Genomic DNA, 54,209 nt, shown 5'->3' with positions numbered 1-54,209 from the left:
TATCTCAGTACTAAAAATGAGTAACAGCACAACGAAACAGGAACAAAGCATTACTTCGGTATTATGGCGCCACCCACTGGCTAAAAAGTCCCCATAGCAAGTATGAAACCCAGCCGTTAAAAAAAGAGATTATTGAAATAGGAAGGAAAATAATACTGATATTCTAATTCATTACAGCATCAGGAACTTCTAACAAAAAAGAACCATCCATATTATTTATTATTACAAAGAAAGAGGAGTAACTGCGAAACATATTCGCAAAGGTAAATTTTATTACTTTTGAAATGCAAGTCTACAGTTTCCAAAAGCTAGGACTTAAATCTTAAGAGGCAAAACAATTAATATATAAAATGTCCTTTCAGCCCTATAACTGTATATACAAATACAATCTTTTTTTTTTAAAGGAAATCATATTTAGATGGAGCGATGGTAAAGAAATTTTTTTTTTTTAATTTATTTGACAGAGAGATCACAAGTAGACAGAGAGGCAGGCAGAGAGAGAGAGAGAGACAGGGAAGCAGGCTCCCTGCTGAGCAGAGAGCCCGGTATGGGACTCGATCCCAGGACCCCGAGATCATGACCTGAGCCGAAGGCAGCAGCTTAACCCACTGAGCCACCCAGGTGCCCCATACAAATACAGTCTTAAGCAGAAGATGCACACTTGCATTTCACAGCTAAGAAAGAAATTATAATATCCATAATATATTTAAATATAATTTAATATATATAAGATACATATTAAATATATTTAAATGTTAATACAATGGAGTTAGCCCCACTTCCACCTTTACCAAAGAAGTGACAGAATACACAGAAAAAAGGACATGTTCAAAAAACTGGACTGAAAAACATAGTGTGCCCCAAAAAAGTCCTAAGGAAGACCATTCAGATAAATTAGCATAAATTTTTCTTTAAAACAGCACCTTTATAGTCCAAAATATATTCAATTTAATACAATCTCCATTTCCTCCAAATGACATCATTTCTGTCTTTCCAAATAGTTCTTCTCTTAAATGCCAGCATTCTAAAAATCTCATCATGGAAAATACCTGAGAATCATTTCTCCTCAAGGACAACCTCCCCTGGTAACATACTCAGAATCACACATAAAGGTTTTACGTCCTTTTTAGAGTCCGTAGGATCCTGCTGACAGTGGATTTCTAAAGACCACACCTCAGAATTCCTCTGCAGATGTGACCTGCTCCTCCAATTCAGAACTCATGACTATGCTGAAGGAGTCAGTACAGGCTTCAAGTTTCTTTGGCTTAATGATCGTTATCATCTGGTCTGCAAAAGCCAAGGTCTTTGCTCGCTTAGAGTTGGTTGATTGCAGATAAGAAGATGATGAGAAAAGTCACATTCCCACAGATATAAAGTGCAAACACCACCTTTTTAAAAGCATGACCCTGGAAGAAAAATTGAGATGTGAAAGAAAGAAACAACTCTCATTGAGGTTTGTGTCAATAAATAAGAAAAGGGGGACTTACTTCGGCTTCAGCTACAGTAAATGACTGAAGGATCTGAATTCTGGCATCATCCAATATTTCAACTGTCAAAAACAACAACGTAAGTTTGTAAGGCCCGTGAGTACGCCAGTAAACTAACTCAAAAAAAAAAAGGGGGGGGGCTGATGTGTAGCATTTGTTGATTTCCAGGTATATATATTCTCCCACGCCAAGCTACCAAATGTTGCAAAGTTCCTGAACATGTAAGGTTCTCACAAATTGAGACAAGCTGGCTACAGAACATATTTGTCGAGGGACTTAAAATATGCCCCTTCTCCTGGTCAGTAAACATCATATCAAAGTCTTAACAAACAACATTTTAAGTACACATGTATTTTAAATAGCAAGCCATAATTCAGTGGCCATCAGAAACCCTATGGATGTGACCCTATTGTGAACCAAAAATGGCAGGATAGATATTTAGTACTAGGCTCCTAAGAGTTGCCCAGGCTCCTAGATTCAAAACTAAGAGGTCCTATTTTTAGAAGTCTCTCTTAACTTATCATTTAGGAGACTGAAAATTATATAAGACACAAAGGACATGCAGTCTCTACTAATGTCTCCACTCCTAATAGCTGTAGGTATCCTGACCCTGCCTAAGGTCCATTTGGCACTAAGATCGAAATGGACTTGCCATTAGAAAGGCTGGGCAAAGTAAGTTTTTCCTATCCCGCTTGCCTAGTTAGCTAGCTATATCTGATGTAGATGGCAACCGAATTGTTAGCACACAGCAAGTTTATCAAATAGGCAAAATATCCCTGCAGCTCTGCCCTGTGTTGACTTTGGGCATCTCTTCTTCCTCCACTTCTGGGTTCTCTCAGCTCCATGCATTCAGGATTCTCAGTGCAGACGGGCTCCAAGTCAGACCATCATGCAACATAATAAGTATTTATAACAAAAGACTTCTTCCCTAAACCCTAAGATCATTACCTTTTTTCCCTCACAAATTCTAATGAGTATCAAAACAACAAGGGCAGAATATTTCCATGAGTTCTAACACTAGTCAGTCACCCCAGACATTTTCAGTGAGCTACCCTGTAAGAGTCAACCATCAGTATCTACAAACTAATTACATTCCTGGTGTTTGTATAAAGGTGATTCTATATAACATGGCTGTTTGAGGTTACCTTTTCGAGAAAGTCGGTAGGCATGCATCTCCAGAACAATCTCCGTCCCAACATGCCAGGCTACAAATCCAATCATTGCATAGGTTTTCCATGGGCCAGGAAGATCTAGTCCTGGTAAATCCATTCCCAGGAACATTGCTGCCACTACATATGTAAGAAAAATGTATCTATTCAAATGTAGTCCCCCTCAAGAGAGGTAATTATGTGAGTACATGTGTGTGTGTTATATCAAGTAAAACACAGCAAAAGAGTTTATGAGATGAATTAGACTAATGTTTAAGACCAAATAATAAACTTAGTCTTTTTTTAATTGTAAGACTAGAAATGGTAAGATGGGAAATTATACTTATGATCTACAAATTGTTTAAAAAGAGACGCTCAAGGGGCCCCTGGGTGGCTCAGAGGGTTAAAGCCTCTGCCTTCAGCTCAGGTCATGATCCCAGGGTCCCAGGATTGAGCTCCTGCATTGGGCTCTCTGCTCAGCAGGGAGCCTGCTTCCCTTCCTCTCTCTCTGCCTGCCTCTCTGCCTACTTGTGATCTCTGTCAAATAAATAAATAAATAAAATCTTTAAAAAAAAAAAAAAAAAAGAGATGCTCAAACTTTCCAAAAAGCTTTTTATGTCTGCAGTGTAGGAAAGGGAGAAAAGTATGGAAATCACTGCTGACTATCCTCCTCCTTCCACGAAGAACCCCCAAATACTATCAAAATGTAAGCGTAGGAGGTGTCAGTTTAGGTATTTATTATACAAAGCATCAAAATATAGTGGACAACCATACTTGACTTCTGAAAATCACCCTTCCCAGGAAGGTACCATCGCCATGAAGAGGACCTGCAGACAGAAGGTTGGGACACCCCCAGACCACCTCAGCCCAACTCACAAATGACCCTCAACTTGAGCATTTGGCCATTAACATAGCTTGTTCTGTGGACAAAGGCAAATGCTTAAAAAAAAAAAAAAAAAAAAAAGAGCCTTTGAAGAAAAAGTTTTAAAGCCATTTCAAAAACCTTAACACTGAAATAATGACTTAGTCACCTCTAGAAATTACTTTCTAGATTTCAACATTTAAGACTGATCCCACCTCAACAACCAATTATTCCAATTACTAATACATCTAAAAATCATTGAAGCCAAATTACCACCTGCAATATAAACCACCGGCAATTATATATGAGTAAGTGGCATCACAATCACTTACCTGCTATTATTCTAGCAGCTGTGCCCACACTCCAGTGAGTCCAGTTAAACATTTGCCTTCTACCAAATAAAGAACCAGTCAGCATTCTCAGAAGTGACAGAACTACAATTAATTCCCAAGAGAATAAAAAGCACGCAATTTCCGTTACTGCCTAGGTATTAAGTATCCGAAATATGTTTTAAAACCTTTTAAAGTAAGCATATCACTTAATTTTATAAAATGCAAAGTGTTTTTACTTAAAAAGGAATTAATTCACCAAGTAATGATATCCACATTAAGACCATTTATACAGAAAAGCTGTAGTAAGTACCTTGGGTCATGTAAAGGAGGCCTGAAGGCTGCCAAAAGAGGCTGAACAACTGCTAAAATCGTCACTATGCAACCAAGATATGGATGATAACCTGCATACTGAACAAAGTTACATCATTTTAATAGTCTCAATCTCGCCCAGCAAATTAAAACCTCAAGTTAAAAATAAGACGCACAGATGATGTATTCTTAGTGTTTTTCTGTCGCTTAAAACATTTACTAATAGAACGGGACCATTCACTGAGCACCTACTGTATACCAGGCATGTACTTTATATACATTATTACTGATGCTCACTACAATGCTTGACACTTATACCCCACTCATGGGAAACTGAGGCTTAGAGATATCAAATAGTGTATCCAATGTGTAAATGGTTGTGGTGCAGTCCACGCACAGTGCTGCCTCACCCCCATCAGGATGTTAGATGATTACCAACACCCGTACAGCCCACCTAGGACTAGTTAGTATCCCCATGCCAAGAGCAATCACCCCGGTGTACAGTAATTTTGTTTAGAACTCTGTGTTTCCCTGAGCTGAAGGTTCTAGATGATCCTTTGTAATTCAACTGCTTAACAGAGCCTTAGTCACTCAATAAACATTGAATGAATGAATAGCCCATGTAGCCACTGCATAAAAATCTCAGGTCCTCGGTTCAGAATGGAGGGATAACCTGAGAAAAAACATCAACAAAGTATCTCAACACTGTGAGCTCCACCCCTACCTTAGAGATGCCACATGCCGGCTTAAAACAGCAGATGGTTGGGTCAGACCACTTGGCACAATTATTCCACTTAAAAACTTAGAGAGGGACTAAGGACATGCTCTAATCTGTGACATGTTTAGATGGGGGAACATGACGGTCTTTTGTCACTGATTGCCATGCGTGGGTAGGCTCTAAAATCTGTGATCTAGGACAAGGGTATAATGGTTTCTAGCTCATGATGGGAAGCTTTGGTCAACAGGAATAAGCTGACAAAAGAACATTATAAAAACACGCTCAAGCTATGGACTTGGTTACATGTGGATAAAATTATAAGCAGGACCATGGAGAGGGAAAGTGCCTCTATTTCATAAAACCACAGTAACAACAGCAATAAAATTCCTATATGTACTTAGAATGTGCAGGGAACTATCCTAAGTTCTTTCAGCTAATTAGTTCTCAATTCTCAAAAAGCCTGTGAGGTAGTTACTATAATTTCCCCTTTATATGATCCGATTCACTAACTGCAAAGACTACAAACTACAAAACTTACAAAATAAGCAATACCCTTGTCCCAAATACCTGCATAAAGTAAGGTTCTGCTGTCTAGGCTCATATCAGAAAATCATCACCATTTCCTTTTTAAAAAAACAGGTTGACCAATTTAGAAACTACCTAAAAAGCAGGAGGGAGGTTTCCTCGTGACCCACGATTTATCAATTTTGCCCTTATAACAACAGTCCAAATTGAAATACTAAAGTTTGAGATCGAAATCTGGCCAGCTATAAAATTGGAAAACTGTCATGGAAGCACAGATCTGACCTTAGGTATATCACTTATTCTCAGTAAGCCTTCCTCATTCATTCATTCTTTACTGAGGACTTACTATATACCGGAAGCTGCTCTGGGTGCTTAAGATACACCAGTGACCATACCAGTAGATATCATCACTCTGTCATTAGCTCACTGGCAATCATAGTATTAGTTAGAGAAAAACACTTACAGTGTTCATGTTCCTTAGATATCACACTGTGAATTTTCACCACTCCATAGTGAGAAAATTCACCCAAGCCATGTAGAGTCTCCATAACATTGGATGCAGCCTAAAAATATGGGCGCCTGGGTGGCTCAGTGGGTCATGATCTCTGGTCTCTGCTTCGGCTCAGGTCATGATCTCTGGATCCTGGGATTGAGCCCCGCATGGGGCTCTCTGCTCAGCGGGGAGTCTGCTTCCCTCTCCCCCTCTGCCTGCCCCTCTTGCCTACTTGTGATCTCTTTCTCTGTGTCAAATAAATAAATAAAATCTTAAAAATATATATGTATATTTCAATACCAAGTAATCTGCAATGACATCCTTGCTCTCCCCCTGACCCCCCAGCCATATGGAATAGTCACCAGATGATTAAAAAAGAAAGAGAGATGCATGTAGAAATATCTTTTTTTTTTTTAAGATTTTATTTATTTATTTGACACACAGAGAAAGATCACAAGTAGGCAGAGAGGCAGGCAGAGAGAGAGAGAGGAGGAAGCAGGCTTCCTGCTGAGCAGAGAGCCGGATGCGGGGCTCGATCCCAGGACCCTGAGATCAGGACCTGAGCCGAAGGCAGCGGCTTAACCCACTGAGCCACCCAGGCGCCCCAACATGTAGAAATATCTTTTAAGCTCTCCTTGGAGAATGAAACAACAACCTCTTTTGGCATCAAAATGAATTTCTATAGAAACATCCAGTTTAAGAGATACCTACCGAACTCCAGCCTCCTCTGTAAACAAAGGGCAGAACAAAAGCAATGCAGGTAAGGGTGGTGGTCGTGAACATGAGCGCCCGATGCACCTGCAAGGGTGAAATGGCACCAGGAGAATACAATTAACTAGGAAAGAGGACGAGGACGGTGTTGGCATTACCGTGGGGTGGCCTTCACGGAAGGCACGCATTCAATGAACATCTAATCACCATTTGCATTAAGTTTAAAAAAAAAAAAAAGCTTAGTAAATGACTGAACTTAAACTCTAAGTTGCCATCCTCATTATTCAAAAGCATTTGCCAGACTTCACCTGCACAGAGCAGCAGGAACGACTACTTCACACATGGACCACACCTACTTGCCAAAAGTCCTTCATTTCCACCACCAAGGACAGTGCTGTACCGGATACCCTTTGACAGCAAGGAAACAGAAAATACTGTCTCCTGAGGAGCTTAGCACACAGTGAGCAGATGAGAGAAATGTACATGAAATGTCAATTCATTGTCTAAATTATATGAGTGGAAGAACACTGTCAACTGAGTATGTCAGGATAAATGGTGCAAACAGAAACTGTCTCAGGGAAAGGAGGAGACATAATGGCTCTAGGTATCACACTACATATAGAGATATCCGGATTTGAAAGGCAGTAGAGAACTGAACTGATAAAGTGGAGACACAAAGATTTTTCCAACTGGGACTATCCATATGAGCAGAGGAGAGAGACAGACAGAGACAGAGAAAGAGAGAGAAACCAAAGGCAGAGACAGAGATGAGCAAGCCACATAGCAGTAGAAGAACATATAAAACAGATGGACCCTACCAGGCAATAGTGAGAAACCAGGCTAGATAAGGTACGTCTTAAAGGCTACCAACATATATCAATATAAAGTTTCAAGAATACCCTCACAAAGTTCAAACTGTTTTAATAAGCAGCATTTTGTCAAAAGCAGACTTGCACATTCTGTCTCAGCACAGACTCACCGATCTTCCACCATACGTGCAACATCTATAGTCCACGACATGCCAAAGGGAAGGTTTGTTTTGCTTTGTTTTGAAGCAGGCTTATTGGCTCTTGTCTTTCTATTATGAGACTGCTTCTTCATCCCATACAAAGGGGCAGCATGAAAAGAAACGCTTCTAGCTCCTCCTTCCACCCACAGAGGAGATGGTGATCTTGATTAGTGAGTGAGGGACAGTCTAACATTTGCAGGCATCAACCACAGGACAGGCCCCTGTTTGGAAATGCATTAACCCCTGTTCCTTCTGTCTTCAGCTTTCCCATCCTCCCTGACCTAACTGCACTCAGGGAGGGCAGTGCACAAATGCTCTTGCAGGCTCTATCCTCGGCCAACAGACACATAAGTCAGATCTTTGGGTCCCAAAGTTTATGTTACAAAGGGATGCACATGGCCCTGAGACCTTCTCCAATCCGGCCTGACCCTCATAAAGCTGTCTCTATTTTGACCACCATCAAGCATCTTACGTCTCTTCTCAACTGGCTAGGAAACCAAAGGGCAAACTGAAGGAATTATTAAGATTCCACAACTACAGCTAGAACCATATACACACACACACGGAAAAGAAACCCACATACTGCGTATGTTTTCATGTCACAATGTTCAAATAATATGGAAATTGCATTAAACTTTTTCTCCCACCTACCTGAAACCAAGCTGCTTGACCAAAGAAAGTCTTTGACCAAACAGATTTGAAGAACCGAGCAGTGAGCACACCTATGCTCACGGTAGTCATCCATGCCACAAACATTAAGGCACCTGCAGGTGGGAAGATAGAATGGCTGACATCACAAGCCAAGCTGTTTCTTAAAGACCACACCGAATGTTCAGAACATAGAAAACAACTAAGGAAATATATTCAATGAACATTAAGTCTGACCTAAAAATACCGCGCAGATCATAGCTTCTACCACCACCACTACTACTCCTCATAGCTAACACTTCCATCACTCCTACTGTGTGCCAGGCACTGAGTGCTTTACATGTATTACTCTAATTGATCTTTAAAACAATCCCATTCGGTAGTTATAATGATTATTCTGCTTTTGCTGGATGGGGAAACTGAGGAAGAAAGAAGTTAAGTAATTCGCCAAAGGTTATAAATTGGGAATCGAACCCAGTCTGGCATCAGCAACTATGCCCTTAACCAGGACAATAATACAGCCCTTCTGCAGGTCTGTGAGCATCTTCTCACTTCTCATTCCAAAATAGTGAAAAACAAATGGGCAGATTACATGCGAAATCCGATTACCTTCCCCTGGAGCTATTGTAGAAGCAAATTGCCAATAATAAAATTATTTTCAAGCTTAACTATGATGACATTTATTGAAACTCTACTGGATGGAATAACTCTGGAGAACAGAAAGGAAATATATCAAATAAGGACAGATTCCCCTCCCCATACAAGTATACACTTCACTATTCCCCTACTGTTAAATCCCATCTTTTCAACAATAAACCAGGCTACTTCTCAAATGGAATCAACTTTCATCTGCAGAACCAGAGCATGTTAAGAGTTTTGTTTTAGGCTACTGCTCTTCCAACATTGTTAATTTCATTATTTTAATCATTTAATCATTTCATGATTAAAATCATCATATGTATAGCATTGAGTAATTTGTATACCCTCCATTACTTATACACTGGTCAGTTCTTCAACAAAACTGTACCTTTGAAACCAAACTACTGTTAGACAATCAAAATCACAAAGCACTCTTCTATTACAAGCCTTCATTTTAATAAATGGCCTAATTAAGGTGTCACAAAAATTAATTTGGTTAACCCAGATACTCAACTCTGGCTACAGTTAGAAATAACTAGGACACTCTTTAAAAATTATGGATGTCTTAAAAGCTCCATTAGTGATTTTAATGCACAACCAGGGTTAAAACCCCTAATTATCTCTACTTTCCATTTTTAATAAAAAGTTGCAAATACTAAGACAGATATTGCTACCTGCAAATATTAATATTTAAACATCGAAGACTGATAAACATTTGGTAAATTATACCCACCACCATTCCTAATCCAGCCAGCACTGAGTCATCAGGTAAATTTACTGCCCAAAGTAGTAATAATACTTCCCATGTAACTTACCATGAGCCTTCAGAAGGAATAAAGAACGGGATCCTCCCACGGTCTTCGGATCATCTGTCACATTATGTTTTTCATATGTAATCAAAGGTTGCTGAGAGTGCTTGTAAATTCGACCTGAAATTTCAAAGACCAAAAATGAAGAATTACTTCCTCAAGAGAGAAGGAATGGAAAAACAGTGGGATGGCACAGAAACAACCTTTCTTAAGGTGATAAGAAATAAGTATCATCAGGGATGACACTTGTATGCAAAAGCCACATAAATGTACATAACAGTACACACTATCATCTTGAAACAAGTTAAAGAAATCATTTAGCCAATCAACAGCTGAATCACCATGAGGACGAAGAATGGAAAAGTTATGCTGGAACAGCTGGTGGTAGGCAAGAAACCAGTCAAACACTGTGAAGTCAAAACGATCACTGACAATATAAAAAATCACTGAAAATGTCAAATATAATTCTTCAAAAATACTAATGCTTTTAAAAATCTGGAATCCTAGACCAAACTAACAGATATTGGACCTGGACAAAGTGGGTGGGTAGAAGACAAACAAAAGCATTTTGATGCAATATTGTATTACTTGGCATATGGTCAATTTGTTTGTTTGTTTTTTTTAAGATTTTTTTAAATTTATTTATTTGACAGAGAGAGATCACAAGTAGATAGAGAGGCAGGCAGAGAGAGAGAGAGAGAGAGAGGGAAGCAGGTTCCCTGCTGAGCAGAGAGCCCGATGCGGGACTCCATCCCAGGACCCTGAGATCATGACCTGAGCCGAAGGCAACGAACGGCTTAACCCACTGAGCCACCCAGGCGCCCGGCATATGGTCAATTTGGACTGGCTTTGACTAATGAATCAAAATCCCAAATAATGGTGATATAAACAAATTGAGGATGTGTTATTATTTATTATGCATAAGATTAAGTCTGTGAATGTGTAGAATTAGTTTGGTATGTGAGTATGTATGTGTGGTTGTTCGTTCTGGGAATCTATCCTACAGAAATACTCCCCTTTTACCCACAGATATATACACAAGAATGTCTACAAAAAGTTGTGGGTTTTTTCTGATGGACCAAAAAAAAAAAAAAATTAAGCAAGTTAAATGTCCATCATTAAGAGAATAAATATAAATGATGGGACACACATTATTTTTAGAATACAACACCAAGCGTCAAAAAGGATAAAAAGAATTAAGAAATCTGATAAAACAGATATACAGGAATCTTTTCTCAATGAAATAAGTACTAGACTACTGATTACATCTCAGTAATTTCCAAAAAGAAATAATTATACAAGATATAGGTTATATTATATCCAAAATGCAATAAAACAAAAAATGAACAAAAAGCTAGGGAAAAAAAAGGTCTACCTAGATATTTATACAACTACTCTTTGAAATAATCCTGGAGCTAAATAGGAAATCAAAATTTAAATTACAAGTCTTCCTTAAAATGAGTAACAATGAAGATACTTCCTATCAAAACAAATGTGAGGGGCACCTGGGTGGCTCAGTGGATTAAAGCCTTCAGCTCAGGTCATGATCCCAGGGTCCTGGGATAGACCCCTTGCATTGGGCTCTCTGCTCAGCAGGGAGCCTGCTTCCCCCCCCCCTCTGCCTGCCTCTCTGCCTACTTGTGATCTCTGTCTGTCAAAAAAAATAAATAAATAAAAAATAAAAAATAAATAAATAAAAAGCATTTATTTAAAAAAAAAACACTTAAAGTATTGAAGTCATCACTTAATTAAAGAGGTATTTACACCAACAAAATATAACCCAGGAAACCAGAAAGGAAGATTGATTAAAAATTAAGGTAGAAATTAACAAACTAGTAAGTTAAAAAATGAAGTCTATAAAAAGCCAATGAAATCGACTGAGTTTTTGGCAAGTCCAACCACAAGATAAGAAGAAGGAGCACAAACAGTATTAGAAATAAAAAGGGTAGCACACCTGCTGATATAGAAGATAGTCTTTAAAATTATACAAATGCAGAAAGTTTAAATAAAAAAATAGGGATTCAAATCAACTGGGCATTAAGAGAGCTATAAAACATAGCCAAGCAAAGTTTATCCTGAGAGAGGACTGTTTGTGATTCTGAAGTCTATAAAAGCAATGGTAAAATATTATCTCAATTGCTGCCTGAAAGACATCAGACGAAATTCAGCACATGTTCAAGTCAAGAACTCTGTAAAGTTAGGAAAAGATAATTTTCTAAGCACCATAAAAGACATCCACCAAAAAAATACAATAAACATGACACAACACTGAATAACAGAAGCATTCCCATCAAAACCAGGAACAAGGGCGCCTGGGTGGCTCAGTGGGTTAAGCCGCTGCCTTTGGCTCAGGTCATGGTCTCAGGGTCCTGGGATCGAGTCCCACGTTGGGCTCTCTGCTTGGCAGGGAGCCTGCTTCCCTCTCTCTCTCTCTCTCTCTGCCTGCCTCTCTGCCTACTTGTGATCTCTCTCTCTCTCGCTGTCAAATAAATAAATAAAATCTTAAAAAAAAAAAACAAAACAAAACAAAAACCCAGGAACAAGACAAGAATGTTTGCCACATCACCACTACTGGTCCACATTTTTCTGGGAGAAGTTGAAGAGGAAAATTACCAAGCAGGCCCAGGCCAGATGGCCCCAGAAGATGTTAAGTTACTAACAATAAGCTAGAGATGACCAGAGCCCTATTGGGAGCAAGAGATAACCAGCTGCTTCTGCTTCTGTAAACAGGTTTCCCACCACAGGCTCCTCACACTACTGCTCCCAACTAAGGCAGCGCCCCCACCCCTGCTCCTCTGGTTTAAACCCACCTACCAGCAGTCAGCTTAGCCCTTGGAACCTGACTGCCTGCAGTCCCCTATAAAACTCTATAACCTCATTGTCCGGGGCCCAGAATTTTGAGCACAAGCTCATCGGGGTCTGCGGGTATAAAATAAATGAGCTCTCCTACTTCTCCAAGTGTCAATTGGCCTCTCCCTGGTCTGATTTTTACTTTTCCACAACAAAGTAAACATGCAATGAAACAAGAAAAAAAATAAGGACTGCTGAACCTTGTCATTATTTGCATAAGGTAAGACTTTACCTAGAAAAAACAAAAAAATCAACTGGCAAAATAGATGACTAAATTCAAGACAAATATTCAAAAATCAGTAACTTTCCTATATACCAACAAATTTAGAAAGTGTAAGAAAAATAATCACACAAGAGCTTGTATTAGAAATCTATAAAATAGGGGCGCCTGGGTGGCTCAGTGGGTTAAAGCCTCTGCCTTCAGCTCAGGTCATGATCTCAGGGTCCTGGGATCGAGCCCCACGTCGGGCTCTCTGCTCCGCGAAGAGCCTGCTTCCTCCTCTCTCCCTGCCTGCCTCTCTGCCTACTTGTGATCTCTGTCTGTCAAATAAATAAATAAAATCTTTAAAAAAAAAAAAAAGAAATCTATAAAATACATAGAAACAAAGTAACAAAAAATATATAACCTATATAAAGACATGAAGAAAACCACCAGATTGTATCCAATATATTCCTGGATAGAAAGACTCACTATTGCAAAGATGTCAATTATTCCCAAAATTAACCTAAAATTTCATTGCAATTCTATTCACAACCCCAATACGATTTTCAATGGAATCTGACAATTGTTTCTAAAGTTTATCTAGTACAACAGATACACAACAAAGAGGCAAGAATTCCTGAAAAACGAGGCCAGGAGGGGAATCATGCTCTATCAAAATTCATAACCTTTTATAAAGCTACTGTAATTTCAACTACTACAGTAATAAATTAATGGAAGAATAAGCTAGAAATAGTTTGATTTACTGATAGATGTTTGGCATATAATAGAAAGGATTTTTGGGGTGCCTGGGTGGCTCATGGGTTAAGCCTCTGGCTTAGGCTCAGGTCATGATCTCAGGGTCCTGGGATCAAGTCCTGCATTGGGCTCTCTGCTTAGCAGGGAGCCTGCTTCTCCCCTCTCTCTCTGTCTGCCTCTTTGCCTGCTTGTGATCTCTCTCTCTCTCTCTCTTTCTCTGTGTCAAATAAATAAATAAATAAATAAATAATCTTAAAAAAAAAATAGAGAGGATTTTTGAAGCAGCAGAGATAAAGTGAACTATTCAAAAAATGGTTTCAGGACAACTGGTTATTTGTTTCACAAATACTATTATATCATGGCTTGTTTATAACAGAGAAGATCAGAGAGAAAGCAGAAAATGAGAAAAGCTTTACGTAATGAATACCTAGAGAAGAGAGTCAAGAATAAAAAGACAGTAACTATTGAGAATTATATTGAATTAGAGTTGTGGTGATGAAAACCAGACCACATTCCGAATAGCCTGAGAGGCAAGTTGGAAGAAAGTATTTTTAAACTCTGATTCCCTGCAGACCCACGGGCTAACCAAGAACTTAACCTTCATTAAAGCAGAAGTCCATTATAATTTGGGGATTCCTTTGTATGGCTCCATCATAATCTTGGATTTCTACTCTAAGGCAGATGGAGTACGTGTTTAGTACAAGACTCTATGGTATTACGTGATGTAATTGTTAAATAACCAGTCATTTTGTTAAATTGTTAAAATAACCAGTCATGTGATGACAGGGTCTCTAATTCCTGAATTATTTAAATTGGTAGATTTCCTAATTGTGAATTACTTATTCACCCAAGTGAGTTCTATCATTTCCCATGACTCCTTATTTCATGATAGGACAAAGTCAGCATTCTGGGGGAGAGGAGGTGGAGATAGCATTAGAAAAAGGTTTTAAATGGATTTTACTGCAATTGTGTACCTTTTACATTTATATGGGTTACAGAGGTTTATGATTGCTTTGAAAAATTGTTTCAACCTCACAAAGTCTCACTGCTTTTAAGCAGAGTGCAATTTGTATCTGGTTCACATACACATAACTAGATAACAGAAGAGACAATGATTTATGTGGCAATACTTTGTTCCCCAACACAAGGGTAATGGAAAGTTTATTCCCTAAAGCAGTAATATCTGGGTTTGGGTTTTGGGTTTTGTTTTTTTTTTTTTTTTTTAAGGTTTTGTTTTGCTTTTTTTGCTCTGCACTCCACCAGTTATTTAAGAAAAAAAAAAAAAAAAGAGTCCAGGGGCGCCCGAGCGGCTCAGTCAGTTCAGCATCTACCCTCCCTCGGCTCAGGACACAATCCTGCGGTCCTGGAATTGGGCTGCCATGAGGCTCCCTACTTGGCAAGGAGTCTGCTTCTCCCTCTTCCTCTTCTCCTCCCCTCTGCCCCTGCTCTCTTTTTAAAAATCTTTTTTAATCTTTTTTAAAATCTTTCTATTTTTTACTTTTTTTTAGATTTTATTTATTTATGAGAGAGAGAGTGACAAAGGGAACACAAGCAGGGGGAGTTGGAGAGGGAGAAGCAGGCTTCCCGCTGGGCAGGGAGCCCAATATGGGGTTTGATCCCAGTGTTCTGAGCCGAAGGCAGACACTTAATGACTGAGCCCCCCAGGTGCCCTAAAGTCTTAAAAAAATTTTTTTAATTTAAAAAAAATGAGTCTATGCTCCCGATATACATATACTTTAGTTAATAAACATATTGATGTACTATTGTCTTAATGCATTATGAGCACTGTAAAATATATTAAAATAGAAATTTTTGAGATGAGATCAAATCAATCTAAATAGAAGGTTCTAGTGTTGTTCCTTGTATCCTCTAGACTGTTTTATAATGTATATACCTTATTTGGGAGAACCCTGTCCTGGAGTAGTAAGTTATCAAACCATAGTATATAAAACAATCACCTGGAATGTTTGTTAAAAATGCAGATTCCAATCACCGATGACAAGAGATTCAGTGAGTCTAAAAGCTGGAGTTTGGGAATCTACATTTCCAGCAGTAGGTTGTTTGAGGCCACACTTTGAGAAACACCACAAAAGACAGAGATTCTCCCGACCATACCGCCAGCATAGCAACACCAGCTGGAAAGGGAGATACAATGCTCCATTCTGCACCTACATTATCCATGAACTAGAGTTTTCTAGGCAAATATTGGAACTATTACTTAAAATATTGTTTCTATCAGAAAATGTATCCCAATTTCGACAGTGCTAGCTAAGAAGAAATTTTTGGCATCGTCACACATCCCCCCCACCCAACACACACACACACAATTTCTTATATAATAGAATTCATCCACTGGGGCACCTGGGTGGCTCAGTGGGTTAAAGCCTCTGCCTTCGGCTCAGGTCATGATCCCAGGGTCCTGGGATCGAGCCCCACGTCGGGCTCTCTGCTCAGCAGGAAGCCTGCTTCCTCCTCTCTCTCTGCCTGTCTCTCTGCCTACTTGTGATCTCTGTCTGTCAAATAAATAAATAAATCTTTAAAAAAAAATAAAAGAATTCATCCACTTCAATGAAACTGCTTTTCCTTTAAGGTGCAAATTTTTTAAGTATCAAGATTTTTTTTTAAAGATTTTATTTATTTATTTGGGAGAAAGAGCAAGCATGAGCAGGGAGGAAGGGGAGAGGGAGAGGGAGAAGCAGACTCCTCGCTGAGCAAGGAGCCCAATGTGGGGCTCAATCTCAGGACCCCGTGAGATTATGACCTGACCCAAAGGCAGCCACTTAACCAACTGAGCCACCCAGGTGCCCCTAAGTATCAAGTTTTTTTAAAGTATAAATGCAAACTGCATTTATAAATGCAAACTGCTTCCTAACAACGGAAGTTATCCATCTGCATCCGTAGTCATACATGAAGCACCTGTACCATACCGGGCACCAAAGGAAGCAGTTTGGTATCATGGAAAGGGCACAGCTTCTGTAAGCGGAACAGTCTGGGGCATAATTTCTGAATCTGCTACTCGTTTAATTTGGAACAAGTCACTTAGTCTTTCTAGGTTCCAGTTTCCTTTTCTTAAATGCGGACTATAATGCCCACTGACAAAGCCTCTGTGAGATACAAGATACATGTAACACACAGTAAGTGACCACTATGATAACAACAATTACCTCCACTTAAGTGATATCCCTTTAAAAACACAAAGAGTTGACCCTTTTCCTCATTAAAAATTCAATTCCTATATTTTCCATGTTCAAATGTGTTGACTACTTAGGCTCTGAGGTCAAAGAGTTTGGATTCAAATTTCAGCTCTACCACGGACTCATCAGGTTAAATTACTTAACCACTCGTAAGCCTATTTCCTCCCAGAAGACGCAGGGATAGTAAGAGTACATATCTAATATAATCTTTATTAAGATAAAAATGAAGGATCTAACTACAGTGCTTAGCCAGTCACTGGCACTCATGAAGCACTGAGTAGTTTTTCTTCATTAATATCACTTAACCAAGAAATGACTTTCAAGCTATATTTGCTATTGCTGGTGCAAACAAGACTACATGATTTGACTAAGATAACTACACATATCACCGACAACTAAATCTACAAATATTCCTAAATTCTCTCCTAACACTGAGTGGACAGTTTATCCTCCTTCAAAACCATCATCTCCCCTTTACCTATAGTACAAAATCAAAACCCAGGGGCGCCTGGGTGGCTCAGTAGGTTAAGCCTCTGCCTTCAGCTCAGGTCATGGTCCCAGGGTCCTGGAAATGAGCCCCGCATCGGGCTCTCTGCTCAGCAGGGAGCCTGCTTCCCCCTCTCTCTCTGCCTGCCTCTCTGCCTGCTTGTGATCTCTCTCTGTGTCAAATAAATAAATAAAAATCTAAAAAAAAAAAAATCAAAAACCACATGATAGAATACGCAAAGGCTTTTCACAATTTTACCTACACCACATTTTTGCTCTTCTTCTTCCTTTACCTCAGCCCCTAACCTACCATTCCATCCACCCAGCTTCTCACCATTTTCAAAGGAAGTTATATCCTCAAAGTTTGGGGATGGTACTATCTCCCAAGAGATGAATCACTACATACTACCTTGGAATTTCCTGTACTTCTTCAGAACATCATCAGCCAAGACCTTAAACAAAATCGAATAATCCTTATTAATAGGTGTTGCAATACCCACCAGGCAGTCTTCTTAAGGATAAAGGAAATAGTCTTTAAAAAAAAAAAAAAAGGATAAAGTAAATATTCAAACTCATAGAACTACTGTGGGCTGCACTTGACATCAGATTCACTTAGAGAGATGTGGGACAGAGACGAGCACAGCTGCAGGGCATTTAGAGGCATTTTGCTTTGATGAGAGATCTTGTAGCACCTTATTCAGTTGGCCAGAAGTTATTCTCCCTACCCCTCCTCCACCTCCCTGGAGAAAGCTCAGGTTCAAGCAGATGAATTTCACATTAGACAGGTTATCCTGTAAAAGCAGTACCTCTTGCAACACTCCTACAGCCACTGCTTACAGGATCCCTGCCAGGGATCTGCCAATGTCACGACACTTAGGGAAACCCAAAGATACGGCTTCTTACTAGGTATTTAGAGTTCTTCCTGGTCCAAATGCTTTGCCAGCCAGAAGTCATTTTTATCATAAGCATGTCACCTTACAACACAGTTGACACTACTTTTATCTAGTTCCCCGGGAGACAAAATGAGGTCATCCAAAGTCAAACTGTCAGGCAAAAATGGAAAAGGGTTTTGATAATTCTTTACCCATAAGTGCATATCTTTAAGAAGTGAGCAATTGTAGCAGTCTCTCCAGGAAAGGTGGAAAAGGGAAGAAGAGAGAGGAAAAACCTTGAAAAGAGAGTATTCATCAATATACGTACCATCGTCAGCTGCACCATCTGCTAGAAATATGTAGTAGCTTGTGTTTAGATCAAATCTATTCTTAGCCCCAGGAAGGGTAATGTTTCTTCTGAAAGAACACTGCATAACACCATCCGCCAGCCTCCAAGCCAGATCCTCAAGAGCACCCTACAAACATACACAATGGGTCTTCTCAGCACTTTCCACAGATTTGCTAAAAATAAAATATGATCGACCCGACCTGCTGGATTTCCTTTCTGTAAGATCCTTTGTGCATGTTTTGTCTGCTGTATTGTTGTTTTCCCACTTCCTCTCAGAGGAGCACAAGAAACATTTTTCTCCTAGTTTGTCTTTATCCCCAACTTGGCAAAAATATTTTTACACTGAATCGGAACCCCACAAGTCCTCTACCCAGCTTAGAAATTTTGGCAGATGCACTAACCCCATCTGGCCACAGACACAAAATCAAAACACTGAAGAAACAATTGGGAAGTAATACACTCATGGCCAAAATGTAACATGCAACAAGGGAGAAGTCCCAAGCCCTGGGGAAAGCTCTACAGAGAGTGTGAAGTCATCAGGCGACGGCGACTGCTCAATCAGAGCTCATGTGCTTGCCAACCACCATGTGAAAAGAGACACGTCTCCACCAGAAATATCTGTGGCACAGATGCCAAGAAGAGGCACAGAAGACAACTGACCAAGGCACTGAACCAGTCCCCACCCTACACACTTTTCTTTCTCACTGGACAAGAAATATATTCTTTTCAAAGATGTGAAAAAAGGATTTAGGTGACATGGGCAAGAATTCATCTTTCGCTACAAGAGAAACTTGTCTGGTGCTTTTCCAAAGTGTAGAAAAGGGGAGACAGTGGTCAAAGTGGACAAAGTTGCAGTTACGTACAATGAATAAGTCTAGAGATCTAATGCACAGCACGATGACTGTATTTAGTAATACTGTATTGTATCCTGGAAATATGCTAAGTGAGTAAATTTCAGGTGCTCTCACCACAAAAAAAAGTTAAGTCTGTGAGAACACAACTGTAGTAACCTTTCGCTACGTATATGTATATCAAAACATCATGTTGTATATCTTAAATATAATTTTATTAATTTAGAGAAAAATAAGATATATACTTTAATATATGTTAAATATAAATGATATAATGATATTAATAATACATTAAACCTATAACTATAATAATACAATTTATTATATCTTTACATACTATTTTTAAAATAAAATAAAGCACAGAAAAGTTTATTTTTTATATGATTATTATTAATCACTATTATTAATTATATAATGATTTTATATAATGATTATTATTAGAAAGGAAGCCTGCTGCCAGACTGCTTCTCTGGCTCTCTGCTAACTGAGGATCGGGAGCTATCTTGCGGCACAGTTCTGCCACTGTTGGCCACCTAGCCAAAAGGCAGACAAACCAGGTGGAGGGTCCCAGAATTTTCATACCTACCCTGGAGTCCATCACAGGGTGACTTCGCCCCATCAAATGGGAAGGTTGTATATGTACAGTCTGATCTTCACGAATACACAAATAAGCATCATCATCACCCTGAAAACATTTACACAGAGAAAAATTCAAAGGAATGTCAACATTTTGTTTTTAAAAGCACCCCAATGAAATCAAATGGTATGGGATGCTTTTAAAACATGATTTGCAGATTCAGTCTTAAATGATACTATGAATTCCAAGAATTGGCTGTCCAGTTTATAAATTTAAAATAATTTTGCTATAATGAAGAAACAAACAAAGACAGAAACAAACCCATAAATACAGGGAACAACCCTGATGGTAGCCAGAGGGGAGGAGGGTGAGGGATGGGCAAATGGGCGAGAGGCTGTGGGAGATGGAGGCTTCCAATATGGAATGAGTAAGTCATGGGAATAAAAGGTAGAGCACAGGGATACAGTCAATGGTATTATAACAGTGTTGTATGGTAACAGATAGTAGCTATACTTGTGATGCACATAACATGATGTTTAAAACTGCCCAGTCGCTCAGTGGGCTAAGCCTCTGCCTTCGGTTCAGGTCATGATCTCAGGGTCCTGCAATCTAGCCCCACATCGGACTCTGCTCAGCAGGGAGCCTGCTTCCCCCTCTCTCTCTCTGCCTACCTCTCTGCATACTTGTGATCTCTCTCTGTCAAATAAATAGATGAATAAAATCTTTAAAAAAAACAAAACTGTCCAGTCGCTACATTGTACACCTGAAACTAATGTAACATCGTGTGTCAATTACATATTATTTTATTTAAATAAATAATAATTTTGTTATAATACAAAAGCAACATAATTTCAATGTAAAAATAGATTAAAATAACATGTTTATATGCCCATAAACTCAAACAGGACTGTCAAAGCTTTCATGTATATTCATCCAAACCTATTTGTAATTATACCCATCTTTTCACCCCAAATAGGAAAATACACAGTTCTGTTACTTTTTTTCACTGAATTTATTATGAACATTGTTTGTAAATAAATATCTGTGTTTACAAATTTTCGTAACTATAAATGCACTGCACTATATTGGGTTTGGGGCAGTAACTTTTAAAATGAGGATACTGTAATCAGATACTGCTAATACTGTACACACTCAAGAGATTTACTACTACATATTAAGACCAACTTGTCTGAATTCAAGGAGCACTTTTTTGTCAGTCTAATTCTTATCTACCCTTTAGTCTCCAATATTCCTTAGCTCTAAAAGTTAGAGCTTATAGTGACTATCAGAGGACAGACTGAATCTTCAAAATACATTTAAATGATGGTACAAAGAAATAATCTGCACTTTAAATTACTGTGTATAGTTCTGGTTCTTTCGCCTATTCTAAACCATTCTCTGTAAACTATCTAACAAGATCTTTCATATGTTGCAGTAGTCACTAAATTCCTTAAACAAAGCCAAGACTGACAACTTAAAATAAATTTTGCTATTAATCCCAATGATATTCTAACATATTTTAATTTTTTTTAAAGTTCCACTTTTGAGAACTCCCAAGTTCATAACCTTAACAAACCAATTATTCACTGTTACACACCTTCTATTCAAATCAGAATTAGCCCAACTCAAAGAGTCATGGTGATCTAAACCAGCAATCAACAAACTATGGCATACACTCCAGATTCAGTCTGATGCCTGTTCTGGTAGACCCCACAGGCTAAGAAGGACGTTTACATATCTAAACCATTTATTAAATAGAAGAATATATCATGATGAGTAAAAATACATGAAATCCAAATTTCAGTGTCCACAAATGAAGTTTTATTGGAATACAGCCACAGCTATTAACTTATGGATTGTCTTTTGCTGTTTCAGTGCTACCACACAGAGATGAGTATTTAAAACACAGACCATATGCCCACAAATTCTAAAGTAGTTACTACCTGGACCTCTACAGGAAAAGTTCACTGATCTCTAATTTAAACAAACAATGTGTATTTTCTAGAGTATCATCTCTGAGGTATACAAACTCTTCTTTTATTTAAAACAAATTTTGCTTTTAACAAAATGGTTGATTTTGAGGCAAAATGATGATAGGCCAACTGCCATACTAACTCATTGCAGAGAGACCTCTCAAATATTGGAGAGAATGCTGGGGAAGGAGAAGTACTCTCAGTTCTCTCTACTCTACAGCGAAGAGTATGAGAAGGTGCTTCTACCACCTTAGGCTCCAGGCAATTCTAGAAACCCCAAGTTTGGAGCAGGGAAGCACACATGGAAGAAATCCCACCAAGTTTCTCAATCGGACAGATCCTCTGTCTCCCATTTGTTCCTCTTGAACCAAGCATTTAGAATGCACCCTGTTCAGAAAATAATTGTGTGGATACTGTGGGAAAAATAAAGATGACTACATTGTTCTAATAACCAAAGACTACATTTTAATAGAAGAGACAGTTACAGTAGCATGTGAATTATGATAAAACAGGTTTAAACAAAGTGCCACAGAAGCACAAATCATGTAGAGCCAAAGGATTGAAAAAAAGTTATCAGAAAAGATTGTAATTACATAGGCCTTAGAGAATAAAAAATACTTACACATGGATAAGGTAGAGCTGAGATTAAAGGAAAAGTTTCTAAATGGAGGAACTTCTAGGACCAAATACATAGAAACAAAAAAGTATGTGAAACTTTTAGGAAACAGGTAATTATGTTAGCCAAAAAAATATACATGGTAAGGCTGGAAATTCCAACATGGACTTTGAAGAGTTTTGAAAGCCAAGCTAATGAAAATAAAACAAAACAAAAAAATTTTTCCTATAACTACTAAAGGCTCACCAAAGTTTCTGGGGCTAGGATTGAGATCATCTCCATGGAAGCTCAGGAAGAAAACAACAGTGACTGTTAAAAGATGACATGGGGAAAAAAAAAATGACATGGAATAAAATTGCTAAAAACTAGTGAGAGGCCACTGCGGCGGCCTGGAAATGACAATAAAAGTGTAGGCCAAGTCAGAGATAGTGACTATGCAATAAAGAGAATGAAGAAGTATGTCAAAGACAGAATCAAAAGTATCTGGAAGATTAAAAGCAATGAACACACTAGCACCCAAATCTTGACTTCTAAACGTTATTCCTATAACAGGGAACAGACCTCCTTTGAGAAATGAAAATGCATAAGATGAATGGACACTGAAAACAAACCCACACCAAAAAACTAATAGAGACACATCAAAGGGCATTAAACAAACAAACAAACAAACAAACAGCTTGAAGGAGGCACATTTGGGTCAATATGAGCATCTAAAAGAAGAATGATGATGATAAACCATAACACAACAGACCAAAGGAATTCATCAGTCCATAGCGTTTCACCAAAAGTGAAGGGCAGATGACAAGAATGCTCTTCTTTTTAGAAGAATGCCAGCTAATAAATAAATTAGAAAATCACCATTTTGCAACCACAAACCTAAAAACTGTTTCAGGAAAGGAACATCAATAGATGCTAAAATAATTTGGTAAAATGTTATTGAGGAACAGAATATTCGCCATCGAAGTATCACCTCGCAGATGACTTACTAATTAAAAAGAAAAAATACGCCTTCACAATGGAAATATCTGACAGATACAAGTGATGAAACATAGAATCATCAATAATGGAATAATCTGACATTACACACCTCTTGATATGATGCACCGAGGTAGAAACAAACCCCTTAGGTAGTATTTGTGCCAAAAATCTGAACCTGAATCTACTGTACAAACTGTGGGACATTCTACAGAATTAGACTAAAAAAAATCTAGAAAATAGGCAGGATAACAGATCAAAGAGATGTAACAATTAAAGGTATTGAGTGATAAATGACTGGCTCTTGGGTCAGAATTTGTTTAAAAAAAAAACAAAACAGCTTTATAGCTGTGAATAAAAGGGATCTAAGGCACAACCAAATTCCCTGAACACCAAAGAAGATGGTGACAGCAATGAATGAGAGTCTATAAATTGCCCAGGACAGTATCTGAAAAGAAGCAAGGGATCAATAATGGTAACTGCTTTTTTACTACTATTTTTGATCACCAAGAATGGGGGACACAAGAAACATGAGGAGGGAATATATTAAGTTCAGTTTTACAGATGATGGTTAGTGTCATCCAGGAACATTCATCAGGACAAGATCAGCTGGCCACTGGAAATTCCAATCTGAAGTGCAAAAGAGGCCAAACCTGGGAACATTCTAGAACTGAACATTAAGAAATTATGTACAGAGCAAGATGACACTGGGCAGGAGAAGGAAGGCAAAAGAAGCTAACATACAGTATTATATATTGGATCTCGGGTCAGAATTTTTTTTTTTTAAACAGCTATAAAGGACTGTATGGGGACAACTGAGGTATTTGGTATATAGACTATATTGCATATAATTATTATATCATTGTTAAGTTTTCTCAATGTGATCAAGATATGGTAATTACAGGAGCACATCCTTGTTCTTAGGAGATACTTGCTAAAAATTCTAAAGATAAAATGTCATGATATATCTATAACTCAACTTTCAAATAGTTTGGGAAAAAATATATCAAGAACATATAGTATTATTGATGTACTTTATATCATTTAATAAAGTATCTGAGATAGGGAATAGATATATACTTTGAAATGTAGTTATAATTCAGACATTATCAAGTCATTGTTAGCAAAAATATGGAAAATTGTACTCTTCATCAACTTTAATGGCAAAGCCCAATACCAAAACAATTGCTATCATTAATTTACAAGTAAAACTGAAAAAGGTAACATTTAGTTAATATTCATAGCATCAGATACCTTCAGTATTTAAATTTATATTAGGTACTGAAAAGAAACAGCATATCATAAAAATATCCTAAAATTTTCTAAATAGCCAAAAATAAATATAACCACTTTAAAAATATTTTCTGAGGATGATTTATTTCACTCAATCTAGGCAAACAGGTGTACAGATGATTTTAATCATTAGTAAGATTGCTCTGTAAATCAACGGCACCTGCATAATCAAGTCTTTTTTATAAACATTTTTTGATGAGTACTATACTAGAAACATAAGATTTCTAAGTAAGGTAAATATATCTTGAATTAAAGACAAATGCTTTTGTGCCATCTATGCCTACAACTCAGAAAAGAAACAACGGTCTACTTATGGGCTCCTCATCACCACGCCCAGTGGAGCAGTAGTGTCTTTTCCTCTCGCTGACAGATTTTATGTGACTAGAGAAAGAAAAATATGAATATACTACTGCATAAAGTTTGGGTCTAAAGTGACTTTCTTAGTTAAGGGACTGGAGCACATGTCTAAATGAGCACTGTGTGTTAGAGATGAAGCTAGACACTAATTCCAACAAGACCACCATTGTTCATCAATCCTTGGGGGGCCCATCTTCAGAATTTCCGTCATAACCAGTTCCATCCCATTCACACAACAAGCACTACCACCTTCTTTTCTTATTGCTGTGTAGTTTTATTTTATTTTTAATCCAGTCTCATCATCTGCCTTAGGTGCCAAACCTGGTTCATTTGGCCAGAACTGCAAATACCCAAAAGAATATGCTATAGGTCTGATGGCAATTACAAAGGGAAATGGGGAAAACGTTTTGGAACTATTGTAACATCATTCAATCAAGTAAAAAACTTCCCAACAAACAAGTTGTGTTTTGGTTTTTTTTTTATTTGACAGAGAGAGAGATCACAAGTAGGCAGAGAGGCAGGCAGAGAGAGGGCGAAGCAGGCTCCCCGTCTAGCAGAAAGCCCGACACGGGACTCAATCCCAGGACCCTGAGATCGTGACGGGAGCTGAAGGCGGAGGCTTAACCCACTGAGCCACGCAGGAGCCCCCCAACAAACAACTTTAAAAAAGAAAGAGTTTTAATTTCTTATATGTTATTTTTAAAAGCATATGACGTATCTGGGGCACGTGGGTGGCTCAGACGTTTAAGCATCGGACTCCTGATTTTACCTCAGTCATGATCTCAGGGTCATGAGATAGAGCCTCGCGTCAGGCTCTGCACTGGGCATGGAACTACTTAAGATTCCCTCTTTCCCTATCCCATTGCCCCTCCCCCGCCTAAAAAAATAATAAAAAATAAAAGCACATGACATATCTTATCTCTCCTAAGTTTAAGGTATACATTTTGCTTAATGAAAGAGAATAATGGGAGCATTCAAGGACTATATAGTAAAACACCTAGGTCATATGCAGACACATATAGTAAAATACCTTGGCGTAATTTTTTACACCCTGGCTTCCTGCAAAACTTCCAAGCAGCCTACAAGGACCAATAAGATCAGAGTGCACTTTTAGGGAAAACAACAGTTCTTCTAGTACAGAATTTCAACATTCCTTTCTTTTTTTGAAATAGGATTTCCTTTTTTTTTTAATATTTTATTTTTTGACAGAGAGAAATCACAAGTAGGCAGAGAGGCAGGCAGAGAAAGAGGAGGAAGCAGGCTCCCTGCGGAGCAGAGAGCCCGATGTGGGGCTCGATCCCAGGATCCTGGGATCATGACCCGAGCGGAAGGCAGAGGCTTTAACCCACTGAGCCACCCAGGCGCCCTGAAATAGGATTTAAACTAACATTAAAACCTGATTTAAAACCTGACAGGAAAGACCCTGTTGCCTTTGCTAACATGGAAGTAAAAGGCTTTCTCCGTTTGTAGTCATCCCCGACCTCCCGCCAACTCTGCTTTGAACAGGACTCGCATGTGTCCTGGCCCACACTTTCCAGCCTTCCCTCCGAGAGATCAGAATGCCTGGGCAGCACTCTACTCTTCCACACAGTGGCACAAGGCTGCCATCTACAGAACTATTCCATCCATGGAGCACTACCAGGGGAGAGCGAGAATCAGCTCCAAACAAATGCTGCCTGGGCGCCTGGGTGGCTCAGTGGGTTAAAGCTTCCGCCTTTGGCTCAGATCAAGATCCCAGGGTCTTGAGATGGAGCCCTGCATTGGACACTCTGCTCTGCAGGGAGCCTGCTTCCTCCTCTCTCTCTGCCTGCCTCTCTGCCTTGTGATCTCTGTCTGTCAAATAAATAAATAAAATCTTAAAAAAAAAAAAAACCCACAAATGCTGCCTTCCCTAGATCTGACAAAGGAGTCTCCAGTGAAGAGTGTATTTATGCCTGGACACACCAGGTGTCATTCTCTGGGATATGTACTGATGACTACCAAAATGGAGACACTGAGGCAGCAACCCACGCTGTGGTTGCTGGCCATCAGAGAAAACAATGAGTGTTGGAAAAGCGTGACAAATAATGTAAGACTTTTATGCAGAGCAACTTTTCTTAACTGCACTTCCTGCTTTTATCACAGAGACAGATATCACAGAGAAAGATACAGGGGCAAGTCCACCCACTATAGAGCAATTTTCTGAACTCTCTGTAGGATGGCCTGTTCTTAGAGCTATATAATTGCACAACTGTTAAAAACACGATATACCTAAAAAAGTTTTTTAAGTCAGTACCTCCTCTAAGTTAGTGTGTCCGGCCCTCTCCCCTCCCCCTCCCCATTTTAAGTATGATCATTTGACCATGGAACAAGTAAGTACACAGCCGTTGATTAGCCTCCCTCTTTCGTTATCACTTACGTAAGTAAGGGATACAAACCATCCATCTGTCATGAGAAAATGCAAAGGATAAATAGCCTTTACTGGGCCCACTCATTTCAACCACCACTGATTGGTCATCTCGTGTGAAGGACAAGAAGAAACAGGTGTGCTCCTTCTCTGGGTCACAGTTCACAGGATTCCTAACACAGTACTTCTTGTTCCCACAATGTGAAGCACTGAACTAGAAAAATGACAGGGAGAAAAAGTCTTAATTACCGACAGAGCAGTTCATTTCACATGATAAAAGAGCCACTACTTGAAGCACAAATTTTCACAAAAGTATCTTTTCATAATAGAGATTCAAAGTAGGAGACAAAAGACACAACCCAAACTAGAAATGATCAGAGCAGTAGTTAGGTTGTGAACTTTTAAACTTAATTAATTTTAATTAAAATCTGGAAGATACAACATTAGTTGGACTATAATGTGATGAGTATTAAAAGGACTTTAATACACAAAATATTTCACATTAATTAAGTTCTGGAGCAAAGTTTTTAGCAAATTTTGAAAAACATCTTTTTTCTTTAAATTTATTTATTTATTTATTTTTTCAGCGTAACAGTATTCATCGTTTTTGCACAACACCCAGTGCTCCACGCAATACGTGCCCTCCCTATTACCCACCACCTGGCTCCCCAACCTCCCACCCCCGTCCCTTCAAAACCCTCAGGTTGTTTTTCAGAGTCCATAGTCTCTTATGGTTCGCCTCCCCTTCCAATTTCCCTCAACTTCCTTCTCCTCTCCATCTCCCAATGTCTTCCATGTTATTTGTTATGCTCCACAAATAAGTGAAACCAAATGATATTTGACTCTCCATGCTTGAATTATTTCACTCAGCATAATCACTTCCAGTCCCGTCCACGTTGCTACAAAAGTTGGGTATTCATCCTTTCTTTTTCTTTTTTTTTTTTATAAACATATAATGTATTTTTATCCCCAGGGGTACAGGTCTGTGAATCACCAGGTTTACACACTTCACAGCACTCATGATAGCACATACCCTCCCCAATGTCCATAACCCCCTCCCCCTCTCCCAACCCCACCTCCCCTCAGCAACCCCCAGTTTGTTTTGTGAGATTAAGAGTCATTTATGGTTTGTCTCCCTCCCAATCCCATCTTGTTTCATTTAACTTTTGAAAAACATCTTAAAGAATATTTAGGTCCACACTGACTCTTGCCTAAAGTGTATCCTTGAGTTTTTAGAATGCACTTCTAAAAAGCAAACAGACAAACTCTTAGCAAGTTTTTATATTTAGATCCTGGACTCTGCTTCTAGAATTCAGGTTCAAATTGGATATTAAAATAATATTAGAAAAAATGGTTACTCCTATACATACCACCACTCCAAATAATAGTAATAACAATTAAGTGGAGAAGAAGCAACCTACAATGACTTAATTCAGAGCTCCTTGTTATAGCAAAAAAGAGAAATATTATCAAAAAATGTCATTTCTACAATCTGACAGAGCAAATGTGCAGTCATCTTGTTAGAAGGCGCTGTGAGGGTGTATTTCAGAAAAGTTATTTTTTTTCTTTTATTTTTTCAGTGTTCCAAGATTCAGTTTATGGACCACACCCAGTGTACTATACAATACATGCCCTCCTTAATACCCTCAGAGTCCATAGTCTCTCATGGTTCATCTCCCCCTCCAACTTACCCCAATTCACTTTTCCTTTCCTTCTCATAATGGAGGACATTACATACAAATAAGTGAAATCATATGATAATTTACTTTCTCTGCTTGACTTATTTCACTCAGCATAATCTCCTTCAGTCCCATCCATGTTGATACAAAAGTTGGGTATTCATCCTTTCTGATGGAGGCATAATACTTCATTGTGTATATAGACCATATCTTCTTTACCCGTTCATCTGTTGAAGGGCATCTTAGCTCTTTCCACAGTTTAGTCATGAAACAATGACTACTGTCATTGCTGCTATGAACATTGGGGTACAGATGGCCCTTCTTTTCACTACATCTGTGTCTTTGGAATAAATACCCAGCAGTGCAATTGCAGGGTCATAGGGAAGCTCTAATTTTAATTTCTTACGGAATCTCCACACTGTTTTCCAAAGTGGCTGCACCAACTTGCATTCCCACCAACAGTGTATGAGGGTTCCCCTTTCTCCACATCCTCTCCAACACACGTTGTTTCCTGTCTTGTTTATTTTGGCCATTCTAACTGGTGTAAGGTGGTATCTCAACGAGGTTTTTTTTTAAAGATTTTATTTTTATTTATTTGACAGAGAGAGAGATCACAAGAAGGCAGAGAGGCAGGCAGAGAGAGAGGAGGAAGCAGGCTCCCTGCGGAGCAGAGCCCGACGCGGGGCTCGATCCCAGGACCCTGAGATCATGACCTGAGCCGAAGGCAGCGGCTTAATCCACTGAGCCACCCAGGCGCCCCTCAACGAGGTTTTGATTTGATTTTCCCTGATGGCTAATGATGATGAACATTTTTTCATGTGTCTGTTAGCCATTTGTTATGCCTTCTTTGGAGCACTGTTTGTTCATGTCTTCTGCCCATTTTTTGACGTGATTATCTGTTTTTTTAGGTATTGAGTTTGAGGAGTTCTTTATAGATCTTGGATATCAGCCCTTTGTCTGTAGTGTCATTTGAGAATATCTTCTCCCATTCCGTGGGTTAAACACTGTGTAACTAGATCTAATGGGAACTGTATCAAAAAACTTCTCATTTCTTCTACTCTACCAAAACTTCTGGCCACCAAATGTGTGGCAGGTTTTCCCACATTAACCCATTCTGCAATTCTCTGTGAACACCAATCACGTGTCCCACATTGCAATTCCATTCTGACACAATCTACCTGAAGTTAGTGTCCAATCCTAAAAGTTCGGGGCCCAGTCCCATTAAGACTGCTCACTTCAGAGGCCAATCACAAATTCCAGGTTCCCACTGGAGAGGACTGGAGGTTCCCATGACCCTCTCCTCGAGTCTGATAATGTACTAGGATAGCTCACAGAACTCAGGTACACAGTTTTCCTACTAGATTACCAGTGTGATACTTCTTTTTTAAGATTTTATTTATTTATTCAGAAACAGAGTGAAAGAGAGACAGAGCACACATAAGCAGGGAAAAGGGGCTGAGGGAGAGAGAGCATCTCAAGCAGGCTGCTTACTGAGTACAGAGCCCATGTGGGGCTGGATCTCACAACCCTGAGATCATGACCTACACGAGAATCAAGGGTCTGACGCTTAACCAAGTGAGCCACCCAAGTGCATCAAGCGTATTATTACAGGATGCAACCCCAGGAACAGTCAGATGGAAGAGGCACACAGGGCAAGGAATGTGGTAAGGGGCATGGAGCTTCCACACCCTCTCTGAGGCACCACCCTTACAGCACTTCCGTGTATTCAGCAACCTGGGAGCTCTCTGAACCCCATACTTTTGGGATTTTTATACAGGCTTCATCATGGAGGCATGATGGATTGTTGACTCGATTTTAAGCCCCCCTCTCAACTCTGGAAAATAAGGAGTGGGGTAGAAAGGCATGGGTTGGTCTTTCTGGAGACCTGCCCCCATCCAGGAGTCCACCCAGAGTTACCTCATTAGAACAAAGGTATCCCTATCACTCAGCAAATTACAAGGGATTTAGGAGCTCTGTTTCAGGAACTGGGGTCAATGGCCAAATATCAGCAGGAAACACAGCAGAGACATATATATATATATATATATATATATATATATATATATATATTTCTTATTATTTCACAGGAACTTAAAGAAAAGTCACAGAGTGGAAAGAGCAAGCCACTACCAAACTTGGATTCTGATCACTGCTCCCCCCTTTAATCCATCACATTTGCTAAAGAACTTACTGTCTGTCTCTCTTGCATCCTTCAACCACACAATAGAGACTGAACCCTGAGGTCTCTTCTAGCTCTACAAATGTATAATCTTGTGACTCTGAATAAACCTTTCTAAAATCAAGATTACAACCTGGTGCAGAGATACCTTGAAAGCTCCGAGAACAAATGCCTTTTATGTGAATATATGGAAAGATAATACTATCAGTAGATTCCTACCAGGAAGCTCAGGTCCAAAATGCCATTTACTCCCCTAAAGCAGCTTTGAAACTAAACATTAAGTAAACTCAGGGGTGCCTGGCCGGCTCAGTCAATGGAGTGTGCAGTGCAACTCTTGGTCTCAGGGCTGTAAGTTCAATACCCACATTGGGTGTGGAGATTACTTAAAAATAAATTCTTAAAAAAAAAAAAAGCTAAAGGGGCGCCTGGGTGGCTCAGTGGGTTAAGCCTCTGCCTTTCGCTCAGGTCATGGTCCCAGGATCCTGGGATCGAGCCCCACGTCGGGCTCTCTGCTTGGCGGGGAGCCTGCTTCCTCCTCCTCTCTCTCTCTGCCTGCCTCTCTCCCTACTTGTGATCTCTATCTGTCAAATAAATAAGATCTTAAAAAAAAAAAAAAAGCTAAGTAAACAGAACTAGTGCAAATAAAAGATCTAATTGTACGGTCAAAAGTGTAACATTCATAATAATGTAGTCAAATAAAATCATCATATACTGCAAAATGTAGAAGGGAAACAAAGTGAGACATTACACAGGAACACAAGTGCTTTACTTAGTCTTCCCAACAAGAACAAAGAGCTATAAAAGGATTAAAAAAAAAAGGGGGGAGAGAGAGAGAGAAGCAAAAGAAAAAAGGAACTAATATTTACAGAATTTCTATTAAGTGCAAAGCAGTTAGAAATCTTACATTCATTACTTTAATTCTCATAATGATACTAAGAGCTAGATATTATGATTTCTCATTCCTTGGGTAAAGAAACTGAGTCCTTGAGAATTAAATAGCTTGTCCAAAGTCACACATAAAGTAGACAAGTCGGGAATCAGACCCAAGTTTGTTCTTTCAACTGTAATCACCTGCTGTAAGACATTTTTCATTTAACGGACCTCTGAATTAGTAAGTCTATCATCAGAATTTCTCTCAGTGAAACCTTCCTAATGTTTCCCATATGCATTATCCTTTACCAAATATGTTTTCTTCAGTCATCATTCTTCTGAACCAGGAGGCCTGAATGGAATTCTGCCTGATGGGTTTGTGATGAGTTTCTGTAGCTCAGCACACAGAATCCCCCAGTACTCATTGGCCTTCATGAAATCGGATCTAAGAGTTACATCACTATTTCAAGATTCTCCTCCAAATCCTATCTAAATTTAGCCCAAGCTTTAATGATCCTCTCCACATTTGCTATTTGGCAGTATAGACTCTGAGTGATATCAGATCCACACCTCGAACATGCAGGGTCTTGCACTGTCTTTATTCTGACCTCTAAGTCATAATGTTGCCATGAAGATTTCCTACAGATTTCCTGCAGAAGTCCCAAAAACTTGCTACCACAACCCAGTACAGCTACTTCTCTATACGCTTCACCAACCTAGAACCACAGTCCCTAACGACACCGTTATTACAGACTGCATTTGTTGAAACCGTAAAAATGTCACTTACTGATTTGGTTAGATGGGAGACCGGAGGTAATGTCGACAAAGGGGCTTCTGTAGCTTCGGGTGTGGTAAAAGGCGGTGCGTTTGGTTGTGAAATTACAGGACCGGGAATCTTCACCCAGTAGATTTTATACTTCTCAACAACTGTGACTCTGAAATGCAGTACAAATGAGATCAAACAGAACCCTGATTGTGGCCCATCATAATCAAATTGAAAAAAAAATAGGGGGAAAAAAAGGAATAAAGTAGGGACACCCAACTTAATACTACCTAATAGTACTACTACTTTTGTGCGAAACTCTATAACTCTTCCACCTCATCACTAAGTGAACTTTTACTGCCCTTGTTCTCTTGCTTGCTCTCAAGCTTTCTTTTCTTCTCTTTTCCTCTCTTCCTTGTCTGTTCTTTGGGCATACTCACAGCAGTCCTGAATGCAGATCTAAGAACTAAACCGCACAGATTTCTACTCCCTGACATATAAAGAACATACTACTATAACTACCGCTTTCAGAGTGCCCTATTCAAATTACTCCACAGAGCAGGTGTAGCAGGGAGCTACAGGGAGAATGCTACGTAAGTGACCATCAGCTCTTACTGGCATCACAGTCCCTTTCCACATTCCACACAATAGACAGGGGCAAAGCTGCGTTACTGTGTGCTGGGACCTATATACCAAGTAGAACAAAAAACAGAGACATGCCCGGAGAGTAATTCTCCTTAAAATATATCTCTACAAACCATAAGTGACTCTTAACCTCACAAAACAGACTGGGGGTTGCTGGGGGAGGGGGGAGGGAGAGGGGGGTGGGGTTATGGACATTGGGGAGGGTACATGCTATCGTGAGTGCTGTGAAGTGTGTAAACCTGGCGATTCACAGACCTGCACCCCTGGGGATAAAAACACATTATATGTTTATAAAAAAATAAAAATAAATTTAAAAATTTTAAATATATATATGTCTCTAATACCACCAAGGAATCATTACACTGCTTTATGACATTCCACTTACCCTTGCAGAAAGAAGGGGGAAGGACTTCTAATTCTACTGAATTTCATTATTCTGAGGGCATGCACCATCTTACTTTTCTGACAATCTAATCTGCAAGTTGTAACACTACAAAAAAGTCACCCAAACTTCAGGATTTTTTTTTATATTCTCACATTAAGACAAGAGCAAATCAAAAAAATGTAATAGCACCATACGTAGACTCAAGTAGTAATTGATGACTCTTAGTGTGAAGGCATTGCAATACTTCACTCATTAAGTCTATTAAGTCTATTAAGTGTCTATTAGGTGCCAGGTCCTGTGATAGGTGGAAAAAAAAAACAAGCAAGAAAGTAAAAGACTACTTGTCTCGTTAAGGTGGTGTCATTACTACAGCAAACCTCTCCTGTACAGATAAATGTCCAAAAGGTATCAAAAATGATACAGACTGTTACTGTTTCAATTTTACTAGCTGCAGATTTGTAAGCCCTCCTACTCACAGAAACTTTACGTGATTCGGAGCATTGCTTGGAGCATTCCAGTAGACTTTAATTTTTGTTTTCTTGGATGAACTTGTGTGACTCACAGCATATCCCTGAAGTAAAATAGAAAAGAACGACCATTCAGTCACTCGATATTTGAGCACGGCTGGAACTACTATCATTTTGCGAAGTAGTCTACCACTATGTGATGCTGACACCCTGGTAAAGACAGTTTCATTCAGAAGAGGGACTCAGGAACTGAACAAATACACGTCGGCTCTGTGAATAAATCAGAGTCAATGGACATTTAAGAACTGCAGAGGGTTAAGAACACTGCGTATACTAATGCTATATAGAGCCTGCTCCTTATTTCATTTATACTATAAATTTATATTCCTTCCATTAATTGATACAAAGAGAAGGCAGAAAAGTCATCAAAAGAAAAAATTCTTGCCTCCACATACATATATTATATTTTAGGGATACCTTTCCCTTGAACAATCTCATTTCCTACTTTCATTCACCTGGAAAATTCCTACTCATTCTTTGAGGCCAGATGTGGAGACTACCTCCTCCCAAGGAGCTCTCTCTCAATTTCCTGCAGCCTGCGTGTGACTTTCCCTGCCTCGCTTCCTACCCATCCTATGTATTTCTAATCTAAGTCTACTTATGTGTTCTCCTTGTGTATCTGTCCTATACTCTTACGTTCTACTTTTGTATCATACATCCTATGTTCGTATGTTCTCCCTATGTGTAATGCTCTGAGCTCTTCAAAGGACAAGAATAAGTCTTGCTCATCACCATATCCCTTTGCACCAGAACAGTTCCTGGCATAATAAATGCTTATTAAATGAAGGAACGAATGACAAAAATTAGACCTCTGTTCCAATCTAGAATCCTATCTTCAATACTAACACCCTTTATAACCAATATAGTAAGAGTCAATACTACATAAAATATCAAAACTCTTCAAGCTAAAGCCTTTTCTAGGATGCTGATGTGTAAAAATATATTGCAGATAGGAAAAGGAGAAAGAAACCTTGATCAGTGTGAATCTGTTTGGATGTCTACGACACATGGGTAATGTCATTGTGTGTCTTACAACCACCACCCTGTAGTGAAAAGAACCTCAGGAAACCGATAGATTTCAAACATAACACAAACCTGTACATCTTCACAGGTCAGAAGCTGTGACACTTGACTGTCAATCAATGTGAAGGAGCCAATAGGAGGGCCACTCAAATCCTCAGCAGCCCGTGCTTCCAAGAGAAAGCCTCTAAATGGTTGTCCTGACAAAGTAACTGAGAAACAAATGAAAAGATAGTTCAAGAGTCTTAGCAACATCCGCACAAGGAAACTGTTCAGAGGAGGCACTCACAGTTTGAATCTGGCGTACATATACAAAACTGCACCAGGTGAGAAAGTGGTAGAAACTATCCTACAGACAAAGAATTTCTAAACTGTGTTCCACTGGACATTCACTCCATGAGATGTCAATAGCCATTCCAAAGGCGGGAGGTGGGGGGGGGGGGGTAGGTGACGGTCAGGGAGTGGTCCATGGGGCCAAACTGGTTTGAAAAATGCTGACTGAAAGTACTTGTCTCTTTACTGAAAACTTGTAAAGCCTTTCACATCCTATGTGTAAGACAAAACTCTCCAAAGTACATGATATATAACTCATAGAGGGTTCCAAACTTATTTTTCCATACACTCTTTTTGTCAGAGTTTGTTAATATTTTGCATTTCTTGAATTGCAGAAAATAGTTTGTAAAACACTGTTATAGACACACCTTTAACAGTTAGCCTACATTTCACCAGAATAATTAGAAAAACACAAGGGTTTACACTGTACCAAGAAGAATAAGGGTTTATTACACCTTAAACCAGCAAAAGAAAATTTATTTTCCTCTTCTTTTGAGTTAATAGCACTGTTAAAAACGATCTATTAACTAATGATAAAAACGTACTTAAAACCTTCTCTGACTGGGGAGGAGATATACCACTTAAGTAATGTAGTCATTGGTAGTAGTTAAATGCAAAATGAGAAGTATGATACAGTGGTATCTTATAGAAAACAGGTGAACGGATTTAAATGAAACTGTATAAATCCCTCAGTAATCCAGATTTAATGTACAGGAAAAGAGTGAAACTCAAAACGCAAATAGTTCATCCCAGCACAGTACCTTCAATCTGATCTCCTGGTCTGAATGTCACTTGACTCACTGAAATGTTGTGAACAGGATCAGGGCGTGCCATGTGGCCATGTTCAGGAACCATTCCATGGCATGACCTTCCTACTTTTCCACTGGGATAATTAGCCACAGAACTAATGAGCAGCACAAGTATGAAGGTACCAAGGATAAATCCAAGAACTGCCATCTCAAAAAGAAGATTAAAAGCACATTATTTTCATACATAATTAAAATATAAACCTTTCATACCACAGAATAGTAATTCTAGATGGCTGTTTGCTTTCAACAGACAGCTAAACATATTTTCAGAAGTATGTAATAAAAAGAATGATATGTGAAGTTTGACCTGGATTTGCATCTCAGCTCTATCAATGACCAGTTATGAGACCTTAACCAAATCACTTTTAGGCCTCCACTCGCTTACCTGAAAAATTAGGAAACTAATACCCTCCTCTCAAGTTGATTTAATAAAATGAAGATACAAAGAAATAAAGATACAACCCAAAGTCTGACAAAGATAATTAATGTTAGCTTTGGTTAGCATGATTTGTAATAATAAACCAGTCTACTAAAAGCAAAAGGTTCTATCCTACTTTATCCTAGGAAGCTTGAAGAATAAGTATGAAATGTTTCTTCAGATTTAAATACCGTCACCTAAATAGGTCTCTGATATGACTTCTCCCAATTTCCCATTAAATTAATCATGACAGGGTGGATGATTTAATTTGCAATACTGAAAACTGAGGATAACAGAGAACCAATTGCAAGAAACAATATTTCAATTACCCACAGCCCAGGTACTTCTGAATTAAGAAACACAATGGTCAGGGGCGCCTGGGTGGCTCAGTGGATTAAGCCGCTGCCTTCGGCTCAGGTCATGATCTCAGGGTCCTGGGATCGAGCCCCACATCGGGCTCTCTGCTCCGTGGGGAGCCGGCTTCCTCCTCTCTCTCTGCCTGCCTCTCTGCCTACTTGTGATCTCTCTCTGTCAAATAAATAAATAAAATCTTTAAAAAAAAAAAAAAAGAAACACAATGGTCAGTCCAAGCAATATTCTTCTCCACCTCTTACCATCTACCTAAACAGAAAACCAGCTACTTTATGTCAGTTCCACCCTCTTGTGGCCTACAGCAATCACTTCACTTGGTTCATATATTCAGAACCTGCAAATCACTGCATATAACAAGGCTAGAGAAAGATGGCAGGGACATGTTACATAGCAGTAAAGAAAAGTCAACTGTGGAGAGGCTACAAATGGGCAGAATCCAAGAAGCAGCTCATTCTCCTCCACAGAGATGGAAAGGGACAAAATAAAAGCACCCTTATAATCACTAGAGTAAATTACTCCTTCCTCATCACGTAAATTATAAACTCCATACTGAACCAGCACTAAACTACAGGAATTCCTGCTAGACACCAGAAATTATGGTGGGGCCTACACATTTCAACCAGCCCTGCACCTTCCACCAGTTGCTATCAAGTGGATAGCATAGGGTCCAATGGTACCAAATACTCCTATCTTTTCTCAAACATCAAATCTAGGTAGAGTTTTTCCCATTTAAGGATGAGCAAAAAGAACAAATAAACAAATCAAGAGCATCTGAAAAAAAAATGTATAACATAAGAGAAGCACAAAATTTCTCTAGAGTCATAAGAAAAAGGTAAATTTGGAAATGTTAATTACTATAGGAAACAATATTTCGGAATTAACTGTCTTAAACATATACAGTAATCTATACCGTTTCTCAATGAAACTGGGAGAAAAAAGAAAAAGAGTACTAAAGAGTGGAGCAGTACGAGAATTTTTCTAATCAAAGATGGCTTTCGTGTGCTTTTTGTCAGGGGCAGACCTGCTTGGAGGACCAGGCAAGATCTGCTGGAGAGAATCAAGGTCACAGTTTTAACCAAGTGAACTTAGCCAAATTATCATGAAGATTAAATGCAGTAATGCGCCACTCGACTAAAGGATGGTATAGGGGAAGAGTCAGCCCAGTTTAGCAAATATTTACTTGGCACTGACTTCCTGTCTGGTGAAAGTAGAAACAAGACATGATTTCTAGTCTCTGCTATGCACTGTGTAGCTGAATGACGTTAATCCAGTTACTTAATCTCTGTCTCAGTGTCTTCATTTGTGAAATATAATAGATGAACCAGAATAAATTCAGGATCATCTTCATGTCTAACATTATGATTTTAAGAAAGTCAAGGGGGTGGGGTGCCTGGATGGCTCAGTCGGTTAAGGGTCTGCTTTTGGCTCAGGTCATGACCTCAGGGTCCTGGGATGGAGCCCTGCCTCTCTGCTCTGTGGGGAGTCACTTTTCCCTCTCCCTCTCTCTCTGTGATCTCTCTCACTCTCACTTTATCTCTCAAATAAATAACACATTTTAAAAAATAAATAATAAAAATTTAAAAATTTTTAAAAAAATTTAAAAAGAAAGAGAGCCAAGTAGGAAAGGATATCGGGAATGATCAAAGCAAGAAGTGTAAACCGGGAAAGGGAAGTGACCAAAGCCCACCACCTGTCAGTCATTAGGAAAATGTAACAAACAAGGTGAGGGAGGGAAGTAAACCAGCAATTTCTCTGTCCTCGGTCAGATGCTGACCCTTTAGGGCCAAGCTCTATTTGCATTACAATGGTTACTGATGATTTTCCAGTTAATGATTTAAGAAATAGCCTTTTTTCAAATACTTTCATTAGCCAACCTATGCCAACTGACTGCACACTTATGAAAGAGAATAAGGAGTTATTCATAAGACATTTAAGTTAAAATTATGTAATGTGGATAATGAACTGTATTATATTCACTTATGAGGACTTCAAGCACTGAAAAACTCGCACCAATTTTGTATGATTCTTTAAAGTTTTTATATTCACATTCGACCGTGGATTCTATGGTGGGTACAATATAGAAAATAAAAGTATCATAATTTGCATTTTGTCATCCCAGGACAAAGACAGACTGATTAGTTGAAAAAATTAAAAGAGAATCTATTCTGATTCTCTGAGATATTCCCAAACCTGGTATTTACATAGTTTTCCTTCCTGCCAGAAAAACAGGCATTTAGTAATAAAGGATGGTAACTGCTTATACCACGTTCTGCGCACATCCCACACAAAGATAAAACTTCAAAACAAATGTACTCTTTTTTATTTAAATACCAAATTCTTGCACTTGCATGAATATTTAATTAGTATTGTGATTGTGGACCACAAAGGCAAGTGGTATGAATCAAGACAGTATATTTAATTAAAGCAAAGATAAAATACGAAGAATCCATTTGGAAAACATTTAGGTTAAGAAATTCATTAGAATAAGGAGTCTGTTAAGAATTTTTTTAAAAAATTAGTAATTTAATGTCTTTTTATTGTGTCAATCCGAGAACATTTGAGGAAAAGAAGAAATGGAGGAAAGCACATCTTTTAAAAACATGTCAGATGATGAAGCTAGCAAATAACTAATCAAGTCTTGTTATACTGCAATCAAGCTCTAGCTCTCATTGTTACTCATTCATTTTAAATTAAGGCATCAAAAAGTTCAAAAGTTAACATGCACACAAAAATTGCAGGAACTCAGCCCAGTAACACCCAATCTACATTACCAAGATATGAGTAGAAGCACACAGTGAGAGTCTTTTTTTTTTTTAAGACTTCATTTATTTATTTGACAGACAGAGATCACAAGTAGGCAGAGGCAGGCAGAGAGAGAGACAGAGAAGCAGGCTCCCTGCTGAGCAGAGAGCTGACTGGAGACTTGATCCCAAGACCCTGGGATAACGACCTGAGCTGAAGGCAGAGGCATTAACCCACGGAGCCACCCAGGCTGTCCCTACACAGTGAGAGTCTTAATCAAAGCACAGCTATGAGGTAACAAAGTTTTTTTAATTTTGGGGAATGAGTTGTTTAAAAACAAAAAAACAAAAACTTAACCAGAAGAGTTCACTATAAAATATTTAAATAATTTAGAAAAGGTTGGTTTGAGGTTTATTTGTTTTTTGGGCTTTTGTTTTTGTTTTTGCCATATGCAGTGAATTTATGTAATTTTTTACCATACTCAGGTAAGAAAAATAAGAAATATTTTTACAGTATGACCCAACAAACATTTCAAGAGACATTATTTACCTTTACCACTTGGGATAAATTCCTACATTTTCTATTCCTTACTTTTTTTTTACCGTTGATTTTATCTATCCTACTGAATCATTATTGTACAACCTATCAATGGGTCTTAACCTGCAGTTTGAAAAATACTACTTTAGAGCATATACAGACCATTAAGTTTCAGCCTTGAATCAAGCTCTAAATAAGGAGTATTGAGAATTTCAGTAGGAGAGTTCTCAGAACCGAAGAAAAATAAGCCAAGCAAAAGGGAGGATTTTGGAGATGGGAGATGTATTTATTCGATAAAAATGTCTTATTCTCTCTTATTCCATTTGTGAACCTAAACAGAAACTATATATATATATATATATATATATATATATATATATATATGGCTAATAAATAAGCATTTTCACAGTGACCTTCTGCATGAGGAAAAAAATTTTTTTAATTAATCACAACAAAAACATGGCAATCCCTGAAACATCTAAACATTCCTTTCAGAATTTCCATCAACTGCATTCCACAGTGTTCAAAGAAAATAACTTCTTACTCAATATAGTTTTCATTTTATTTTATTACTAGAATTACAATGGCATTATTTTTTTTCCTTTGTTGTAAGTAAGTAAAAAAAAGATTTTTTTTAAATTAACAATTGGAGTTACGACATTTTCAGAAATGGTCCTAAAAAACAAAGAGGCACCAAAATTGGCACACTGAATACCAATTTGAGATCTGTCAGGTCTCACAATTTAACATGGTTGAAATATCTCAATTAATTTCTAAGTTAAACATGCTTTTGCTTTTAGGCTCTGGGCCTAGAAACAGAACCACCATTTATATAATATTGCTTCTCTTGGAAAATGGAATTGAAATTCCAAGCTGAATTGGAAATTAATTTGGGACTCAGCACACTTGTAACATCAGCATTTCGTGTGGGATCTAGAGTAAACCAGATAGCCCTGTGACCAAAAACCTAGAGGGACTAGGGCTAGAGGTGGAAAGAGGTAGAAAGAGTGGCAGGGGTCCTGGGATGGAGCCCGCGATGGAGCCCTGCATGGGGCTCTCTGCTCAGCGGGGAGCCTGCTTCCCCCTCTCTCTCTGCCTGCCTCTCTGCCTACTCATGTGATCTCTGTCTGTCAAATAAATAAATAAAATCTTCAAAAAAAAAGAGAAAAGAAAGAAAGAAAAAAAAGAAAAATAGGTCAAACCAGAAGAAGGATAAAGAGACTGATTAAGTCAAAAAGTTAAAACCAGGCACAAGAGATACACAGAAAGTAATGAAATTTCTAAGACATAAAGAAAAGGAGGGGAAAAAGAAGATATAGCATGAAGAAAAAAAAGAAAAAGAAACATTAATGAGAACCTGGAAGATACTACAACTAATATAACCCTTACAATATGCAGATAGTATCTTCATTTTCGAGATGAAAAAAAGGAGGCCAAAGAATGTACCCTAAATCATATATACTTTTAGGATTAGAATCTCAATCTAAGAGCAATGTCCATGATCTCTCTTCACTTTGCACCAATGCTCCCTCCTTGCAGAGAGAAGGATGTAGAAAGTAAACAAATCCAGCAAGGATCCAAATTTCACAATAAACATTGTGAGTGGGAGCACACTGTGACAAAGCTGAAATCTAAGCCTAATTTAGAATGTTGAGGGACACCTGGCTGACTCAGTCAGTACAGCATAGGATTCTTGACTTCAGGGTCATGAGTTTGAGCCCCATGTTGGGCACAGAAATTACTTTAGAAAAAACTACCAAGTGTTTTGAGGCACCTGGCTAGCTCAGTCAACAGAGCCAACTCTTGATCTCGGGGTCCTGAGTTCAAGCCCCACATTAGACGTAGAGCTTACCTTAAAAAACAAATACAAGGGGTGCCTGAGTGGCTCAGTGGGTTAAAGCCTCTGCCTTCAGCTCAGGTCATGATCTCAGGGTCCTGGGATCGAGCCCTGCATCGGACTGTCTGCTTAGCAGGGAGCCTGCTTCCCCCTCTCTCTCTGCCTGCCTCTCTGCCTGCTTGTGATCTCTGTCAAATAAATAAAATATTTTTAAAAAATAAAAAACAAACACAAAAACAAGGAACAAAACATTGAGTCCACTCTAGGAATCTAAGAAGCAAGGTAGAGATCTGTCATAGAACTAAAGCTCCTGAGAGAATGGACATTAAAACAACTAGCTTGATGCCTAAAAACATCAAGTTGTCAATAAATGGTAACTGTCATTATTTATTATCACTATTAAAGTTCCTTACCACCAGTATGTGCTAATTTCCTCCAAACACTGTTATGGTTAGACAAGTGAGATTTTCATATATTTCTTTCATCTGAATTTAATTTGTTCAAGCCTTCTGAAATATTTCAGAAAATGTGCTCCCCTTCCTTCCAGCAATTTACCTTTATCTTCATAGAAAGTTCCACATCAAAAATTGACTTTGAAAGTGGAATCTCAAATTATAGAGAATATGAAAAATAGGTCAAGTATATCCACTTCCTCAGATAAAAATGTTTCAGACTCCACTTGCACAGCAGGAGCAAAGAGAAAAAAAGATTTTTTTTTAATTAACAATTGGAGTTATGACATTTTCAGAAATGGTCCTAAAAAACAAAGAGGCACCAAAATTGGCACATTGAATACCAATTTGAGATCTGTCAGGTCTCACAATTTAACATGGTTGAAAAGAATTCTGAAAAAGAATTTCGAGTTTTACTAAGTAAAAGCAAGAAAAAGTAAAGGAAAGGTAGAGGAAAACCACTAAAGAAAAAGTAGTGGGGAACTCTACAATCTAATCCTGATTCCCCTAATCACAGCATCCTCAGCAAGCAATATTTCCATCTTCTTTATTCATCTCTGAAAAAAAGACTGGAAGCAAATACCTTATTACATGATAGAGAGCTTACATCTGGATCATTCCACGTGGACTTCTCAATAACCCTCAAAACAAAATTAGGTACAAAGTGGAATGGCACCTTCTCTAAAGATGCAAAACTAATAGATGAAACAAAAGCAAATGCCAGGGCACCTGGGTGGCTCAGTGGGTTAAGCCGCTGCCTTGGGCTCAGGTCATGATCTCAGGGTCCTAGGATGGAGTCCCGCATCCGGCTCTCTACTCAGCAGGGAGCCTGCTTCCCTCTCTCTCTCTCTGCCTGCCTCTCTGTCTACTTGTGATCTCTCTCTGTCAAATAAATAAATAAAATCTTTAAAAAAATAATAATAATAAATAAATAAATGATATTATTTATTGAATTCATTCTACTCATCACAGTAGGTGCTTCACAGAAATGAACTCTAATCCTTGGAAAAAACAAAGAAAGGTTTTTTGGGGGTTTTGAGGGAAGGGGTTGGTTGGTTTGTTTGCTTTTTTGTTATGTGGACACTGAAGCTCATGTAGTTTATAAAAACTATGGTCTAGGGCGCCTGGGTGGCTCAGTGAGTTAAAGCCTCTGCCTTTCGCTCAGGTCATGATCCCAGGGTCCTGGGATCAAGCCCCACATCGGGCTCTCTGCTTGGTGGGGAGCCTGCTTCCTCCTCTCTCTCTCTCTCTGCCTGCCTCTCTCCCTACTTGTGATCTCTATCTGTCAAATAAATAAATAAAATCTTAACAAAAAAAAAAAACTATGGTCTAAGATGACACAGGAGCAGAATAGGAAAAAACTGTATTTCATTGTAGATATCCAGAGGTACAAGGAGAAAATAAGAAGAGCTAACAATTACCAAGGGCTTACAACATGTCAGACATCATGTCAAGGATTTGGCATGCACTCCTCAAAACAACCCAGGAAAGTATGAGGGGTATAACTGTCACCACTGTAAACTAGGGCACTGATTGAGACATTTATCAGATGCAAAGCAAATGAAAGGTGAAAAGTATGGTCTCTGATCTGACTTCAGAGGTTTTAACCAATAAGCCATCCATAACTTCAGATCAGATCAACGTTATATTCAGATAACATTGACATAGTAAGTAAACAAGGCATTATGGAGGAAAAGGGGCTCAGAGGGTACACAATTTGAACAGGAGCAATAAAAGAATCAAAGGTGGAAAGAAAAAAGTGAGCATGGACTTTTGGGGGCTGTTAAAGGATAGTCTACCTAGATTCAAGGTCAAATGTTAGAAATAGTTATTGTAAAAATATTGTAATTAAGTCTGATTCCTCTTTATGCCTCATACATGAACATATCCATTCCCAAGACTTTTTACCTTTCCCCTATCTTTCTCTGCCAGCTCATCATCACTTCCCTAGCCTCATTTTTCATCCCTAGGATATCTCCCAATCTTCCAACTACCCCACCCCACATCTCCATAATGCTTTCATTCAAATTTCCAGTTCGATATAGATTTATGTTTGGATGACATTAAGCTTCATTTGTCTGCAATGATATGCATCATCTTTTCCTCCAAACTAGCTCTTACAACTGACTTCCCTATTCTAATGGTGGCCTGTCAACACATTACTTGTCAGCAATACTCGAAACCCTATATTCTCAAGACTCGAGCCCAAACACTCTTTCAGACCCCAATTTCCAAACCAGTTCTGCAGATTCTTCCACCACCCCTCTACCTATCTCTCTTCTACTTTCCAATCTATTACATCTGTCTGCTACTTTCCATTCCGCCACCACCTCCAAGCACAAAGCCTTCATCACCTGTCACCAAAATTAATGAAACACTCTCAACTGGCCTCTATTTCTTTATCTCCATTCTAATCTGTCCTACATACCACCACACGATCATTTTCCTAAAATATAATTCTCATCATATCACTCTTCTCCCCAGAAACCTTCATCTGTCCCCCAGAAATAATTAAATTCAGGACAAAAACTTTAGACATTTAATGTTTTGTACTATTCAGCCCAACCCCATTTTAAGGATTTTTTTTTCTCCCATGCTCTAGTGACAACGTACCATTTGTACTAACTCCCAGAATAAGCACCACTCCTTCTTTCTACCCATGTTCTGCCTTCTACCTGGGACCTCCATTATTTCATGCATCAAATTCCTATCCATGTAAAAACAGATTTATGGGAAATGGGAAAAAACAAGATACAAAAATCTCTGTACACTATGCTTTTTATGTAAAAAAAAAAAATTTATTCCCTGTCATTTCATGGAAAATGCAAAAGACTGCTAATATCCAGTATAAGCAAGAATGTAGAAAAATGAACACACTCATACACAGTGAAGAGTGTAAATTGGCACAGTATTTCTGGAAGAAATTTGACAGAATCCTACTAAACTTAAATATGTCTAACCTCTGACCTAGGAATTTCACTTCTAGGAATTTATCCTACAGAAAAATTTGCACAGTTACACAAAAATTATATTTGTAATAACAAAAATCTAAGACAATTTGGGTGGTTAAAAAATAAACTAGAATACTGTATACTCACTCACTTAGAAGAATGAAATAGAATAGTCAAGGACAGGGGCACCTAGGTAGCTCACTTGGTTAAGTGTGGGATCCAGCCCCACGTGGGGCTCCTTGCTCAGCAGGAAGCCTGCTTCTCCCTCTCCCTCTGCCTGCCACTCCCCCTATTTGTGCTCTCTCTTTCTCTGTCAAATAAATAAATAAAAATGAAAATAATAAAAGGAAAAACATTTAAAAAAAAAGAAGAAGAAGAATAGTCAATGATAACAGCTAATAATTACTGAATGCTTTACCGAAGCTAGGTATTCTTTTAGGTGCTCTGCAAGTATCGACTTGTTTCACAAAAACTCTAAAATGGGAGTCTACATCTACTTAAGTGGAAACGTGGCCATGCCACACTGAGGAATGAAAACAAGGGGATTACGAAATGATACCTAGTATACTGAAAGAAATATTACTTAAAAGCTAAAGGGAAAAGGAAAACAAACAAATAAACTTCTATTCCACACTTTTAACAGTTGTCAAGAGTGGTTACCCCCAGGAGAGTGTTTTCAATAGGGGAAGAGGAGTGGACTTCCTCTTTTTAATCCCCATTGTATTGTACCTGTTTTTGAAAAGTATGTACTGTTTATAATATAAAAATGATTTAAAATTTTAAAGCATGGAGTGCTGTATAAGATAAAAATTTATAACCACAAAATATGCATATATAAAGACTGTAAAGAAACACAATAAAACTGTAGCTTTTTTTCTTTTAACTACTTTCAAACACTCTATGTTACTTTCGCGGCTTTTGTTTGTTTTCGTTTTAGTAAGTAAAACCTCCTCCCCTCTTTCACAGTTTATTTCAAATGCCATCTACTACTGTATCCCATGAGACAGTGACCATTATGGACATCAAAATCACATAGTTCAAATCCAGCAGGATTGGAATCCAGCGGCACCACCTTAGTGACTGTGGGCAAATTATTTAAACTCACCAGGTCTTAGTTTTCTCATTTTGTTAGAGAAAAGACAACCAATACCACGGTGCTTTGTGAAGATTAAGGCAATACATATGAAACATCTAGCACAGTGCCCACCATAAACCAGGTTTTCCATTAAACTCTCCTTCTTCATAGGAAACAAACTGAGGGTTGCTGGAAGGGAGAGGGATGGGGGATGCGGTAACCGGGTGAGTGATATAATGAGCACTGGGGTATTACAGAAGACTGATGAATCACTGACCTCTATCTGAAACCAATAAAACATTGTATATTAAATGAATTTAAGTAAAAATAAATTAAAAGAAAAAATAAATAAGGTCTTTTTTCCATGGAGTCTTGCCTAATTCTGTCCACCTTCTGTAACTGCTCTCTTTGGAACCTCCCGAAGCTTTGGTTTTGCTAATAAAAAACATTATCACACTTGCCCCAGCTGATGACTTGTCTTATGGTGGGCTTGATGATCGCCTTTCACACTGATTAGCAGACAACCCTGAAAACATCTCTAGTACAGAGGGATTTCCGGAGAATCTGATATTACCCTAATGGAGAGCTGTGAAACAGAAGCTACATTTGGCTAAAAGAGTCAGCATGTTGGCTTACTAAAGAACTTACCAGAACTCATCCCCTTAAACAAAACTATGATCTAAAATGTCTAGCTCATTATTTTCAACAAAACAATAAACCAAAATTTAGCCTCCACGTCTATATAGCACTCAAATCTTTCCACTTTAATTCAGAAGAAAAAGAATATATCTGAACTTAAAAGTTTAGCTTTGTTAAGAAATATCCCTGATAACACATTTACAAACTGAAAAATCTCCTTTGCCCCTAGGTAAGTACTGACAAGATTAAAAAAAAAAAAAAAAAAAAAAAAGGAGGGGGCGGCAAAGGTCTTACCAGAGCCTTTCTGAAATTTCAAAGGCACACCAGGGGAAGGGGGTGAGGGGAGCTAAAACTTCTAGATTAAAACATACTTTAAAAACCAACAAGGCTCTAAGTAATCTGCACACAGTAATTATGCCATTAGGTTTAATTATAAAAGAGAGCTCCCACAGTTTCAAATTTTTCAAAAAGGAGAGACACACATGCATGAATAAAGTCCAGACTTTTCAGGATCCCAAGCGTGATTCTACTTATAATCACCCTGTTCTTGGGATTAAAGCTCGTTAGTCAAAGTCATGGGACATATTATTAACCTAACTCGTTTGAGAAAACTCATTAGCTCAATACAAGCTTCAGAACACACGTTGTTAAAGCATTCATTCTGCATCGCCAACCGCCCCCATCATCGCAGGAGCCTGCTCTCACTACTGCTGCCTTAGCTGGCTTCAATTTTTAAACGCTTTGCAAAAAGCTGACTTAAAGAGAACAGAAGGAGACGCTTACCTTGAGAGGCGAAGGCAGCCCAGCCAACTTCCGGTTTTGTTACAATTTGTATCTCCTTTCAGCAGCTGGGTGGAGCCAGTTTACCCAGTAACCAGAAGGCAACGTTTCCCAAGCTAAGCAGCAAAACTTGATTTGCAAGACCAGTACTAGTTTTTGGACTCCATTTCTGAGAATTAAATATTCTGTTTCATACATTAGAGCACTTTGCCAAGTAATTCTTTCATTGAGAAAACTATGTTTTTGCTTTTAACTACAAAACCACTCGGAAATAATATATCTGTTCTATATATTCTAAATAAAGACAAACAAAGGAACCTAGTTGTGCTTAAATAGGATAGGGTGGCCAAATTTAGCAAATTAAAATATTGGGCACCTACTTAAACTCAATTTCAAATAGACAACCAATATAAATATTGTTTTTGCAGTATTTGAAATGTAATTATACTAAAAAAAATAATTGATTGTTTTTTCTGGCAACTCTAAGGCAGAACGGTAATTAGCAAACTATTTCAATTAACTACAAAAGGTGCAAAAGAATCAGACTGCATAGAACGGAAACCTTGGGAAGTAAATGATACCATGCAAAAAAATTTACTCAGAAACTTAGGAATTCGGTTTTCACTTCTTTTTAAGCCTTTAATCTCTGTTTTGCACAAGATTTTTTTTGCAAAAGAAAATTTTTAGGGCGAGGAAAAGACAATGTATCTGAAAATATTAAACATTCCACTGCAGGCTATGATTCACACGTGCATGCTGGAAAATAAATGATGTCATATACATTCTGGCCTGTGATCCTTGGTTAGCAATCACCACTACATTCTCTAAAACCATTTTTTTTTATATTATCCTTTTTCTGTTTTTTTTTTTTAATTTTTTTATAAACATATAATGTATTTTTATCCCCAGGGGTACAGGTCTGTGAATCGCCAGGTTTACACACTTCACAGCACTCACCATAGCACATACCCTCCCTAATGTCCATAACCCCACCCCCCTCTCCCGGCTCCCCTCCCCTCAGCAACCCTCAGTTTGACTCTAAAACCATTTTAAAAGGAGAGAAGAGAGAGGAAAGAACACCATCAGTTCAATTTTTCTCCTTAAGAACTAGTCACAATTAACAAAAACTCCTCTATAGGATTTTAGAGAGAGGCTTTAAAAAAAGATGCCAGAGAGCTGGTTTTCTCTCCTAAAGCTGTGTGAAATGTGAGCAGATTGAAACTAAGTCAGTAGAGCTTCAATCTTTCTGTATAAAGCCTCAGGTGATGACAGAGCTTTCCGCAGTTATAATTAAATCTTTTCCAGAAATGGTCCCCAGTGGACACTTGGCATGCCAAAAGCATGATTTAAAAAAAAAAAAAAAACAAAAAAACCCTATAAGACAAATAATTCTTAGAATATACTATCATAATCTTTCATCCTAAAGCACTCTTAACTGCCAGGAAACAGACTCTTAACTGTAGAGAACTAAAGGATTACCAGAGGGGAGGGAGATGGGCAAGGGGATGGGTGAAATAGGTGATGGGTAGTATGGAGGGCACTTGTGATAAGCACTGGGTCTTGTATGGAAGTGTTGAATCACTAAATCCTACACCTGAAATTCGTTTTACGCTGTATGTTAACTAACTGCAATTTAAATAAAAACTTGAAAAAATAAATAAATAGATAGAGGGAAGGGGCCCAGTGGAAGGAACTGAATGGAGTGGCTTAGCTTTATCTAAAAGCACCCTTCTCCAGGCCTACCATTTCCCTGAAATCCCCAGCTGAAACTCCCCTTATCACTCCCTGCAAGATGTTCGCCTCTACTGGGCTCTTCTTCATCAGCTACTTGTCAGCTGTCACTAAAGGAACCAAATTTAGTAAGATGTTCAATGGAGCTTGGACTCTGAGAAGTTGATGCTACCCTATTAGATCCCATTCTCATGCCTCTAAATTAGCAGTTCTCAAATTTTTCGGTCCAGACTTCTTTACAACTTTTAAAAATTACTGTGGACCCCAAAGATATATTCATTTATGTGGGTGATAACTATCATTGTATGTATTAAAAATTAAAAGTGAGAAATATTTCAATACTTACAAATTCATTTTTAAATGATAAAAATAAACCCATTACTTGTTAACATAATTTTTTTTTCGCTACTGCTGTTATGATTGTTTGCCAGAAATAAGAATTTAGTGAGAGGAGTGTTGTTAAATTTTTGCAAATCTCTTCAGTGCCTGGCTTAACAGAGGACAGCTGGATTCTCACATCTTTTTCTATATTTGATCTGTTGCTGTATCATATGACACATCAACAGAGCCACTGGAAAACTCCAGTGTATATTCATGAGAGAATAAAAATGAATAAGGCAAATAAAGTATAGCAAGAATAAGAATTAGCATTTACTGAGCACTCATTCTGATCAAGGCACATGCACTATCCTAACTCTCACAAGAACCCTAAGTGAAAGGTACTATACTATTATAGATATTCTACCACTGAGTGCTGAGGGCATGCAGAGCCAAGAAAATTGCCCAATATCAGGCAAAGAAAAGAAAGAGGCAAGACAGAGTCCGAAGCCACAGCTACTAACTTTCTACCCTGAACCTCACTCTCAAAACTGAATGATGTCTGATGGACCAAACATAAACTTGCCTTTTCTATGTTACTCAGCATTTCATAAAACATGGGATTCAAGTAAAACATCTCCAACTGATTGGACCCTGCCTTGACTCAATAATTCCCAAACCCACCATCTAAAATGAACCCATTCTCATGTGGCCTTTAATTTTGTCGTCTTATCCAGATTCGTTGACTCTTTATCTCCACTGCCATCACTTATCCTTGGTTTTTGTTACCTCAAGAGTAAAAATGAGGGGTTACAACCAGAACCTTATGTTCTCTAAGGTCTTCTACCAAATTGTGAAAGCAGGTTTCTGTTGGCCAAGGAGAGACACATAATGGGCCAGAAAAAGACTAGATTGTTTTAGAGTGACAGGTCACTTAAAAAAAAAAAAAAAAAAAAAGAATCATCACAATCATTCAACAGCTATTTTATCAAACACCTACTATATGGCAGATACTGTGCTAGGCACTACCCTATATTTGCACGAAGTGGCTCTATGTCTAATATATCATGATTTCTCAGGTGGATACAAAAGAAAGAGAGGCGGGGGGGAGAGAGGAAGGAAGGAAAGAAGAAAGAAAGGGAGGAAAAAAGGAAGGGAGGGAGGAAAAGGAAAGGAAAAGAAGGAATCGAGGGGCATAATTACCTGATAAACCCATGTTCCCATAGATATGCAATTCTCATTGTTTTCCCGATGTCTTTGGGTTAAGAATCTTGAGATAGAAAGATTATCCTGAGTTCTCTATGTGGGCCCTAACTGCAATCACGAGTGTCCTTAAAAGAAGAGGCTGAAGGGGTGCCTGGGTGGTTCAGTCTTTTGAGCGTCTATCGGTTTGGGCTCAGGTCATGATCTCATGGGTCTTGGGATCAGGCTCTGTGCTCAGCAGGGAGTTTGCTTGAAGATTCTCTCCCTCTTCTCCTCCCCCCTACTCACATGTTCATTCTGTCTCTAAAATAAATAAATAAAATCTTAAATAAATAAAAAAATATAGAAAGGAAGGAAGGAAAAAAGAAAGAAAGAGGGAGGCAGAGGGAGATTACACACAAAAGAAGACAATGTGACCGCGGAGGTAAGCACTGGAGTAATGCACCACAATAACACCACCAGCCGCTGGACACTGAAGAGACAAGGGAGATTCTCACCTACAGCCTCTGGAGGAAGTGGTTCTGCCAGAACCTTGGCTTTGGCCCAGTGCTAGTGATTTTGAACTTCTGGCCCCCAGAACTGTAAGAGAATAAATATCAGTTGTCTTAGCCACCAAGTTTGTGGTCACTTGTTACAGAGCTGCAGGAAACTTCATCAATCACCCTTTCATGACTTTCAGCTTTTTGTCTCTCTCATATTTTACAGTTCAGAGTCTTTCCGTTTGGAGCCACAACCCATCTATTAGTGAAATATAAAATCTTTTTTTTTTCTTTTTTTTTTGAAATATAAAATCTTTAGTGGGAGGGGTGCTGGCTGGCTCAGTCGGAAGAGCACGTGACTCTTGATCTCAGGGTCATGAGGCTGAGCCCCACATTGCAGGTAGAGATTACTTAACATAAACAAACTTTTTTAAAAACTATGTAAAGTCTTTAGGGAGTAACAATCAGAAAAAATGTTAATAAAATAACAGAAAAACATTAGAGCATATTGTAAAGGTAAATAAATGCGTTTCATGGATCTATTCAGATTATATCTGTGAGTAGATATGTCCTGGTTTGTGCATTTCCTATTTCTTCCTGTGGGCAGCAGCCCAAATGTTGAAACCAACTGCTTTTAATATCTCCTCAAGTCAATTATCCAGTTCCTCCTTTCTCAACACTCACATACAGGCCTTCCTTATTTATTCTGAGCAGGGAAACATGGGGCTCTGGAATTGGATTACCGATTACTGCTCCATCACTGAACTTTGTGATCTAGACCTCTCCGAACCTATTTTCTCACCATGAAATGAAGACCACAATACACTACATTGTTGTGAGGATTAAAGATAACATATGTCAAGTGCTTAGTTCAATGTCTAAACATAAAATTGTTCAATAAAATGCGCACACTATGATTACCTATGCTCAAATTCTCTGGAACTAATCTCTCCCATTTGTTCTCTCATGACCCCCATAAAGCCAGCTGACAATAGTCCAACATCACATTAATCTTCCTAAAATACTGCCTTTATCAATAATGTTCTGTGACTTACCAGTGCTTGTAGAGTTAAATCCATACTCTTCCTGACATTTAAAGCACTCCACCATCTGGCCACACTTACCACATTCTCATTGCTTTCCCACCAGGTACTTCTGACTCAATCACTCCGTGAAACACAAAGTCTCATTCTCATCTTTTCACATTTGCTAATGCTGTTCTCTTACCACCTTTCTTTCCACATATTAAACGACATACAGGGGCACCTGGGTGGCTCAGTGGGTTAAGCTGCTGCCTTCAACTCGGGTCATGATCTCAGGGTCCTAGGATCGAGTCCCGCATGGGGCTCTCTGTTCAGTAGGGCACCTGCTTCCCTCTCTCTTTGCCTGCCTCTGTCTACTTGTGATCTCTCTCTGTCAAATAAATAAATAAAATCTTAAAAAAAAAATGACATACATTCTTCAAGGTTTAGCAAAAGTCCCAATTCATCTATGAAACCTTTCTGATAATCAGAACTAATATTAGTTCCTCCATTATAAATTGACTATATGGCCAAGTAAAATGATTTTCTGGGTCAAGTAAATATTCTCTGGGTCTGACCCACTTTGGTTGAAACCTCAGTTCTGCTATTTAATAACTATTGACTTCAGGCAAGTTACTTAACCCCCTACTCTCACTTTCTTCATTTGCATAAGGAAGATAGGGTACAAAGGTAGGGTTATTGTGATGTTTTCATGAGATAATATCTCACTACCTTTAATGTCTTGTATTAGAGTGAGGAAATACACATTATATAAAAAATGCTATTCCCACACGCAAGCAGTCATCATCAATTGTTTGTAATACTCTTTACTACTAAACTGGACATGATTTCAGATCCTTCTCAATACACTGTATCAAGTACTCAGTACCAATGGATGAAAACTATACTATAAGCAATCCCTAGGGTCGGGACTATGTCATTACTTTTAATACCTCTTTTTAGGAACTCAAAAAATCGATGTTAAATATAAGATCTCACTGTAATTTAGGTAACAG

At 38.5% G+C, this 54,209-nt stretch overlaps 1 protein-coding gene across 1 annotated transcript; it reads right to left on the bottom strand.

Annotated features, from left to right (window-relative positions):
• Positions 1 to 507: 507 nt before the first annotated feature.
• Positions 508 to 48,550, bottom strand: FRRS1 (ferric chelate reductase 1). Its single transcript, XM_045977945.1, has 16 exons — positions 48,444 to 48,550; positions 36,590 to 36,785; positions 35,571 to 35,707; positions 34,425 to 34,519; positions 32,943 to 33,090; positions 27,459 to 27,641; positions 19,837 to 19,935; positions 18,379 to 18,526; positions 9,697 to 9,810; positions 8,246 to 8,358; positions 6,586 to 6,672; positions 4,140 to 4,237; positions 3,830 to 3,888; positions 2,633 to 2,776; positions 1,488 to 1,549; positions 508 to 1,406 (listed from the first exon to the last, which is right to left on the bottom strand). Exons 2-16 carry the CDS (start codon positions 36,783 to 36,785, stop codon positions 1,314 to 1,316), a joined length of 1,776 nt encoding a protein of 591 aa, XP_045833901.1. The 5' UTR covers positions 48,444 to 48,550; the 3' UTR covers positions 508 to 1,313.
• Positions 48,551 to 54,209: the final 5,659 nt, after the last annotated feature.

The sequence above is a fragment of the Meles meles genome, chromosome 1, assembly GCF_922984935.1.
Source record: "Meles meles chromosome 1, mMelMel3.1 paternal haplotype, whole genome shotgun sequence".
Classification (NCBI taxonomy): Eukaryota; Metazoa; Chordata; class Mammalia; order Carnivora; family Mustelidae; genus Meles; species Meles meles.
Note: the sequence above shows the minus strand (reverse complement) of the source record. Positions and strands in the feature narration are given on the sequence as shown.

Bases quoted from the DNA above. Each gene is read 5' to 3' on its own strand.
- FRRS1 (XM_045977945.1), bottom strand. From the start codon at position 36,785: ATGGCAGTTCTTGGATTTATCCTTGGTACCTTCATACTTGTGCTGCTC. The intron at 34,520-35,570 runs GTTTGTGTTATG...ATTTTACTTCAG, and splicing joins TGACCTGTGAAGATGTACAG to GGATATGCTGTGAGTCACAC. The intron at 2,777-3,829 runs GTAAGTGATTGT...TTACATATGTAG, and splicing joins AGCTGCTAGAATAATAGCAG to TGGCAGCAATGTTCCTGGGA.